Source organism: Durio zibethinus, chromosome 15, assembly GCF_047325235.1.
Source record: "Durio zibethinus cultivar Kanyao isolate XHJ-2024 chromosome 15, ASM4732523v1, whole genome shotgun sequence".
Classification (NCBI taxonomy): domain Eukaryota; kingdom Viridiplantae; phylum Streptophyta; class Magnoliopsida; order Malvales; family Malvaceae; genus Durio; species Durio zibethinus.
The window spans coordinates 4,303,233-4,369,690 of NC_143176.1; the positions used below are offsets into that span (position 1 = coordinate 4,303,233).

Here is a 66,458-nt window from a genome sequence, read left to right on the forward strand (position 1 = left end):
AAGTCCTAAGGCATAGAACTATTCCCTTTATAAAAGTCCAATAGAGCAATCATACACCAAGAGAAGCAACTTGAGAAATGGAAGATGATATGAAGAAACGACATCCTCAGTTATTCGAAAATGAAGGTAAATCAAGTTTCAAGGATGAAACTTTTTATAAGTTGGGTAGATTGTAATACACGAAAAAAAGAGAGATTATTTTAAGTATTTTTATAAGTGGATGGACTCTTTAATAAAGAATGAGAAGTGCAGAGGACTTATTGATAAATAACCTAATTTTTTTTATTAATAGAGTTAACTTTTCAATTTTCAGTCGACGATTAGTCGTAATAAAACAGAAACTTATTTCTCATATGTTTCTTATACAGAAAAGATCAATTGAAGGATTTCAAGTGAAGGGAAGAACAAATCTACAAGGAGAAATTATTTGTTAGAGGTGAGTAAATAATCTTTTTCAATTTTTGGAGTATTGATGGTTAAATCTTAATGTGTAAATTATAATCGAGAAACCCTAAAATTTTAGGGTTTCCATTATCCTCTTTGGGCAGATGATTTAGACTTTAATTAGAGTCAAGTTAAGTGTTGAGAAAGTTGGTAATGTGAATTTATTGCTAAAACAAAAATTTGATAGGAATAGAAAGGAAAATCTTTGTTTCGTATAAATCTTGATATGAATCATGTGTTTGTAGTGATGAATTAAGGTTATATTATGTATTAAAGGGTTAAATACTACTATGATTACTATATATGGTTGGAAAGCATGTTGAATCTACTTTCTAATGAAACAAACGGGAGTCGAATTCGAGTTCTCTATGAAGAGTTATCCAATTTTTACCTAAGGAGGTGCAGGCTGCCTAGTAGCAGCAGTAAGGGGGAATTACGAAATTTCCCTAAATTTTTATACAAGGATTTACAGTTTAAGCCATAAATTTTTGAAAAGCTTATCGATTCTACTTTCCAATGAAATAAGCGAAATTAAATTTGGAGTTACCTATGAATAAATACGTAATTTTTATAAAAAGGTATACAGGCTGTTTGGCAGCAGCATATAAGGTGGATTTCAAAAATTGTTATAATTAATCCACAAAGAATAACGAGATGATCCATATATGGTTAGAAAGCTTGTCAAGTCTAGTTTCTAACGCATTAATAAGATTTTAATTCCGAATTGGATATCTTGAGTTATGGTCATTTTAGTGAAAGTAACGCAGACTGCCAGAATTAATTACTCGAGTTATTACTTGTTTAACTTAATTGTTTTGGTATAAGTGGCCTCAAATGGGTTGATTAATTATTATTATGTTGGAGTTATCTTGAATAGGCCACTAAATTTTGAGGGAGAAAAATTAGGTGGTGGAATCAGAAGAAGGTAAGTAGAATCTCACACATTTTGCTTGTTTTCGAATCTATGTATATATATATGTTTCTAAATGAAAGAATGTTCTATTTCATTATTTTCAATGTATGAAAATAGGATCAAGCATATGATTATTTTGTGTTTCTCTATATAAATGATGGATCATGCTTATGAATGAAATGAAAAAAATGATTTATGTTTAAAGAATGATTTTATGATAGCCACGTTTTTAAATCCATGAGAAGTGGGATCATCGACACCAGAACTTAGTTCTACGATCTTAGCTAACGGGTAATAGTAGTTAGCAAAGATATGATCTTACGACTCTGGCTAACGGGTAATAGTAGTTAGCATAAGCCCTGACTAACGGGTTATAATAGTTAGCAATGATCATGAGAATGAAATTGTCGATACGGCCAATGTCACGGGTTATAGCAGTGATCGTAGCTAACGATTTGAATGATGATGATGATTTACGATGCTTTTTTTTTTATGATTAATCCATGATTTGGTTTGACTACGATATTTGAATGATAACATATTTTACAATGATTTATGAATTTACGAAATGTTTGACAGAACGATGATATTGAGATGTTTTGATATTATGATTTGATGAATGTTTTGAATGATTTATATGACATGTATGAAATGATGTTTGATCCGATAATGTGTGTGAGCCTTTACTTACTGAGCTGTGGTTTGCTCATTCTTTATTTTCTTTTCTTTTACAGATGTTATGAATGATAAGTATGATTAGCTTGAGAAAAGCTAGAAGAATCGAGCATTGAAGAACTACTTAGAAATATAAGATTTTATGAAATATTGTTTATTTTAGTTGTAATACTTGACTTTGAACCTTTGGAGACTTGTTATCTAGCTATGTTACTTAATGAGAACCTATTATATTTGAGAGTTGTTCAATGATTATGGATTAGGCTTTGTATTGCTTTGAGGTTTTACTTTAAGGTAATATGGTCGTATTATGCCTCGATTCAGAGCGTGACAAAATTGGTATCAGAGCCAGCCCTAAACCGTTCGATCCATGCCAAGCACCTCGAGAAAGGTAGGCAGGGTAATCAGCCTCCGTGACGAGGGCGTCACGAGATTGGGTGCGAGAGAATGTCACGGACCTAAGGGGGAGTCCTGAATCCCACATCGAACATAATAAGAAGGTCACTGGGGTATAAAAAGGTGAATGCCCGGGTCTTAGAGTAGCACGGGTTCAGAGCTTGAGTCTCGATCCGTAACAAGTGGTATCAGAGCCAGCCCTAAATCATTCGATCCACGCCAAGCACCTCGACGGAGGTAGGCAGGGTGGCCAGCCTCAATGACTAGGGTGTCACGAGGTTGGGTGCGGGAGAATGTCATGGACCTAAGGAAGAGTCTTGAATCTCACATCGAACATAATAGGAGGGTCACTGGGGTATAAAGGGTTCACACCACCTCTACCTTGTGAGGCACCTTTTGTAGGATAAAATCGTGAGGCCAGGAGGGGCCAGAACGGACAATACCTCACAAAGGTATGAACTGTGGCGGTCAGGCTGATCTGGGATGCCGAAAGGGTGAATGCTCGGGTCCCGGAGCCACGCGAGTTTGAAGCTTAAGTCTCGACCCGTGACAAGGGCTGATCCGAGATACCGGAAGGATGAATGCCCGGGTCTCAGAGCCACGCGGGTTCGGAGCTTAAGTCTCAATCCGTGACAAGTGGTATCAGAGCCAGCCCTAAACTGTTCGATCTATACCAAGCACCTCGAGGGAGGTAGGCAGGGTGGTCAGCCTCTGTGACGAGAGCGTCACGAGGTTGGGTGCGAAAAAATGTCACAGACCTAAGGGGGAGTCTTAAATCTCACATCGAACATAATAAAAAGGTCACTGGGATATAAAAGGGTGAATGCCCGGGTCCCGGAGTCATACGGGTTTAGAGCTTGAGTTTTGACTCGTGACAGGTGGTATCAAAGCCAATCCTAAACCGTTCGATCCATGCCAAGCACCTCGAGGGAGATAGGCAGGGTGGCCAGCCTCTGTGATGAGGGCGTCACGAGATTGGGTGCAGGAGAATGTCACGGACCTAAAGAAGAGTCCTGAATCCCATATTGAACATAATAAGAAGGTCATTGGGGTATAAAAGGGTTCACACCACCTCTGCCTTATGAGGCACCTTTTGTAAGATAAAATCGTGAGGCCAGGGGGGATCAGAGCGGACAATACCTCATAAGGGTGAATGCCCGGGTCCCGGAGCCGCGCGGGTTCGGAGCTTAAGTCTCGACCCGTGACAAGTGCTTCTCTACAAAATTGGTATCAGAGCAAAGGTTTAAGATCCAAAAAAGAAAAGAATTAAGTTATAGATAGTGTAGAACTTAAGTATTCTTAGCATTTACACTGATAAAATTCGATTATTTTATTTTGATCGCTTATGAATTTTTTCTTTGTTGGTATTAACTTAGGTAAGAATGAGTGGTAGAAATGAGACATTGGCAGACCTTGTGGGTCGAAAAAAAAGAACTGATAGGAGAAGGGATGAATCTGAAACCACCAATGTTCGAGATGAGCAAATTGATATTGAAAATACTCTTAATGCTCCGGTGATGCGAGATGATTTAGTTGGAGTGTGTCAGGTGGTGTCTAATTTGATACAACAACAGCAGCAAACACAAGAGAATCTGTAACAATGCGAGATAACTTATGAACGATTTCGAAAGGTCAACCCACCTCAGTTTGAAAGCGGCTCTGATTCTTTGGTTGCAGAAGCTTGGGTTAAAGAGTTAGAAAAACTCTTTAAGGTAATGCGTATCTCTAAAGATTTGAAATTGAGCTTGGCTGTCATTCAACTAAGAGAAAATACTGAGTACTGGTGGGATACCATAAATCTCACATTTAAAGATTCAGATGAGCCTCTGACTTGGAAAAAGTTTAAAGAGATTTTCTTTGATCAATATTTTCTAAAATCAATGAAAGTAGAGAAGGAGAATGAGTTTCTGCAATTACAGTAAAAGCATGATATGTCTGTGCTGGAGTATGCCAACAAGTTTAATGAGCTGGGACGTTTCTATACTCGCATCATTGACTCAGACAAGAATAAGGCAATACAATTCGAGTATGGGTTGAAGCCAAGTATTCGATCTCATTTGTCTTCTCACATAATTGATAGTTATAAAGATATGTTACAGCGAGCACTGAAGATTGAGTCAGATATGAAAAGATATGAGCAAGAGAGGGGTGATAAGAAACGTTCGAGATTTGAGGGAGTCAGAGTAATCGTCAAAAGAATGTCAGAGGAAACATAAGTAAGAAGTGAGAGATGAAATCTGGTATTAAGCTCGAGAAATGTGATTTTTATGAGCGATTTCATTCTGGACCATGTTTTAGGAAAGCAAAAATTTGCTTTGAATGTGGAAAATATGGGCATATTGCTCGAAATTACCTAAACAAGAAGAATGATGCTGTTAAAGCTAAACCGATGGAACAACCACAAAAGAAAAATGCTCAAGTTTTCACTTTAACCCGCCAAGATGCTAATGCAAATGATAATGTGGTGACAGGTACTGTTCCTATTAATCGTGTCCATGCTAATGTTCTATTTGATTCTGGTGCCTCTCATAGTTTTGTTTCTGTCAAATTTTTTGCATCTTTAAATATTGAACCTGAGAAATTGAATGAGCCTTTATATGTTGCTACTCTTGTGGAAAAAATTATGTGTGCTGATACTGTTTATAAGAATTGTGTTGTACACATAAGGGGTTGTGAACTACTAGTAGATTTGGTATAGTTAAAGATGCTAGAATTTGATGTGATCTTATGGATGAATTGGTTATCTATACATCATGCAGTTATTGATTGTTACAGGAAGAGAGTAGTGTTTCAATGTCTAAAACAATCAGAACTTATATATGAAGGTCATCATTTAAGCCTTTCATGTCAGATTGTGTCGATTTCAAGTGCCATGCAATCTCTAAAGAAAGGTTGTCTAGGCTACCTTGCCTATGTGAAAGATATTCAAATGAATGTAGGCTCATGATTAGAAGATATTTCGATTGTTAGAGATTTTTCTAATGTTTTTCCTGAGGACTTGCTTGGCTTACCTCCTAATCGAGAAATTAAATTTGAAATCAATCTTATCCCTGGAACTGGACCAATATCTAAGTCTCCTTATCGCATGGCTTCATCTGAGTTACGTGAATTAAAGGTGCAACTCCAAGAATTGTTAGAGAAAAAGTTTATTCGTCCTAGTGTGTCATCTTGGGGAGCTCCTGTATTGTTTGTTAAAAAGAAAGATGAGAGTCTGCACTTATGCATTGATTATAGAGAGTTAAATAAAGTGACTATGAAGAACAAATATCCTTTTCCTCGAATTGATGACATGTTTGATTAGTTACAAGGAGCAAAAATCTTTTCAAAGATTGATTTACGGTCTGGATATCATCAGTTAAAGATTAAGGCAGGTGATGTATCCAAGACTGCTTTTCGAACTAGGTATGTCCATTATGAATTTTTGGTTATGCCTTTTGGATTAACAAATGCACCTGCTGCATTCATGGACTTGATGAATAGAATTTTTAAACAGTATCTGGATCAATTTGTTGTTATTTTTATTGATGACATTCTGGTTTATTCTAAGAGTGATGGGGAACATGAGAAATATTTGAGGATTGTATTACAGATCTTACGGGATAAACAACTCTTCGTAAAGTTTAGCAAATGTTATTCATAGTCACTTTAACATATTCACTACTAAATTTCTTGATCATGATCCCATCTTCAGAAATAACATGATCAAGAAATTTAGTTGATCCGAAAAAGATTGAGGCAGTAGTGAATTGGCCTCGCCTGACAAATGTGACAGAAGTAAGAAGTTTTATAGGCTTGACAGGTTATTATAGAAGATTTGTTGAAGGGTTTTCTCAAATTGTTGTGCCATTGACTCGTTTAACTCAAAAGTGAGCAAAATTTGAATGGACTAAAGAATGTGAACAGAGTTTTCAAGAGCTAAAGCAACGATTGGTGTCAGCACCTATCCTTACTTTACCTTCTGATATTGGTAGTTTTACCATTTATAGTGATGCTTCCAAAAAGGGGTTGGGTTGTGTGTTAATGCAGAATGAAAGGGTAATTACTTATGCTTCTAGGCAATTAAAAATCTACGAGTAGAATTATCTGACTCATGACTTAGAATTAGCTGCCATTGTGTTTGCTTTGAAAATATGGAGACATTATTTGTATGGGAAGCCTTGTGCAATTTATACGGATCATAAGAGTTTAAAGTATCTGTTTACACAGAAAAAGTTAAACATGAGATAGAGAAGATGGTTGAAATTAATCAAAGATTATGATTTGACCATCAATTATCATTCGGGCAAAGCTAATGTAGTTGCTGATGCTCTTAGTAGAAAGTCCATTGAAAGTATGGCTGCTTTGCTTACTTTGTAACCAAAATTGTTAGAGGAACTTGATACGCAGTAAATCGAGGTGATTATACAGGGAAAAGGTGTTGTTATGGCTAGTTTGGTGGTTCAACCAACTTTGATCGAAAAGATAAAATTTACACAAAAAGAAGATAGTGAGTTAGACAGAATTAAGACAGAAGTGCAGAATGGTTTGCGGTCAGAGTTTAATCTTCACGAGGATGGCACATTACGTTTTAGAAATAGATTGTGTGTACCAAATGATCTTGATCTAAAACGAAAGATCTTGAAGGAAGCACATGGGTCTCGATTCACTATACATCCTGAAAGCACTAAGATGCATAAAGATTTGAAAAAAAGTTTTTGGTGGAATAATATGAAACGTGACATAGCTCAGTTTGTGTCTCAATGTTTAGTGTGTCAGTGAGTTAAGGCTGAACACCAAAGACCATCAGGGTTGTTACAACCTTTGGAGATACTGGAATGGAAGTGGGAGCACATCTCTATGGATTTCGTGATGGGGTTGCCTAGGTCATCTAAAAAGAATAATGCAGTGTGGGTAATTGTTGATAGACTCACTAAATTAGCTCATTTTCTACCTATCAAGTCGATTCCTCCACTTGATAAACTAGCATAATTGTACACGGGTGAAATTATCCGATTGCATGAAGTTTCAGTGAGTATTGTGTCAGATAGAGATTCTAGATTTATTTCTAAGTTTTGGGTAAGCTTACAACGAGCTATGGGGATAAATTTGAAATTGAGTACAACATTTCACCCTCAGACTGATGGGCAAACAGAGAGAACAAATTAGATTTTAGAAGATATGCTTCGAGGATGTGTGATTGATCTAAAAGGTAGTTAAGATGATTACTTACCTTTAGCGGAGTTTGCTTATAATAATAGTTACCAATCTAGTATTGGGATGGCTCCTTTTGAGGCCTTGTATGGTAGAAAGTGTAGATCCCTTTTATGTTGGGATGATGTTGGGGAAAGAAAACTCCTAGGGCTAGAAATGGTGCAACTGACTGTAGAAAAGATCAAGGTGATCAAAGAGAGACTTAAAGCAGCACAAGATCATCAAAAGAGTTTGGTAGATAAAAAGAAAAAGGAGTTAGAATTTCAACAAGGAAATTTTATTTTTTTAAAGGTGTCACCCACAAAAGGTGTTATGCGGTTTGGGAAACGAGTAAAACTAAACCCACGTTATATAGGTCCATTTGAAATTCTTGATAAGGTGAGAGAAGTTGCATATAGGATAGCCTTACCACCTCAGCTATCTGGTGTACACAATATTTTTCATGTGTCTATGTTGAGAAAGTATGTCTCTAACCCAAGCCACGTGATAGAGTATGAACCTTTAGAAGTTCAAGAAGATTTAACATACTTGGAATAACCTATTCAAATAATTGATCGAAAAGAGCAAGTCCTAAGGCATAGAACTATTCCCTTTATAAAAGTCCAATAGAGCAATCATACACCAAGAGAAGCAACTTGGGAAATGGAAGATGATATGAAGAAACGACATCCTCAGTTATTCGAAAATGAAGGTAAATCAAGTTTCGAGGACGAAACTTTTTATAAGTTGGAGAGATTGTAATACTAAAAAAAAAAATAGATTATTTTAAGTATTTTTATAAGTGAGGGGACTCTTTAATAAAGAATGAGAAATGCAGAGGACTTATTGATAAATAACCTAATTTTTTTTATTAATAGAGTTAACTTTTCAATTTTCAGTCGACGATTAGTCGTAATAAAAACAGAAACTTATTTCTCATATGTTTCTTATACAGAAAAGATCAATTGAAGGATTCCAAGTGAAGGGAAGAACAAATCTACAAGGAAAAATTATCTGTTAGAGGTGAGTAAATAATCTTTTTCAATTTTTGGAGTATTGATGGTTAAATCTTAAGGTATAAATTATAATCGAGAAACCCTAAAATTTTAGGGTTTCCATTATCCCTCTTTGGGTAGATGATTTAGACTTTAATTAGAGTCAAGTTAAGTGTTGAGAAAGTTGGTAATGTGAATTTATTGCTGAAACAGAAATTTGATAGGAATAGAAAGGAAAATCTTTGTTTCGTATAAATCTTGATATGAATTATGTGTTTGTAGTGATGAATTAAGGTTATATTCTGTATTAAAGGGTTAAATACTACTATGATTACTATATATGGTTGGAAAGCATGTTGAATCTACTTTCTAATGAAATAAACGGGAGTCGAATTCGAGTTCTTTATGAAGAGTTATCCAATTTTTACCTAAGGAGGTGCAGGCTGCCTAGTAGCAGCAGTAAGGGGGAATTACGAAATTTCCCTAAATTTTTATACAAGGATTTACAGTTTAAGCCATAAAATTTTGGAAAGCTTATCGAGTCTACTTTCCAATGAAATAAGCGAAATTGAATTTGGAGTTACCTATGAATAAATACGTAAATTTTATGAAAAGGTATACAGGCTGTCTGGCAGCAGCATATGACGTGGATTTCAAAAATTGTTATAATTAATCCACAAATAATCATGAGATGAGCCATATATGGTTAGAAAGCTTGTCAAGTCTAGTTTCTAACGCATTAATAAGATTTTAATTCCGAATTGGATATCTTGAGTTATGGTCATTTTAGTGAAAGTAGTGCAGACTGCCAGAATTAATTACTCGAGTTATTACTTGTTTAACTTAATTGTTTTGGTATAAGTGGCCTCAAATGGGTTGAGTAATTATTGTTATGTTGGAATTATCTTGAATAGTCCACTAAATTTTGAGGGAGAAAAATTAGGTGGTGGAATCAGAAGAAGGTAAGTAGAATCTCACACACTTTGTTTATTTTCGAATCTATGTATATATATATATATATGTTTCTAAATGAAAGAATGTTTTATTTCTTTATTTTTTATATATGAAAATAGGATCAAGCATATGATTATTTTGTTTTTCTCTATATAATGATGGATCATGCTTATGAATGAAATGAGAAAATGATTTATGTTTAAAGAATGATTTTACGATGGCTACGTTTTTACATCATCGGGAAATGGGATCATCGACACCAGACCTTAGTTCTACGACCCTGGCTAACGGGTAATAGTAGTTAGCAAAGACATGATCATACGACCTTGGCTAACGGGTAATAGTAGTTAGCATAAGCCCTGGCTAACGGGTTATAATAGTTAGCAATGATCACGACCAATGTCAAGGGTTATAGCAGTGATCATAGCTAACGATTTGAATGATGATGATGATTTACGATGATTTTTTTTATGATTAATCCATGATTTGGTTTGACTACGATATTTGAATGATAACATATTTTACAATGATTTATGAATTTACGAAATGTTTGACAGAACAATGATATTGAGATGTTTTGATATTATGATTTGATGAATATTTTGAATGATCTATATGACATGTATGAAACGATGTTTGATCCGGTAAGGTGTGTGAGCCTTTACTTACTGAGCTGTGGTTTGCTCATTCCCTTTTTTTTTTTTTTTTACAGATGTTATGAATGATAAGTATGATTAGCTTGAGAAAAGCTAGAAGAATCGAGCATTGGAGAACTACTTAAAAATATAAGATTTTATGAAATATTGTTTATTTTAGTTGTAATACTCGACTTTGAACCTTTGGAGACTTGTTATCTAGCTATGTTACTTAATGAGAACCTGTTATATTTGAGAGTTGTTCAATGATTATGGATTAGACTTCGTATTGCTTTGGGGTTTTACTTCAAGGTAATATGGTCGTGTTATGCCTCGATTCGGGGCGTGATAGAGACCCGCACCCAACGTGCGAGGTATTATCCGCTTTGACTCGAAGGTCTCACGGTTTTATCCTACAAAAGACACCTCACAAATTTGGGATTAAGTCTCTATATATATATCATTCTTTATCCACATATCCTCTTGATGTAGGATTGGGGGCGTTACAATTTTTCTACCTTTAATGCTTGACGTCCCTGTCAAGCCGAGTCCATCCACAGAACCAAGATCACACCAGACCATCGTGTAGCACTTAGTGACTCTCACAACTGCGGACTAGTGACCGCTCTGATACCAATTTTGTCACGCCCCGAATCGAGGCATAACACGACCATATTACCTTGAAGTAAAACCTCAAAGCAATACGAAGCCTAATCCATAATCATTAAACAACTCTCAAATATAACAGGTTCTCATTAAGTAACATAGCTAGATAACAAGTCTCCAAAGGTTCAAAGTCGAGTATTACAACTAAAATAAACAATATTTCATAAAATCCTATATTTCTAAGTAGTTCTCCAATGCTCAATTCTTCTAGCTTTTCTCAAGCTAATCATACTTATCATTCATAACATCTGTAAAAGAAAAGAAAATAGGGAATGAGCAAACCACAGCTCAGTAAGTAAAGGCTCACACACCTTATCGGATCAAAAATCGTTTCATACATGTCATATAGATCATTCAAAACATTCGTCAAATCAAAATGTCAAAACATCTCAATATCATCGTTCTGTCAAACATTTCGTAAATTCATAAATCATTGTAAAATATGTTATCATTCAAATATCGTAGTCAAACCAAATCATGGATTAATCATAAAAAAAAGCATCATAAATCATCATCATCATTCAAATCGTTAGCTACGATCACTACTATAACCCGTGACATTGGCCGTATCGACAATTTCATTCTCATGATCATTGCTAACTATTATAACCCGTTAGCTAGTGCTTATGCTAACTACTATTATCCATTAGCCAGGGTCGTATGATCATGTCTTTGCTAACTACTATTACCCGTTAGCCAAGGTCGTAGAACTAAGTTTTGGTGTCGATGATCCCATTTCCCAGGGATGTAAAAACGTAGCCATCATAAAATCATTCTTTAAACATAAATCATTTTCTCATTTCATTCATAAGCATGATCCATCATTATATAGAGAAAACAAAATAATCATATGCTTGATCCTATTTTCATATATCAAAAATAAAGAAATAAAACATTCTTTCATTTAGAAACATATATATATACATAGATTTGAAAACAAGCAAAGCGTGTGAGATTCTACTTACCTTCTTCTGATTCCACCACCTAATTTTTCTCCCTCAAAATTTAGTGGCCTATTCAAGATAATTCCAATATAACAATAATTAATCAACCCATTTGAGGCCACTTATACCAAAACAATTAAGTTAAACAAGTAATAACTCGAGTAATTAATTCTGGCAGTCTGCATTATTTTCACTAAAATGACCATAACTCAAGATATCCAATTCGGAATTAAAATCTTATTAATGCGTTAGAAACTAGACTTGACAAGCTTTCTAACCATATATGGCTCATCTCGTGATTCATTGTGGATTAATTAGAACAAATTTTGAAATCCACGTCATATGCTGCTGCCAGACAGCCTGTATACCTTTTCATAAAAATTACGCATTTATTCATAGGTAACTCCAAATTCAATTTCGCTTATTTCATTGGAAAGTAGACTCGATAAGCTTTCCAAACATTTATGGCTTAAACTGTAAATCCTTGTATAAAAATTTAGGGAAATTTCGTAATTCCCCCTTACTGCTGCTACTAGGCAGCCTGCACCTCCTTAGGTAAAAATTGGATAACTCTTCATAGAGAACTCGAATTCGACTCTCGTTTGTTTCATTAGAAAGTAGATTCAACATGCTTTCCAACCATATATAGTAATCATAGTAGTATTTAACCCTTTAATACAGAATATAACCTTAATTCATCACTACAAACACATGATTCATATCAAGATTTATACGAAACAAAGATTTTCCTTTCTATTCTTATCAAATTTCTGTTTCAGAATTAAATTCACATTACCAACTTTCTCAACACTTAACTTGACTCTAATTAAAGTCTAAATCATTTGCCCAAAGAAGATAATGGAAACCCTAAAATTTTAGGGTTTATCGATTATAATTTATACCTTAAGATTTAACCATCAATACTCCAAAATTTGAAAAAGATTATTTACTCACCTCTAACAGATAATTTCTCCTTGTAGATTTGTTCTTCCCTTCACTTGGAATCCTTCAATTGATCTTTTCTGTATAAGAAACATATGAGAAATAAGTTTCTGTTTTTATTACGACTAATCATCGACTGAAAACTAAAAAGTTAATTCTATTAATAAAAGAAAATTGAATTATTTATCAATAAGTCCTCTGCACTTCTCATTTTTTATTAAAGAGTCCTTCCACTTATAAAAATACTTAAAATAGTCTCTCTTTTTTTTTTTTTTTTCAGGTATTACATATTGTATCTCTTCTCAAATATTGATTTAAATGTCGAAAAATGTTCCGATCTTTGTTGTTAATTCAACTTTTGTATTTTGATTTCATGTTCTTATTTTTACCGAGACATCTTGAAACCAACACAACCAAGTCTTTAAATATTGTAGGATTATACATCAAGGTTGGGATAAGTGGGGGCCAAGGTAAATGATTAAAACAAAATTCAATACACTAAAGAAAGAAAAAAAAAAAAAAAAGAGAAATTAAAAGACTAGGTTGATAAAGGAATGTTGGAACAAAGAGGGTCAAGTCCACCGGGTGGGATGGTGCGACAAAGCATATGTCCACTAGTCAATTTGTCTATTCTCTCATCATCTTTGTATCGAAAAGATGACCTTAATATTTTAAAAATTTTCAAGGTAGAAATTGAAAGTACAATTTTCAAACTGCATGAAGAGTTCTAACAAAGTCAATGAAAAGGAAGATGTTCCTTTTAAGAATGTTAATTTTATTTATATGTAATGAGAAATTTTATGTTTTTATTTAAATAAAAATAAAATAGATATTAAATTTTGAAATATAAAATTTTATTTGTGAAATTAAAAATTTTAATTGTTAATATATCAAATAATTTTTTTAAATATATATATATTGTAATATCTTTAATTTCTCATATTAAAAGAATATGTAAATATAGTATGATATATATATATATGAAGATCTAAACTCAAATATGTGAGATACTTTTTGTAAGATAAAATCGTAAGATCTTCGGATCAAAATAAATAACACCTCATAGGTTAGGTGTAAGTCTATACAAATGGTATTAGAACCAAGTTACCAATTAGTAGGAACTAAATGCTAAGTGCTACATGGTGAGATCATGAGAGTCACTAAGTACTACATAATGATCCAACATGCTGAAGTCATGGAAGTCACTAAGTATTACATAATGATCTTGTGGCTGGATTTGATTTGACAGAGATGTTAAGTTTTAAAAGTTGAGAGATTGTAATACTTTAATTTTACATTGAAAAAACATGTGGATATGGTGTGAATATATATGTAGAGATTTAAATTTAAATCTGTGAGCAGATTATAACGTCCTCAATTTCATACTGAAAGAATATGTAAATATAATATAATATATATGTAGAGATCTAAATCTAAATTTGATGTCTTTCATGAAATATATATATATATATATATATATGCACTTCCTACAAGTCATTTTGTTTGTTCACCTTTTTTTTTTTTTTGAATATTTGAAAACTGTCTTTTTTTTTTAACGCTTAAATATATTATTTTTTATATTCTAAAATGATTTTTCATTATATTTTTACCTTTTGTTATTAAAAATGATGAAACTTCAAATTTATAAAAAAATAAATTTAATATTATATAAAATAAAGTCAAAATATATTTTTTTAATTTTGTAAAAATCAATTAATCTAACTAAAATTAAAACATTTTTTTTTATTTCGTGAAAATCAATGACTAACATTATGGGACGGATAAGTATTATTGAACTAACAAAAAAAATAATAATAATATGAATCTACCAAAAGGAAAGCATTCTATAGTCTTCCATGTGATCCTCAAGATTTCATAGATTTGATTTTTAGTCTATATTTGTAATATCTCTAACATTTTTTTTTTTTTGTTTTCTGGCATTAAATTTGCTTTCTTTCTTAATTTTTTTGTCATGTCCAAGAGGTTCTCTGATACTCTTTTTATATCAGAAGAATTAGTTCTCTTATGGACATCTCTTGCCTAACAGCAAAATTATAGAGTTTTGATTCTACGTTCTCAGTTTCATGAAAATTATCATGAAATATTGACGTGATTTAATATCACACTTGGGCATGTTCTTCATGTGGTAAAAGATTTGGTGGATATAGTTTTCAGTGAAGTTTTTATTAGATTATGAAGTTTGCACTGATATAATTACTTGTAATTCATGAAATGGTATTTTTGTGCTTAAAGATAAAGGAATAAAATATGATAATAGCAAATTTAAGGTAATTAAACACTTCATCTGACATTGATAAAACGATAAAAGAGAGACAATTACTTCTCATTATATATGTACTCAATTACGAAAGATGCTATACGAGGGAGATTAGGGTTATGGATGAACAAAACAGTTATCCATTCAAGTATATATATATATATATATATGTGTGTGTGTGTGTGTGTGTGTGTGTGTGTATTAATCTGTAGTGAGTTCTCTATAGCTAGATGTCCACTCGATGACAAAGAGATGTAAAACCTAAAACCCTCCCTTAGAATTCAGCTCCAAGCAGGATTAGATCTGTCCAAAATTAGTGTTAGGGCAAGACATGCTTTGCTGAAAGCTTGTTGGGATGCTGATTAAGAGATTGGAGTGACCTGCAAAAGAGAAAACGGTCAAGAGGGTGTCGGAGGTAGAAGTTCGGGATGTATTACTTACCTAATATTGATTGAATGTGAAACCAATCGAGTTGATTGTTATTTTGACGGCGGTTTGCAAGTGTTGACTAACTTGGCGGACAAGGGAGCAATTGGGGTATAATAATGTTAATCCTATATATCCCTACAACAATCATTCACTTTTTTCCTGACTATGCCACCTAATCTAAAATCTTCTAGGCCATCATTTGGATCATATTTATAACATATTTTTGTTTCCTCTAATATGATTTCTTTGATTGAAAAAAACTTAATATGTATGAAACTCTTTCCATCAGTCATCAAGTTCAAATTTTCATCTTTGAAACAAGAAAATTTAGGTCAATATTAGGTTCAATCCACCCAATTTCATCTACTTCGTCATCCGGCTAAAGGATTGGAAAGAGCAAAGATCCAAATTACATTTAAGAACCGTCGCGCCGGACGAGTAATAGTACAGATAAATGAGCAAGCTTTACCATTAATGGAAACCTATTTAGGGTACAACACAAGTATAAGCATATAGCCAATGCACGAAGAATTATTGTTTTGCAAACTTGTAGAATATAGGAAATTGGAATTCCAGAGAGGGAAGAGAAAAAAAATGAAAGGACAAATTGTGACTTTTGTAGTAAACTGAAATCAGGCAGCTGCCTTGAGTTTCTTTGTGATGCCAGCAATGTACTTTCCTTGGTGGAAAGCTTGTGCCAACTCAAGTTCAGATGGCATTCTTGATCCATCTCCAGCATAGGTTCCTGCACCATAGGGACTTCCACCTTTCACTTGCTCCATCTCAAACATGCCGGCACCAAAGGTGTATCCAATGGGAACAAATATCATCCCGTGGTGAACAAGCTGAGTAATTGCAGTCAACCTGTGATTAATTCCAAAAGATTCAGATACAAGTTACGTTTTCATCGTAGTATTTACGTTTTGGGTGTCATAAGTGTATTATAAGATTGTGATTTAGGAACTTACGCTGTAGTCTCTTGTCCGCCACCTTGAGATCCAGTGCTATAAAAGATCCCAGCAGGTTTTCCAGCAAGTCCCTGAGTTCTCCATAGGCCTCCAGTTGCATCAAGAAATGCTTTGAATTGAGCAGACATCATTCCAAATCTCGTTGGAAAGCCAAAAATAAACCCATCAGCCTCAGCAAGATCGTTAGGTGTAATGATTGGTACATCACTTTTTGGTGGTGCACTCATCTTTCCCAGAATCTCTTCTGATAGAGTCTCAGGGACCTGTACCACATATTTACCACAGGTAGTTCATTTAACCTATCAGTTCTACAAATGCTATCCAATAAATAATCTTGGAAAACCCTTCCCTTCCAATGGCCCAAGAACAACTAGTTAAACTGCTTATCTATATAAATTTGCAACAGCTGGACTTCGCAGCACTTGCTTAATCAAATGAATGGAAAGGATGGTTATGCATACCGTCTTGCCGAGAATGGCAACACAAAAAATAAACATATTTGCAATGATTTCATTGATAAAGAAAAGTGGAACAAAAAAACCAGAAGAAGTTGAATACACAGTGCCAAACCAATGGATAATAAGATATCAGATAGCTGACTAAGATTTCTTATAAGGAAAAAGGTCAAGGGTTCTTAAACGGAGATATCAAAATGTCTTAAAATTTTAAAAATCACTAAGTAATTAAAAAATAGCTCAATGGAGGATAATGGAAGCATTAAAAGAAGAGGCTGCACAAAAATATATACATTGCAACCAACTATGAAACAGCTTAGACCAAGCATAGGTAATGACTTGTGAGCAGACATCTAGTCAATTTACCAACCTTGAAACTTCTGGACAAAAAGACCATTAGGTTGCAGTTTAAAATCTGTTTAACCTTTTCTTATCCATAAATAAAAATTGCCTGTTGCTTTTAGTTAGTTCAACCACAGGTCCACAGCAGCATGTTGCACATTCTTACCTGCCATAGTTTGGCTTCAACACCTTCAACAGATGCAGCCCCTTTCTTTATCTCCTCTGCAAGTTTTTCCACATGTCCATACATGGAATAGTATCTGTATCAGCAGTGAGAAAATTTGATCAGAAGAATTCATCATATTAGCAAAAGAATTACTCATAACTGAAGCTGACAGAAAAGAAAATAATACAAAAAATAAATTTTCAAACTCAAGAACTAATCATAACTAATCTAATGTATGTTTTTAGGTAATCAAAAGGAAGGTAACAGTTGTTGCAGATTATCTTGATGCGAACATGAAAACTTTGTTCTAGTGAAGGCATTTGGCCATCATCATACAACATTATGGTCAAAGTTTAAACTGAATCTAAGACCAGCATTGGTCCACTTAGTTCAAGTCAGAGACAATCTGCCAATCACAAAAGGTTGACAAATGGTGAAATCATAATAAAACAGTTACAATCAATCACCAATCAGCAAGCATTTAAGACTAAGTTCAAATCGCACAGCAAGCCAATGTAACAATTAAACAAGAAATCCATCAGATTTCAACATTTAGTGTGCCCATAAAACCACAACTTTGAGGACAAATGGGGATACACTAGGCCATCAATCACAGGCAGATCTATTACTCAAAGAATAGGGGAGCTTGAAGATCAAAGCCTTGATAAATTTGTGGCAGAGCCAAAAAAAAAGGAAAAGGCACCTCTATGAGGGGTCAAATAAGCAAAAAAAAAAAAAATGATTGGGTAATTAAAAGTCCTTAACCCATTACTACCATTCAGATATGTTTAATTTCCTAAGAACTTGCTCTGGTCCAAAAGGAAATAAATTGCTGGCTCAACTTGAGCCCCTGTTTAACCTTAATGTTTATTTAACTCTTGCAGTTCTCACACATATGGAGCAGTCAAGTCACATACAAACAAGTAAAGGTGAAGACAGCAGCGACTGCACTCTGTGATATTGACTCAAGCATACTTGTAGGGAATAATTGTGTGATACATGCTTGGTACATCTAAAACCTGTACATATGCCGGTGAATAATAATAAAAAAAAAAAACCTTAAACTCAACAACTGACCTCCAAATTATCATTCAACAAATAAAAGTTTCTTACAAAGATTATAAGTCTTAGATATCAAGTCATCTCAGACAGTCAGACACAATCCCTTGTTAATGCACACACAATGTCATCTTTGATACAGGTATTAGCACACATTTAAAATAAAAAAAGCTAGTATAAGAATTTTTAAAGCTAAACTTCCAACCAGAACAAAAACAAAGCCTTTCTTAACAACCCCAATCTATAAGCAACATGTAAAACTTTCAACAAATAACAAACAATTAAATCTCGGTTTAATAAGATATGCAAAAAGACTGAATCTTGTTAACAATTCATGGTTTTCTGACTAAACTGCTGTTTTTGACAGTTCATTTCCATTTTTTCTACTATCTAATCAATTCATACTTTTTTTTCCCATTTTTCACAAACAGAGTCAAATTGAACACTACAAGTTAATCTAAGAATTGAGCTTTTGATCACGCCCCATAAAATACCTAAATTGATGACATAAACAGCTAAAATTAGACGAAAAAGAATCCGAAACAATTGGCATCCGATATGTCTTAACTAACTGCTACAAAAATCAACGGCACCAAAAAAAAAAAAAAGCAAATTGACCTGCACTTTTCTGGTATCCAACTGGAATTTAATTTTTAAATTAAACAATTAAAAATCGCATTTTTCACCTCCTGAATTTGCAATTATACGATAGAAAACTAAATTTTACTCCAATTATTGTATATTTAATTGAAATTCCAAAGTTTCTATGAAATTATAAAGTAAAAAAATACAGAAAAAAAAAAAAACTCAATTCTGCAGAGCCAAATCAAAGCAAATAAATTAATTTTTCAAAAATTAAGTCGAAGAAAAGCTAAAAAAATGAAAAATAATCACAATTCAAATTAAACCAAAGTAAAAACAGTCAAAGATCAGAATCAACAGCTTTTCACACAAAAAAATTCTAAAAAAAAATTAAAAAGAGAGTGAAAGAGAACAATAATACGTACACAATGTACACTTTGGTCGCCATTTCCTCTGAAAATCACTCACAAAATATTCTCTTTTATTAAATATATTTTTGCTTTAAAAAAAAATTGTTGACGAATGAGGGAAAATGGGTTGCCGAAACGCTATATTTATAGTTGCAAGCTTGGATTAATTTAAAGCCTTTTTTTTTTTAAATTTCTTACTTTTTTTTTAATTTTCTAAACGGTGCCGTTTCATGAAGCTTTTAAAATGGGGTTGGTGGTTTATTTAATGGGATTAAAAAAAAATTAGTAATAATAAATTAATGATGAGAGGTTGTTGTCATGCGGTCGTTACACGTTAAATACTGCAGCGTACAACTTATCTAGAAGATTGATTGCTGCAAAACTGGTTAATTTGAGTAGTTATATTTGTTTATTTCATATTAAAATTAATAAAAAATAAAAATTATTAATATAATATATTTTTATTTTTTTATCAAATTAATAAATAATTTTAAAACATTTTATTGCATCTATTTTGTATTTTTTTAATTATATTATTATATTATATTTAAATTTTTTTTGATCTAATCTTAATTTGATTCCTATTTTGAGATTTCTTGATTTAAATGTAAATCATGATGATAAGATGATGTAATAATTATTTAAAAGTTGATAAGAAATGATGAATCCCAACGACCATGCCTTCCTATGTCTTCGTCATAAGAACAAAGAAAGATCGGATAACTTTTCATTTAATTTCTTTTATTAAATTTGTTGGTCCATTTAATTTCTTTTATTTTGTAAGGTTTAATTTTATAATTTTTAGATAAACTAGTTTTTTTTTTAATTCCTAATCTACCCTTAAATTCTCTATTAAATTACATACATGATTGAAAAAAATATTAGACATTTAAATTCATTTTAATTCGTAATCTTCAAATATCAATTTTAATAACATATCAATTAATTTAAAAGATAATCGATTGATAAATGAGTTTTAATATATATATATATATATATATGATGATGAGAATTTGTTTTGTAAAATTATAAAAATGATAAATTTAAATATAAAATTATTTGAAAGATTGCTTTATGTATAGTTTTTTAAAATTTTTTTGTAACAAAAATTTATAAATAGGAATTTACTTATATTAATATAAATTTTTTATTTTTTATTTTTAGATTAAAATTAAAATTAAAATTAATTTGAATTAAAAATAATATTGAAAATAAAAAAGTTTAATTTTGTAAAAAAAAAAAAAAATCTTGATAATACAATTAGAGATAATGTATATTTATACCCTAATTAAAGTGTCATGTGATAATATCTATATGTCTTAAGATTTTTTTTATAAAAAAAAGTATAATAATTATAAAAAATAAATAAACAAAATGATAGGGAATTTAGCATAGTAACAATATATTTAATCATTGACTTTTTATTTTTATTTTTTAAAGCAAATAATATCTCACTGAAACTACTTGAAAAAAGTTTTGATAGCCACCTTTAATGAATTTGAAAAGCTTTTGAGCAATTTGCTTTGTCATGTTAATGGAATTTCAAAGCTTAATTGCAGGGTTGAAAAAAATTATCAGAAGTTTTTTTATTATTAAAATTATATTTTTCACAAATGATTAGCTTTTTGAGAAGCCAAGTCACCCTTTTTAGTCAGCAAAATCCAACTCCTTCTCATACATTTGATGCTACAAAAATATTTCCATAGTCCAATGGTCCAAACCCATCATAACAACAATAATTATTTTATCCAACAAATTAATATTTGATACATTATTATAATAGAATTTTAATTATATAAGTTATATTAAGAATGCGATATATATATTTTTTAATTAATTTTTATATTTTAAAATATTTTTAAGAGATATATATATTTTTTATCATTTAAGGGACAGAACCCTACATTAAAAGGAAAGAAAAATATTGAGATTCGAATCTCAACTTTAATGTTTCTTTAAGATTGTCTTGATCACTAAATCAAACAATAAAATTATATTAATTTCATTTATGAATTATATATATATATTTTTATTTTATTAATTTCGTTTGTGAATTGTATTAAATATTAATTTATTGTCGAATTATATATATTTTTTATGTTAATATTAAAAAGTGAGATGAAGATGTTGATTTTTCCATACTTTTACTTTTTGAAGGAGAAATTTGATTTTGCCCGTAACTTTTTAAGATGGTCCTTTGTCACATTTTTAAAAAATATTTTATTGGGTTTTTTTGGGGTCATGCTAAAAAAAAAAAAAAGACAAACTTTGCCATATACTGAAAAGAAAGCATGGGGGTTTCCCTTGAACTAACAGGAACCTTCATATGTGAAATCATATCATCCTTCAAAAATTTTCCCACAAGGGATAAGGCCTACCCAAGAATGGAAAATTCGCTTTTGCTTCACGGATCCCTCACCTTGTTACCCCCTTTCCATAATGTTTCAATCTTTTATTTGATGATATAGACAGAGTATTTCCGAGCCTAATTTTAAGGATGCACTCTTTCATATCTACTTGAGGCATTTAAAATTTTAGTTTCAGAATGTTCTTGACAAAGATTTTAATCTGGTTGACAATGAAATTGATCTCTTTCCCTTACCAACTGGAGTAACCATCGTGGCTACGAAGTTATAAAAATTTGACCAGCTGTCTTCCTTGCTTAACTCTAAATTGATGTTACCTGTATGATTAAAACAAAGACAGATGACAGGCAAAAGTGGTCCTTTTTTGGCAAAAAAATTGCATATCCCTGGAGCCCCCTGGAGCCCTCAGGATGTTCTACAGCTCACCAGCACTTTCCTTCCTGTTACCTAGCAACCTTTTTGGACTATCTATATGTTTTTCTGGTATGTTTATATCAGGAATTATATCTAAAGAATTGGGGGCCCTGAACAAGTCCTGGAATCCAATTTCAGCTTGAGAAATGAAACCTGATGCCCACCATTTTGTTTTTCTTTTATTTTTTTTTTCTTTTCTGCTGCATTAATTATTGGTGAAAAATTGAATGTTCAGCCTGGAAATGGTCAGCATCAACATCAAGTTATAGCATTTTGCATTCACATTCAGTTCTATTTTCTTGAAAAAAATAGTTTATGCTTATCCTTTCCCGGATGATGATCCAAAATGTATTTTTTCACGCCATCTCTGAAGTGATAAAAGTCCATATGTTCACATTTAAGGAGGCACAGAATATGGTATTCCTCTGTCATTTTTGCATGATATAAATGTTGAACTAAACTTCTTGATCTGTCACTAGTTAAGAATCTTAGCTACTCTTTCAACAAAATGGATCAATATGCAGCAAAAGTTTGATGGTTCATTTATGACATTAATCAACATTCATGGTATTAGGCAACAGACCCTGCCACAGGAGCAGCATCACAGTTTATGGTTAATGACATCAATGATTTCAGTTCAAGTCCAGTCATAGAGGGTTGGTCATGCATTCTTTTAGTTGCATTTACACGAATAAGAACTGTACATACATTAAAATAGTGAAGAAGTAATATTCCTTTCCGAGTTGATGCAATTTACAAATGATGAGATTGCACAGAATTCCTATTTCAACTAGGCTTGAAATTGCTTGAAAGCAACATCATGAGGTCTATCTATTTTGTTCGATAAACACTGTCAAAATGTTACTGGTTTCTATCAATGAATTGTATTTCAATGTTAACCATAAGGGGAAACAGCGCTGGCATTATTATTACAGTGAATAATAGAGAAATAGATAAAGTATTCATCACATTGCACTTCCAAGAATTCAGTACATTGCATATCTCATTGAACGAGGCAAATTAATAATGATATCCAAGGCACTAGCCAACATGAGTGCAATCCAAGAAAGTTTCTGTCTGCTATGGCAACCCTTTTGGCAAGTAGCAACTTAAATCAATTTTGCGGCATGAACTGTCATTTTAGCAATCAAAATGAGCTGATAAATTTCCAGGACTTCAGGCGTTGGAGCTTCCAAGTTAGCAATTAAATGAGTGAGATATTTCTTTTGCTGGGAGGCCTGGAACCGATACAATTTAATTGCTAGCTTGAAAGCTCAAGAATTATCTATCGAGCCTCCAATAGTGAGATACCAATATTATTAGTTGAGGATGATTCAAGCTTGCTTGAAGAACAATATGTTTGAAATGACTACTTGTCTATCAAGAAACCAGGTTCTTTGGGTTGTATCAATGCAGTCTCTCTGCCCAACATCAGAGCCACTGATGACATGTTCCGTTTATCCTTAGGGTGCTCTTGCAGTCTTGCAGACATAGGAGACCTATGTGGATTCACCTTGCCATTTCTGACAGAAAGCATGACTCATGTAAAAATTAATCAATCAGTTGTAAAGGCCTTCCTTCTTTCCACGGTTCCCAAGCCCAGGACAGTTTATAAATTTTGATCATATTCCTGTTCAAAGTATATTAGTACAATTGATTTCTGATACTCATATTTCCAATCCGGTTAAGATTAACATCAGAGATCAAACATGAAAAGCTTGATGGTTAAAAGGATTCAGAACTTCTCTAGTCTACAGTAGAAAGTCTACCTAAGCTCTTTGTTTCACAAAAAATCATGGAAATTTACAATTTGGTTTTATCACAAAAATCAGGGAAAGTTACACAGCCTGGTGTGTATAGCTCAAGAAACCTCTATCGACCTGTCAATATTGACATACTAATATCATTGGTTGAAGAAGATTCAAGCTTGCTTGATGAAGAATCTGTTTCAGGCAATTTCCTTTCGATCAGGAAATTGGGTTGTTTTGGTTGAATCAATTCAGTGTCACTACCCAACATCAGAACCACAGATGACATGCTTGGCCTATCCTCAGGATGTTGTTGCACACATAAGAGACCAATATGGATACCCCGTATCACTTCTGATATATTGCATGATTCTTTTAACAAAGGATCAATCAGTTCTAAGGGCTTTCCTTCTTTCCACAGCTCCCAAGCCTAAGACAAGTTATTAAAGTTTGATCAGTTTTTGCTGGCCAAGGTACATTAAAAAGCAAGTTTTTATACTTACATGTCCAATAAGGTTAAGGCCATGACCAGGATTGTAAAACCCTCTATTTTTCTTCCCACTGATTATCTCCAGCACCAGTATTCCGAAGCTAAAGACATCTGATTTTACTGAGAATTGCCCATCAATAGCATATTCTGGTGCCATATAACCACTTCAAAAAAAAATCATCAAAAGAAAAGACATCAATGAAATTTTAGAGGTGAATTCATTGAAGTAAAAACATAAAAGCACATGGCTACTTACTAAGTTCCAACCACTCTATTTGTGTTCCCCTCAAATTGGTCCCCTCCAAAAGTTCTAGCCATGCCAAAGTCTGAAATTTTGGGGTTCATCTCAATGTCAAGAAGAACATTACTAGCTTTGAGATCTCTGTGTATAATCCTCAATCTAGAATCTTGGTGTAGGTAGACAAGCCCTCGAGCAACTCCACAGATAATATTAAAACGCTTAGGCCAATCTAGTAACTTGCTTCTTGTTTTTTCTAGCATGTTTCAAACTCACATTAGTTAATCTACTAACTAAACCTTTTGAAACATTGTATTTGGAGTAAAAGTTAAAATTAAGGAACTCTTTCTGATATACACTAGTGCTAAGAATTTATAGGATTTTTGAGAGATCGGTACCGAAAATGAAGAAGTCCAAACTTTTGTTTGGCATATATTCATACACCAGCATCTTTTCTTCTCCTTGAATGCAACATCCGAGAAGCTTTACAAGATTTCGATGTTGAAGCTTGGCTATTAGTGCTACTTCATTTTTGAACTCGGTTAAACCTTGTCCAGAGCTTTTTGAAAGCCTCTTAACAGCAATTTCTTGTCCATCTGCCAGGGTACCCTGAAAACAATGTAATTAAAGAGTTCAAACTTTGTTCTAAATTTTTTTTTTTTTGGTATAATGATCATTTTCACCAGAATGTTTCAAATTTACCCTGTACACAGGCCCAAAACCACCTTGTCCTAGCTTGTTTTCAGTTGAGAAGTCATTGGTTGCATTCGCTATTAATGCTAGGTCGAATAATTGGACTTCTGAGTCTTCTCCTTGCCCTTCAATGCTTCTGTCAGTTATCACATGGTTTTCTCTAAACCCTGAAACATTTTACAACATGCTAACATTAGCCATAGAAGGCTATATCATGTTGGTCAAACATATTTCTGAACAATCACTAAATCGCCAAATCAATCCAAAGGATAGTGAAAACGTGATTTGTGAAAGAAAATAGAAAAAAAGAATGTTACCTTTTAGGCTTGCACGGCTTCTGCAAATGTAACAGCTGACAAAAAGCAAACCAGCAACTATGAAAATGGCAATTGGAACTATGACTGCTATCTTCATCTTATTATGACCTTTTGGCTCTTCAGGGATTTTTCAATAAATCAAAGGCAAAAAGGAAGTTGAATTAGAACTAAGAACAAATGAAATTTAGCTATAGCACGGAATCGTTTGATCTTTGAAGGGAACACTCAAATGCTCAACAAAACCAATGGTAAATTCTTACCTACTTCAGAGGCAGACATTCGGATGTATAGATCCTGACCACCATCTTGAACTAGTTTAATATCAATTAGATGACCAAACCAAAGGGCACAACCGCTGCCTTCCCCTCTAATATCTGTGGGTGTGTATGCCATACAAGAACAGTTCTGTAAGCATCTAGCTCTGCATTCCTTGAAACTCATACTCCTGTTTACCCATGAATTTGCGGTATCTGGCACTTTCAGTCCAAAATATTTGATGAACCCATCACCTTTCTGACAGTTTAGTGGTTTACTGCGCTCACAACCTGGATTCAAGTCCATTGTGTACAAATTCTGTGATGATTTAGGTTTGAACCTTTTTAAACACTGACAAGGAGGCACTTCAGTACTGACACAAATCCCATATGGACCGCAGCGATCATAGCTGTCACAGATATCCCTTGGTATGTACGTAATCATCATCCAACTTCTAGCTTTTTCGATCCATATATAGTGCTGACCCTGATAGGTGTTTTGGTTCAACATATATCTTGAGATCAGTGATTTATTTTTGACATTATATACTTGGTATACCTCCTGCTCATTCCACACAAAATCATTCTCAAAAATGGAATTAGGCCTTAAGATGGGTGATCCACTGAATCTAAGGCCATTCCAGGGCCCTGTCCTAACGTATTCATTTGAGCCCTTCCTTGCAACAATATCAGGATATTGATAGAGCTCAACACCAACTGTGAAGTCTCCAGGTGATGGATCATCTGAGTTCTTCCAGGCTGAAAGACGCCGATCAAGACCAGTCCTCAAGTCCCATCCAAGCTTCATCCCTGGTAGTAATGTATCACATGGATAATCGAAACTTTGCCACAAAAATGTTTCTGAATTACTTTCATTTTCACTTCTCATGACAAGATTTCCAGAATCTAAGAGCTGAACTACTGGATTCTGTGCTCCTTTCTTTATGTCGGTGTACCAAACAACACCATTTCTTCGACTGAGCAGTACAAGATTACCTTTTCTGTTTATTATCAGCAAACCAGTTGTGTCATGGATAGGATTGTTTCTGTTTGCAACCCAAATAACACTTTGAACTGGTATTTTCTTGTACCAAATTCCCAAATAACGATTACTAGAGCTTCCAGGACTAAAGAAACCAAGCTCAAAGATTCCCTCTCTTGAAACTAAGGTTCTGCCATCACTAACAGACTGGTAGGAGGTGAAGATATCAATTGCATCAGCAAAACCTGAAAACAATACTATTAGTAAAACGGTGTTGGTGAACATGAAAGACAGAATGTCCATTGGTTTCAAATATTATGAAACTCATGGAAGAACATTTGTGTTTGGCAGATTTTAGAAAGCTAATACTACATTTAAACTGATGACAGCTGACTAGTATGCAAGTCTTCCCTGAAAAGACCTTTATCTGTATTTGCTCTACTTGGCACTTATCAGTTATTTCCAGCAGTTTATGGATACCATAAAAGCTATATCCTATAGTAAATGCTGTCCCTCAACTGTCATGTGGGTAGGAGAGCTCTTAAATGCGAGGACCAAAAACTATAGTACAGTTTAAAATTTTTTAGGTTGAAAATCTGAGGATCCTTTTTCTTTTCCCAATCAATTGTACTATGATTAACCCTATAAATCACAATCTATTTATGAAACATATATTTAATATTACCACCAAATATTAGATATAATTATTAATTTTTATCAAAAGCAACGATATATGACCATCAAATTTTTACAAAAATAATAAAAATATCATACTTGTATTGACACATGCATGTACATATTTTTCTTCTTTTATTAAATTTTTTTAGGGTGTCAGCTTTTTTTTTTATTGATTTAATTAAATAATATTGCTACCACATGTAAGTTATATTTAAAATTCATTTGAATAATCATTCACTAATGGTATATGACTTTTATCCACCATGCTCGTATTACAATAAACATCAAAGGACCCAAGCAATCATTAATTGTTTTCAACAGTCATAATCTTACTGAAAGTTTGGAGCTCAATAATAGATGTAATTAAGCATACAACTCTCTATTGAGCCTCTAACAGTGATACACTTATTTCATTTGTTGAAGATGATCTATCTTTGCTACATGAAGGTATCTGCTTCAGGGGGACTCTGGTGAGAAGAAAAATCTGGTTTCCTCCAAAAGTTCTTGCCATGCCAAAATCAGAAAATTTCAGGTTCATCTCACTATCAAGCAGAACTTACTAGCTTTTAGATCTCCTTGAAAGCCTTTACACAGTAATTTTGTCATCCATCTGATAATGTACCTTGAAAGGGAAAGTAACAATAGCAAAATTATGAGTTTCTTTTATGCCAAGGCCCAGGTGTCCCAATTATTCCAAGTCTTAACAGTTAAAAAGCCATACTAAAAAATAGAATGTACATACAAGGAAAGAAGTTGATAATTGAAATGTTCAGTTGCAGTTTGAAGGAAGAAGAGGACTTACCACCGATGATTGCCATCATCAGGATCTTAATCTTCAGCCTCTTCTAAAGAGTCTAAAACAATGGGTGAAAGGACATCCTTAGCATTAGGATCATCAAATTCCACTGATTTCCACCATTCTCTTGGATGAACGTAGCCATACTCGAGAGGAGGACGAGAAGGTTGCCCAGTTTCAAGCAAGGGTATTGAGAAAGGGATCTTCTTTAGCTTTGAACAATTTATTATTGAAAGATATTGGAGAGACTCTGCAGGAATCATAACTCCGCTACCACAAATGCTTTTCAATTCCGGTAAATTGATCAAGTGCAACGTCTGTAATTTGGGTAAAATAAATACTGTTGTTTTAGGACCCCTTTCTTCTACTTTCTGATTTTCTTCCTCTTCTTCCGCTATTATTTTCTCCAGTTTTTCACAACGAGAAATTTCAATATACTCCAAGTTTTGGAAGCCCTGCAACAGCTGAACTGGAAACAATTTCTTTATACTTGAACAACCAATCAAATGCATTTTTTTAAGAGAAGAGAAGATGGCAGGTAGTGTTGGAGTGTTAGATGTAGATACAACCGCTACTCCTCTCACAAGTTCAAGCAAGTTCAGCAAATCTCTAAGACTTAGAACCTCAATGTTCTGCAATGAGTTGCAAGATGATAATGCCAAATCAACCACGCACTCTATCCCTTCACACCAACTAATAGTACATGTCTTCAATGCATTGGCTTCATGGAACAAAGAAACATTGCTCAAGTTTTTGAGATTCTGACAGTGTTGAACAGTCAGAGTCCTAACATCATTTGGGAGCAGCACAAGATCTTCGTTCCCTATCTCGCAATTAATAAAACATACCTCTTTATCAACTTCAACATCTTCAACATCACGGAACCAAGTATGGTTATCAAAATAGCCAAACTTAGGTGATCCAACTCCAAGCCAGTATTTGGTTGGCCCTTGACCCGATAAAGATTTGGCATATCCCTCAAGGTCCTGCACCTCACAAAAAAGTCCTAAAAGAATCTCCAGCTTCCTCGGTTTGGCTACTTCCTCTCCTTTTATATTCAACCAAGTTTTTGAGTATTGGAGATTAGGAAAGCTCGATAGTATTCCAATTGGTAGCTCCTTTAGATGCCGTGAATATAGATCAAGATATGTAAGGTTTGTTAACATTTCTATACCATGAGGAACCTCCTTAATAGCTGTATTAAAAAGATCCAACTTTCTCAAGGCTTTAAGCTTCGCTAACGAACACACATATCTTAAATTGAAACAATGTCGAAGTCTCAGGGAAACAAGATTTTCCAAGTTAGAAATGGAATTGGGTAGATCCAAAATTATAGTATGAGAAAGATCTAGAACCTTTAGCCCGTTCATGTGCTCAAACAAAGATTCTGAAATCTCTCCAAGGATATGATTTTTTTGCAAAAACAAGGTTGACAAATTATGGCATTTTGGTGATATCTGAGAAACTTTTGATATTAAATTATCCATCAAGGAAACCTTTTCAAGATTCTCTTTCCATTTATGCTCAGTTGGTATCTCCTCCAATTGCACACCAGCTTTTACCATAAATTGATCACAACCTATTTTAATAGACAACGCCATGTCTCTTACAACATCATGCATCTTCACTCCTTCCTTAAGCTTGACACCATCAATCATGACCCCCTCTAACAAGCAGTTATTTACAAGCTTATTTAAAATAGAATGACCTCTGTCATGCATGGCCTGTCTAGTCTCTAATTCATCAATGAGTTCCTCATCTATCCATTTTTCAATCAACTCCTCCTTTTCAATGTGATAATCCTCAGGATACAAAGAGCAATATAAGAAACAATTCTGAATTTTTGAATCTTTCAAACGGTCATAACTGAATTTCAGGTGCTCAAATATTTTGGTATCTAATCCCTTGACACTTTTAACCCTTTCATTTAATTCATTTAGTGCATTCTTCCACTCACAAGTATCATTCACCCCTTTCATGCTACTGCCTATAGTCACAATGGCAAGTGGTAAACCTCCACATTGTTCAACAATAAGGGTCACAATTTCTTTTAAAGCTGGATCTTGTAGAATACCATCCCCCACCTGATGCAAAAATAACTTCAAGGATGCCATCAGCGAAAGAGGCTGTACTTTCAACACCTTACAACCCATGGAATTGCAAACCTCAATTAATCTGCTTGTGATTATCAATTTGCTCCCATTATGTAATGTTGGTTCAGGGATCCCCACATCCAATAGAGAAAACTGTTCCCAAACATCATCTAAGATCAGCACATATCTCTTTGTTTCCAAGATTTCCATTAGTACAGTTGGCCATTCCAGTTTATTTTTAGGAAGACAGTAATCTAAAGCACATGCAATATCTCCTTGTAATTTTTCAGCATTGAATTCTCTGGATACAGTGACCCAAATCACTGCATCAAACAGTTTTTGCTTCAACAATTGATTATTAATATGTTTCATGATGGCAGTTTTTCCTATGCCTCCCATCCCACCTACCCCAATCATTCCAACCTCATCACCCATCAAATACTCCCAAATTTGTTCTTTTACATCCATTTCACCTTCTAAATTTGTTGTTGGTAATGTCACCCCGATGGGTGGAGGCCCTTCAACTGCCACACCTTCAGGGAAACTACCTTTTTGGTAAATTCTATCAACTTCTTCAATCTTTTGGCAAACAAGTTTTCCTAAGCGAGCACGTGAGAAGTATGACACAACTCGAAACTTTGTTTCAATCTTTTCCATTTCAGTGTTTACCCTTAGTACATCTTCAAACCAGTTCTCTACTTCTTTCTTCACCACTTTTCTACAACGAATCTCTGCTTCCTTTCTCAACTCTAGGTCTTGCTTTCGAGTATTTACTTCAGCCACTCTTCTTCTAAGATCATTCACATTTTCTTCAAGTTTTCGGTGATGATCTATGTATCTAGAGGTTGGATAGCCCAAGCACTTTATCGCTTCGAGAATTGGCTCTACAAACTCCATAATTATAAGCTACTCCCTGTTGTTTAAAACCAATGTATGATTATATCTCCATATAATATAAGATGCAAAAATCTATATTTTACATATGCTATTATATATGGAATATGTTACATAAATAATGTTAGTTTTTTTTTAAGGCAAGAAGTATTTTTATTAATAAGGAAGAAATACAAAGGATGCATCAATTAAAATCAGGGATGATCATCATCAACACATAACCTAACCCAAACCAATATTTCAACCCAAATTCAATAAAACCAAGATATTACAAAATATTACAAATGATGCAACCGACTGCTGAGAGTCAGCCAAACTGTAAGAAGTTTAAAGATCGGAGCTTTAAGCTTCACATAAGCCAATTGTCAAACATGAAGTGAGCATGAAAAGAGAAGAACCCAATATTCAACTAAAGGAAACAGAATCAGCCCCCATACCAGTAATCAACACAGCATCAAATTATATGTAATACGGGAATAACATAGCAAGAAAAACCCCAACATGAAGAAAGATTGAGCATTCATCTGTTCTTCTAAAGGAAGAAAACAAAAGCGAAAATAAAGTTTTGTTACAATAAGAATAATGTTTACATTTTAATTTCTAACCTTATCCATATCAGTCTAGCAATGGTGGACTCATTAAAATCCTGACAATCTTAAATATAAAGAAAAAATAAAAAGGAAAAAAACAGAAACCCATTTTTAATAATAATAAACATCAAAGATCCAAGCAAATATCCCAACAAAAGACATTTAACAAACAATTTCAAGAACAAATTGAAAGAGTAGAAGTACCTGGTTGAAGCACGAAGGTTAACTGAACGAACAGCAAATCAATCACCTTGGATCCTTTAAGGAAGAAAGAAATCAAGTGTGGCAGTAAGCTGGTACTTCTGATTCTATCCTTAGAGGGTCTTAATTTCTGGCAAAATTTGTCAAGGAAACAACAATAACAAGCAGATCTTCTTGCAAATTATCATGAATGATTGAAGAGTGGGAAAGTAAAACCAACTTTGTTTATTAATATTTCTCGCTTTCTTTGTCCCAGTCAATGAGGTTTTTATATATTTTAATTGAATTGCATTGGCTATTGGCTATTGGCTAACCACTCCTATCAATCAAACAAGATGAGTCAGAGACATAGACGTTTTTGCTAAAAAAGTACAAAACTGTCAACCAGAATCGTGCCTGCCTGATGCAGCTCAACTAGAGGAATAAATTGCTTTAGTAATCGGGTTAAATTTAAATAAAATTTGAATTCAGTTTCGTTATCACGAGTAAAACTCAAATATAAATAATTTAATTTATTAATAGAATAAAATTTGAATGTTTTTATATTTAATTCAGGTTTATTCGTGAAAATTTTTATATTTTAATATATTTTAATTACTTTAATTAATAAAATATTTTAAATTTAAATTTTAGTATAAATAATTAAATTTTTATTAAATATAAAAATTAAATTTATTTTTATATATTAATTAAATTTAATCAAATAAATTAAAATAATTTAATTTTTATTTGAAATTAAATTAAAAATAAAAATATAAAATTCGATCAAATTTTAAATATTAAATTTATGTTAAATTTAAATTCAAATTTATTATTACATCGATTCAAAATTCGATTATACCTCCGACTCCAACAATAATTCTTTGTTTCACAAAATTCAGGGAAATTTATATTTGCTTTTGTATCATACAAAAAAAGAAAACCAAAGAAAACCAGTAAAATAATTTCCGTTTACACTACAAGACAGTGAACCTATGACTCTAACCATGAAGGCAAGACCCATTCAGGGTGCTAAGTAATTTAGTAAAAGTACATTTCTAGACTTGGATAAAATGTCATCCAATTCTTCTTCCCAATAATTATAATTAAATGAGCATGATTACTTAAAATCGAATCTTTCAGCAGACTTTCTAACAGATAATTTTAGCCCATTAAATATAATTTGTAGGCTAATTTAAAGCTTAATTGGTTACATAATCATTCTTAAAAAATTAATATTGATTAAGATTAAGTTTTAAATTTCATCTATCCTTAGGTTGTAAACATTTATTAAACATATATATATATATATAATTTATAGGTCACCTATGAGTTTATCTTTTGAATTTTTTTGTTTAAATCAAAATATGAGAGAATTTTAAGATTTAAATGAAATTTTAAAAGACAATTTAAGTGTATCAAATTTTCTATTAAAATTTCATATAAATAGATCGTTTTCTAAAATTTCTCTAAATTTTTAAATTTTTATTGCATATAGATTATCATTAAATATAAAACTAAAAAAATTATCTTATTTAACTCTAATATATATTTATTTTTTTATATTATTAAAAGTTAATATCACGAATGACTCTTAAATTATAATAAAATATTTAATATAATATTTTAACTTTAAAAATTTATAATATAATACATGAATAATCAATATATTCAATAATTTTTTGATGGATTATTTATTCGTTGTATATCATCGATTGAAGTTAAACGCGTTAAGGATAGATATCAAAATAGTTAACAAATACATTATTTAGATAGAAATTTTTAAAATTCAAATATTATATTGAATTTTAAAATTCATTAATAATATAATCCTTTTATGAATAATATTTATATATTTTTACAAATCTTATGATACCTATATTGTATATTTTATTTATATAATATATTTTATCTTTAATTTCATTATTCTTCTTTTATAATTATTTTTTTATTTTATCAAGTTTCAATGCATTAATTTTTTTTTTTTTAATTTCATTATTCTACTTCTATAATGTCGTTTAGGATGTGGAGCAACACAATCTGTTACACCCCAAGAGTTCAAAGCTCAATTTAAATCTAAAACAAAAAACTTTTCTTCTGATTGAAGCCACTTCATTGTCCCAAGTCTCCTTTCTTACAGACAAATTGTGGAAACAAGTCTATTGAAAGATTGGAAGAGTTAAAAGAGATTAGTTCATGTTTATCATCTGTACAATCACCTGGATATTCACAAACAGTTTAAGGTTTTCTACAAAAAATAAAATAAAAAATCAAGTGTACTGCAAGCATGGTGGATGATATTTCTTCTTCCCATTTTCACAAGCAACTGTAAGAAGAAAAATGTTTGTAGAAATATAAGGTACAAAATATGTTCAGGGAATTCATATGGTAATGATAACGTGCCATTATAGTTAAGAACTACTGCATCAAGCCTCCAACAGTGTGACAGTAATTTCCTTTGATCCATACCAACTAACATTAGAATAGTTTGGTGGTTGTAATGCACTCTCACCACCTAATATTAGAACTACATATCGTAACACTTCAGTCATAGATATCTGTTATGTTATATAAATAAAGATTTAAATTCATATTAGTGAAGCATTTTTTATGAGACAAATTTGTAAAATTTTCGAGTTATGTGAAAAATAGATTGTAAATTTGTGAGTGATCCAGACTGGATTATGAAGAAATCCAGGCTTAACAGGTCATGAGTTTGTAAAATTGGCATTTTCTCCTCTCCTTGAATGCAAAAGCAGAAAAGCTTTAACAAGATTATGATGCTGAAGCTTGACAATCAATTTCATTTCGTTTCTTTCAATCATACAATCCTTGTCTTGAACTCCTTGAAAGCGTCTTCAAGGCAATTTGTTGTCCATCTAATAATATACCCTGGAAAGTGAAGCATTTGCAAAATTAGGGGGTGCCATTAAGGTCAACATTTTTGTGTCTATTATTCTTTCCACGGATATCTCCATGAAATACTATACCAAAGCTAAAACCACTACTGATAGCTTTTGATTTTGTCTGGATAGCTCTTTACTTCCCTCATTTCTTCTCCGATAGTTAATAAAATTATTCAAGCACACACATTTGTCCTCTTGCCTAAAGCATGATATTCAATGTTGTTGGCAATTAGTATTGTCACGCCCTCAAACTCGAAGATTTAGAATGTAACAATTTCGCACACTTATGAGATGAATTCTACAAGCATGCAAGATAATAAATATCATACTAATCGAACTTTAAAATATCATACTAATTCAAAATCAAATTCCAAAAGGTATTTGAAATTTATAGTTTACAAACCTAAGTTTCTAAAATTCATGTGTTACACTTGATTGAAAAATACAATAATATTCTAATTTTATTATATTAAGGTACTCAAATTACAAGCTATATGATGACAAAGGATAGATAAGGTCTTGAAACATAATCTCTTGTTAAAACTAAGTCCCGAAGATACAAATATCAAAATTTGAAAAGTAAGAAAAATTAAAAAGAATAAATATGATGATTGAGCAAGTAATCGACATATTCTCAGTTGGATTAAGCATGCCATAAAACATTTATGCCAAAACATTAATTAAATGATTCAAAAATATTTTGGGTAATCTTGTATTCACAAACATATTTTCAAAATCAGATTCTCAAATTACAAAATGAAATTAAATATCACAAAATTATAAATTTTATTACTCTCCCATAACATACTATGACAACACTTAACCCTTATGGTGTAAGTCAGAATCAAAATTTCCTCTATAGTGTAATGGGACAGAAATATATCAGAAGCAACTAGATCATTGCACTAACAATTATAATTAACCTATTAGTGCAATGGGATAGAACAAAAATCACAATAATTTTTTTAGTGCAATGGGACAGAAGTATCTCGTAATAACCCCATTAGTGAAAACAGGATAGAAGTATATCTCCGATGGTAAGGTGAACAAAAACCATTATTCTCACTGATGGCACAGTTTGAAACCAGTATTGATATCACAAAGTATATGTCGACATGACCAACAATTAACTCCTATTGGCAAGGTCAAAACATAGTCATATTAGGAGACAAAAAATAAAATATATTTTCAGATTACACAACATATACAAATTCAATATTTATAAATTTTCTTACAATATAATCCATATAAAATAAATTTCATAATCATTCCAAAGCAAAATTTTATATTCTAACAAACGATGGATATATAAATATATTGTTATAAAATCATATTTGAAAATCAAAACAATATCAAACCATACTCCAAACTCATAACGAAAAAATCATATATACATTTTGCATGCTCAACTCAATTTACAAAACAAATGAACAAAATAATATATATTAAATATTTCAATTCTACATATATTGAGACTGATTTTTATGGGCATAAAAACTGAAAAAATATCAAGTCACTTACCTGATGTATTAAAGCGAAACTTAATCATCAAATCACTCAATTCTTTTAGTATCTTAATAATTCTAAAAAATTCAAAAATTAAAATTTAACCCCAAAGCATAAATTTAATAAGGGAAACTTTTCATAAGTCATTTTAAGCAAATGGGTTGTATGATAGCTTTTTCAACAATTCGAAACTATTTAAAAATATTTTATTTTAGAATATAAAATAAATTTTCTTTTAATATAGCAAAATACTTAAATTTGAGTATAAATATAAAATTAATGATTAAAAATAAAAATCAATAACAATACAAATTTTTACAAATATTTAATTTTTAACATTTAATAGTAATAATTTTTTTTATAAATCTAAAATAATTTAATAGTCTTTTAACAATACTATTATTATGGAATTAAAATAAGTAAAAATTTATTAAAATGAGTAAAAATTTATTAAAAATAATATAACTAAAATTCAAATAATTTATAACTAAATATATGAAATATTGGCTATTACTAATTTTTAAAATAATTAAAAAAAAAACCTTTTTAAGTTTTGAAAATTTTGCATAAAATCATCTTGCTTACTTTAACCCATAGAATCTCGACATCCCATAGTTTGTATTGACAAAGGAACTTTAACCCATAGAATCTCGACATCCCATAGTTTGTATTGACAAAGGAAAGCAATAATTTAACGGAGGAATGTAATATATACAATTCAAAATTTTATTTCAACAAAAATAATTTTCAGAAGCTTAATTTTTAAAGTCAAAATTTTACAAATTATCACAAATAATCAATATTTTTTAGGTTTTAGATTTATGAAGTATACTTTGAGGTTTCGATTCTTTTAGTTTATAAATCATTTGAATAAAACTAATTATATTATTAAAAAATTCATATTTTACACTATAAAAAACATATAAAGTTAAACCAAATTAGCTATCAAAATATAAAATTTTGAGAACTCAAATTTGAAGTCTGTAATTATTAGAAATTCAAAAATAAAAAACTTCAAATATTAAATATTTTTAAATTACGTAATCAAATGAAATACCAAATATATCATTAAAAAAAATCTTGAAAAGACATTTTCATTCGTACTTATAATTTAGCTAGATTGTTACCGTAAGGTTGTCGGAATATTTTTAAAGATAAAAAGATAAAAAAATATAAATTAAAATTTGTAAAAAATTATATAAATTATGAAAATTTAAAAAATTTTAAATAAAACCTTACCTTAATAAATGGTTTTTAGAATTGATTTGCCCTTCATCTTCCTCTTTTCTTCTTCCGGAGGTTGGTTTTTCAAGTTTTCCCCTTTTTTTTTTTGGTTAGAGAAAACTATCAACAAAATTATTTGATAAATTTTTTTCCTTCTCCTATAGTAAATTTGTTTTACTAATGATATTCTTGAACTGAATAACTGATTAGACTATAGTTACTTGAGCTTGGGTATTAGTTGTATAATCTGAAACTCGTCTCCGAATTAGAAAGGATAAAAAATTTTCAAGGATCAGTTTTCAGAAGGATTTTTTTTTTAGGTTTCTTTTTGTGTTTACTTGTGTGGAAAAAATGAAAAGAAAATTGTGGGTGGAGAAAAGAAGAATTTTTCTCACCTGAAAATACTCGGTAGTTTTATTGTGGCAGGTAACAGACCGGCCTACAAAGTGGGTCGGACTTCAGAAACTTCAAACATCCTATAAGTCTCTATCCATCCATCCATCTACCATGTGGACCAAACATTTTAGAAAACGTGGATTTCCACACGATTAGGTCAGTGGTACTACATCAACTGAACGGATCTGTTGTTATTCATGAGAGAGGGGAAATTAACTCATCTATGGCTCCAAGCACGAGTTTAGGAGGTACAGCCTACAGCTGAGATACATACTGACAATTTTGCATGAGATTTTTATCTTCTTAAGTCATGGGTCTGCCTTTTTCTTTTTTATCTTAGAACGTTTGGAGGAGCGAAGTTTGAGTTTATATTAATTAATTTATACAATCATTTTTAATAAATGATATTTAATTTGAGATTCAAATTCCAACAATGATTTTTTTGTAAAAAAAAAATTTGGGATATGACCAATAATCTTCTAATTCAACGACTGAGATTTCTTGTGGGGGAATTCCAGATAGATTGAAACACCATCAAAACTCAAGTACCTTCAAAACTACAGGATGCAAATATGCCTCACTTCACCAGGTTAAACTTGTGCAAGCTAGTGAAGTTAAACAGGACATGGACTTCAGTCTTATGCTCACAAGTAATTGCAGGTTAGCAGCATCAAGCTAGGAGTCCAAGAATAACCAGAGTTTGCAATTTAGTAATGGTATGATCCGCTGAACTTCATGTATTTCAGAATCTCATAAGGGTATGTTGGTGAAATAGAAAGAGTGGCCACTTTCTCCTCAGTTTTTCAGCCTTCTGTTGTCATTTAATTTCCTGAAGCTTCCCTTTTTGGCGTTATCGAAGCCACTTGGCAGCATAAGAAAATGTGAGCTATTGCTTTCCCTTATGGACTAAAAAGTTTTCGAAACGGCTGCATCAGCCATTAGATAAAGCAATCAACAAGAAATGCAAGGCAAAGAAAATTTATTTTGACAGGTCATTCCAATTCATTCATATAGTTCGCGTTTCATTGGTCGTTAAACATATAAAGTTCTGTGGATCATTTTCAATCATGAGGGGTTCAATTCCCACCTTACCAGAAAGCTTTAATACCAAGCAAAAAATGCACTGAGGTATCTGAATTATACAGATAACTTTTGAGTTGTGATGAAATTCATAGGTTCACATGGGAAAATGGTCTAGGAATTCTCATATTTTTCCCTCTATGGAAGGCCTCATCATACTTCTTTGCTTCTTTGCCCTGCCTCATCTAATTATATCCACCATAGTGGATGCCATAAATACGACTCACTCCCTTAGAGATGGTGAAACCATAGTTTCGGCAGGTGAAATCTTTGAACTAGGATTCTTTAGCCCGGGTGGTACCGGCAAGCGATACTTGGGAATATGGTACAAAAAATCTATCCAGACTGTTGTATGGGTAGCCAACAGAGAAGTTCCCCTCAATGATTCATCAGGTGTTGCAAAAGTTACCAACCAGGGAATTTTTTTCATTCTCAGTGGTAAAGGCATAATTATTTGGTCTTCCCACTCTCCAAGACCTGCGCATAATGCAGTTGTACAGCTGCTGGATTCAGGTAACCTTGTTGTGAAAGATGAGAGAAGCAAAAGCTTCTTATGGCAGAGCTTTGATCATCCATGTGATACACTGCTACCAGGTATGAAGATGGGAAAGGACTTCGTTACAGGCCTATATCGTCATCTGTCCTCATGGAAAAGATTTGATGATCCTGCTCGAGGAAATTTTACATTTGGACTTGATATTAATGGATTTCCAGAGTGGGTCTTGAAAGAAGGTTCCATGGTGAGATTTAACTCTGGACCTTGGAACAGTTTGCAGTTTAGTGGGATGCCTGAAATGAGGTCAAGCCCCACTTTCATGAATGACTTTGATTTTAATGCAAAAGAGGTATATTTTAGATATAATCATGGCCTTCAATATAGCTCAATTCCTACAAGGGTAGTGATCACTCAGAATGGAGATTTAAAGCATTTCAAATGGATTGATCAAACCCAAGGTTGGATGCATTATCGTTCAGCACAAGAGGATACTTGTGACAACTACGGATTATGTGGTGCATATGGTTTATGTAATGGTAATAACACCCCAGTTTGTAGTTGCTTGAGTGGATTTGTGCCAAAAAACAAAACAGAATGGGATAAGGAACCAGGGTCAGGTGGGTGCATTAGAAAGACTCCACTGAACTGTTCTGGAGATGGATTTATGGAGGTCTCTGGAGTAAAGTTGCCAGACTCAAGACAATCCCTAGTTAACAACACCATGAACCTTGAGGAGTGCAAGAACCAGTGTTCAAAGGACTGCTCCTGCACAGCTTACGCTAATTTGGATATAAGAGATGGAGGAAGGGGGTGCCTGCTATGGTTTGGTGAACTAATTGATATTAAATACTCCACTGGAAGAGGACAATCAATTTATATAAGGATGGCCAGCTCAGAACTAGGTATGAAACTCTCCTCGAACCTTGAAACTCGAAGTCTAATACTCTGGTCTAAAGCTTCTGTAGAAAATTTATATTCTACAGAAATATGGTAGCTTAATTGCTTGCACAATTCTGCTTAACTTCGCCATAAACAGAGAGAGAGGACAAAAATGCAATAGCAGCTACTGTGAAACTGCTTAAGATTGTTGTATGCAACAGTAATTTCTCATGTTAAATAGGAATTAATGATTCAACCAATTCTAATGGTTATTCCTGATAACTAATGTATGTAAGACTTACAGATAATTATCTTTTAATTTTAAAATTTTACTCAATCTTGCATAGGATCCAGTTAGATCTGGGTTTTGAGTTGGTTTTCATGCTGAAACAAAAGAACTGACTTGAGATGTACCCACAACTTTTCTTCTTTGGTTTGTTTTAGATCAAACTCATAGCTTGGGCGCAAACAAATCCACTGTGAAGAAAAAGATGTGGATTGTAGTCAGCTCTGTGTTCTTTACTTTGTTGGTCATTGTAGGCATAGCCCTGGTCCTTTTTGTTTGGAGGAAGAAACACCAGAAAAAGGGTAATTTTTACAGCCAAAAATCACATTTTTTTTGGATTGGTTGCTCATGGCATTTATTCACAACACTTTGGGATTTTGCAGGCTCAATGGGAGGCCTTCCAGAAAGTAGTTATAAATATGAGAATCAGGAGGAAGATCTTGAGTTGCCATTATTTGATTTCGCAATAATTGCTCGTGCAACCAATAACTTTTCTCCTAAGAATAAAATTGGAGAAGGTGGCTTTGGATCTGTCTTCAAGGTAACAACATATTATAATATCTTCATTGCAAATGTTGATAGTTTGCTGACTCCAGTGGTTACACTTCTTTGCAATGACATCAGTAAGCAAAACTGCAGTTTTCTAAAGGGAATGAATCTTTGGTGATTTATTTTCCAGGGTGTCTTGGAGGATGGACAAGAAATAGCCGTGAAGATGTTGTCAAAAAGTTCTACACAAGGAGACAATGAGTTCAAAAATGAAGTTGAACAAATTGCAAAAGTTCAGCACCGCAATTTAGTGAAGCTTCTAGGGTGCTGCATTCAAACAGATGAAAAGGCATTGGTCTATGAATTTATGCCTAACAAAAGTCTGGACTTCTTTTTATTTGGTAGTTCTTTCTCCAACCTTTGAAGTTTAGTCTAGCCAGAACACTCAATGGAAATGGAGTAACAACCATAAGTCAATAATTCATTTGTGTGTTGATTTTATTAATGTTCCTTTTTATTTTAAGAAGAAAATTGTGTTCAGATATCTATAAGCAATCTAATGATCTAATTTGTGTCAAAAATTGATCAGATCAAGTTCAAAGCATGTCATTGGATTGGCCTATGCGCTACCATATCATCGATGGGATTGCTCGAGGGCTTCTTTATCTTCATCAAGATTCCCGACAAAGAATTATACATAGAGATCTAAAGGCCGGTAATATTTTACTAGACAATGAAATGAATGCAAAAATTTCAGACTTTGGTTTGGCTAGAAGTTTTGGGGAGAAACAAACTGCGGCAAACACAAGCAGGGTGGTGGGAACATAGTAAGTTATAACACAAATATTGATTTAGTACATTGCTTAACTTCAGACCTTTTATGCTTGATTTAACTCGACTGTTTACCTGCAGTGGATACATGTCTCCAGAGTATGCCATTGATGGGGTCTACTCGATTAAATCTGATGTCTTTAGCTTTGGTGTTTTGGTACTAGAGATAGTGAGTGGGAAAAGAAACAGAGGATTCTATCATCCAGATCACCAGCTTAACCTTGTTGGCCATGTAAGTGTCACATTACAAATCTTCCCATCTCTAAATTTTGATTCTACATTTGTTCTGTTAGTGAACTGACTTTAGTTGCATAGGCATGGAGGTTATTTACTGAAGGCAAATCAATGGAACTGGTTGCTGCACCGATTAGCGACGCCCGGAACTCACATGAAATTATAAGATCTATTCATGTAGGTCTATTATGTGTGCAACAAAGTCCTGAAGACAGGCCAAACATGTCAAATGTTGTGCTGATGCTGAGTTCCGAAGATCCTTTGCCTCAGCCTAAACAACCAGGTTTTTTCCATGAAAGGGATCGGGTTGAATTTAGTTCTTCATCAAGCAGTCAAAAACAATTTTTGTCTAATAATTTTACTATAACAGTATTAGATGCAAGATAAATGACATATGCATGTTACTGTTCTACAATGATCAAGGCAGAGCCTCCTTGACATTCATATCTCTTCTTCCAATAGGTCCACGAGTTCAAAATTTCCTCCCCCAACTCAACTATCAAAGTTGGTTTTGATTGAATGTTCTCTTTCTTTTCATGTATGTAGGCATTTATTATATACTTTTGGAAAGTCATGTTCAAATATAGGTTTGCAATTTCACATTCATCAAGAATATAATATCATCCAGTTATTTGCAAAAACTGGTCCACAATGCATTCAGGTTTTCAAACATGTATTCTTTGAAAAGAAAGGGATTCCAACAATTCCTGCAAACAACAAATGAATTCAGAGTCATCCCAATTTGAACAACATATAGGAATGATGAATCAAATTTATCAAGCGTGAACCATCCATTCTACATGGTAGAACTCAGGCCAAAGGAAGAGATAAGTTTTCTAGAAGAATGCTTTAGTTTTGGTGTTTTGAGGATATACATGAAAAGAACGAGAAAAAGATGTGTGGAAAATTTGTCACAAGAAAGTCTTACCCCATTGGAAAGGAACTTGATTTGTATGGATGAGTTTTAGTCTTGGATATTTATTTCCCCGCAATTAATTCCATGCATTTAGGCGAAATGAGGGATGGTGGGTCCATACATGGTCCCTATCTAATCTATTATCAAGGTTTAAGTCTAAGTAATCAAGTTCTCTGTTTCTGTCCCTCTCAATTCCAGATACAAACCAGACAATATTCAATCATGATGACCAGCTCCCTTTTACTCTAATTTTTTTTTTTCAAACCCATGAACATCATTTATTTTCTGGTTTAATCCTTCTGAAATATCGAAAACTTTTGGCTCCTTTGATCTCTCTATAAAATCTTACAAGCTGTGGTAGTAAAAATGGAATGTGACAATTAACAACTTCAGTCGGGAACTGACTTGAATTTTACTATCAGAAAACTAAATTTGGGAAAGCCTGGCCTGAAAAATCCCAAATTTTTTCTCCGTCATGAGTGGGGAAGTAGGAATGGAGTTGTTGGAAGATAACACGTGGTGTTGACTCCTTGTCCCCAACCCGGCAATAGAGTCAAATGAATGGAACAACAATGGCAGGACTTGACTTCTGAGTCTGGCTTGCTAAAAATGTTGCCGGGTTAATCAATGTGATGCGATTGACTACCAAAGATGACTTTTATAAGTGGGAATCTTGACTTGGAATAAACTCCATCTCGAGCTTGTGTTTTAAGATATTAGTTTGTAAAAATTAATTTGCGTGAAATATGAAAACACGTAGAAAATATTTATAAAGAAATTTTTATCATGTTAGGTGAAATATGTCTTAGTATAAAATTATTGTTTAATGAAATTTGAGTTACGATAAAAATTATTACAGTTGACTTAACTATTAGAGATGCAATTTGAATAGAAATTTATTAGAGATATAATTGATTAAATATTATTTGATAAATAAAAAAATTTATAAATTTTTTTTTTTAAGAGAAAGAGATTTTTAATACACAAATTTATATGTTTATAAATAGTGAGAGTTTTTATAGGTTAAATAAGAGAAAAAATATAAAAAAATTATAAAATTTTATGAGATAAATATCTTATTAAATTAAAAGAGATTAAAAAAATTTTTATGGATGTATTTGTTTGAGTAAATTAGAAGAGAATGAGATAATTCATATAAATATAATTTATGTTTACGTAAATATAATGCATGAATATACATAAATATATATTTATTTGAATCGAGAGTATATTATAGAATTAGAGAAGAATGAAAGAGATTATGGGTATTGTTTATGTTTGAGTATTGATAATTTATATATTTGTAATAATTTTTTATAATAATGGATCTATTTTCTTATAAATAGAAGAAGATGATTGAAGTAAATCATGTTAAATTATTATCTTTGTGATTAATTGATTATATTTTTCTTAACTTGATTGTTTAGTTAAATCTAGACTTTTACTTTAACAGGTCTTATCAAATAACTCTTATCGTTAAAGTTAAATTATTATTATTATTATGTGTTAAAGCTTATGAATGACAATGGATCGAGTCCAAACGGATTTTTGTTTAGTTTAAACTCGATCCAATTATATACATATAATATTTGAACCCTACCCGATCTAATTTAAAAAAAAAAAATTGTATTTGAACTCAACTTGATCTAACATTAGATAAAATTACATCTGATCTAACTAGATTCAAAATTAATAAAATATGTTTTTTAAATATAAAATTTATTTTAATATAAATATAAAATTTAATATATATAAATATATAAATATAAAATTAATTAATTAAAAAATAATTTTTTTATATATATTAGATTAAATTTGTCTAAAACTAAATCTGATTTTTTATATTATCTAATCTGACTTAATTCGATATTTAATTTATAAAAAATAAATTTAAAAAATCGAATCAAATTAAAATTAATTAGATAGAATTAAATTGTATTTTCTAATTAATTTCTTGTTTGCTGCACAGGCATGCGGACCGTTTTCTGACGGAAAATCCTTCGAATTGGTGCATCAGTACTTAGGGACACCTGCAATTCTTCTGAAATGTTACGATCAAATTCATGTAGGCCTGTTACGTGTGCAGCAAAGTACAGATGACAGACCAAGCATGACTAAGATCGACCAGATGATCTGCAGATTGTTTTGATCGTCAAATTACATTTATGATTAGTCTTACGTATTCGTTTCCATTTTTATATACCCTTTTATAGATCTCCACAAAATCTTTCAAGCCGTCACAGTGAGAATGGAATATGACAGTTACCATCTTCAGTCGGAAACTAACTTGAAGTTTACTGTCAGAAAACTCAATTTGGGAAAGTTTGGCCTGAAGAATCCCAAATATAAGACTTTTTGGTATTTCTTTTATTCCGTGTTGAGTAAGGAAGTAGAATGGGGTTGTTGGAAGATAACACGTGGTGTTGACCACATGTCCATGACCAGGCGATAGAATCAAATTAATGGAACCACAATGATAGGTCTTGACTTATGAGTCTGGCTTGCTAAAAATTTGCTGCGTTAATCAATATGTGATGTGATTGACTACCAAGACAACTTTCATAAATTGGAATCTTGACTGGGAAGCAACTTAGGTTTCATTCGTAAGATGAGGTTAATTAAAAGTAATATAAAAAATTTATTATAATTATAATTAAAAAATATTATTATAATTACAATGAAAAAAAATTTTAATAAAAAATTTATGTTTAATAAATTTTATTGGAATTGATAAAAATTAATATTTAAATTTAATTAATTAATAAATTTTATTAAAATTAATATAAATTGATATTTAAATATTAATATTTAAATTTAATTAACGATACAATAAAATTTTTGATGAATCCAATCCCAGCATTAGTCAGTTAATCAATGCTGCAGCAGTACGGAGTTATTGACAATATCGAGTGGCAAGAAACAAACTTGTTCACTCTTTTTTCAACCTTTGGGTTTCATGAAATATTGAATCAGCTCGGTCGTGTCATTGCTACAAATCATGGAACATTTTTAATTTAAAGAAATTTTTAGTCATTGCTTTCCAAAGTGTATTATATGCTACATTTATTTTTTGTTGCCGGGGTGTGTGGTTTACAACTCTCTGATAACGATTAGAAATTTCTGCTGAAGATGGTGAAACATTCAAATATCCTTGACGAAAGAAAATGAAATCGCGATAGCCTTTAAAAACAATTACTTCGTTCTTAGTGTTTCTTCCTATCAATGGAAGGCTTTGCTATAATTCTCCTTTGTTCCTTTATGTTGTCTAATCTCACTTTATCCATTACAGTGGAAACCTTGAATTCAACTCAGTCAATTAGAGATGGTGAAACGATAGTTTCAGAAGGAGGAAGATTTGAGCTAGGTTTCTTTACCCCAGGTTCCAGCAGCAAGAGATACTTGGGAATATGGTACAGGAACATTTCTGTCCAGACTGTTGTATGGGTGGCCAACAGAGAAGAACCCCTCAAAGATTTGTCAGGTGTTCTGAAACTTACCAACCAGGGGATTCTAGTCCTTCTAAATCATGAAGGGAGCACTGTTTGGTCCTCCAACTCATCCAGGCCTGCCCGCAGTCCAGTTGCACAGCTCTTGAATTCAGGAAACCTCATTGTCAAAGAGGAGAATGAAAACAACCCTGAAAGCTTCTTCTGGCAGAGCTTTGATTATCCAAGTGACACATTGCTACAAGGAATGAAGCTTGGAAGGAACTTAATTACAGGCCTGGATCGTTACCTGTCATCCTGGAGGAGTCCTGATGATCCTTCTCATGGTAATTTTACTTATCGGTATGAGGTTGGTGGCTTTCCAGAGTGTATACTGAGAGAGGGTTCAGTTGTGCAATTTCGTCCTGGTCCCTGGAATGGTTTGCGGTTTAGTGGAACACCTGAACTAAAACCAAATTCTTTATTTACATTTGGAGTTGTGTTCAATGAGAAGGAGGTATATTTCAGCTACAAACTTCGTAATAGCTCAACTCTTTCAATGTTGGTGTTAACTCACGATGGATTTTGGCAGCGCCACAAATGGATTGAGAGAACAGAACGTTGGGAAGTTTATGTTACAGTACAAATGGATAACTGTGACAATTATGCACTCTGTGGTTCATATGGTACCTGCACTGCAAGTAACTTCCCAGAATGCAGTTGCTTGAAGGGATTTGTGCCAAAATTTCCAGAAAAATGGGACAGTAAACTTTGGACAGATGGGTGTGTTCGAAAGACTCCATTAAACTGCTCTAGTGATGGATTTATAAAGTACTCTGGAGTAAAGTTGCCTGATTCACGACAATCCTCGTTTAACTACAGCATGAATCTTGAGCAGTGCAAGAACCTCTGCAAAAAGAACTGCTCATGTACAGCTTATGCGAATTTGGATATAAGAAAAGGAGGAAGTGGATGCTTACTTTGGTTTGTTGACCTCGTTGACATTAGAGAGTTCACTGAAAATGGACAAGAAATTTATATAAGAATGGCTGCATCAGAACTAGGTATGAAGTCAGCTATCCTTAAAATGCCATTTTCTAATTAACTCTAATACATAGATTTTCTTTTTCTTTCCAATGAAATAATAAAACATAAATACTAATAACATTGTAGATATAACCACTGATATTATTGGCAAAATGGCATAGACATTGGTGGAACCTCTGCTAAACCTTTATGCATAATCTGAACCAACTGATTTGAGTTGTTTAGTTTGATCCAGCCAGTTAATTTATAACCACAATGCTTCAATTTATACTAATTTGCCTTTTTCATATCGATTTTTAACACCTAGATTTCTGCCATGATTTGTTTGATGACTAGACCAAACTGAGAGCATTACATCCAACAAGAAGGAAAGAATGAGGATTGCAGTCATCTGTATCTTCTCTATAGCAGTGTTGATCCTTGGCTTAGCCCTGGTCTTGTATCTTTGGAGGAAGACGTGCAATAAAAAACCTGGTATATCATATTTCTCTCATATAAGACTCTTTTCTTTCACTTTCTGTTGCAGAGTTATGGAAAGTTTCCCTGTTCAAAGTTGTGTTCTTGTTATTACCCTTGAAGGGACAATGCTGCCAAATCTAGATATGTTATAGCACAGGAGTTTACTGAAAATTTTCTGTTGAAACAATCAAGGGGCAAGTGACTTAATGATTCCATTATCTTATTTAAAGTTTATTATGAGGAAAGCAAGTTTGATTGTTTAAGGTCATGGAAACTTTGAGCTTTTCTTTTTCATTTTCCTGGGCAGACCAAGATATCTGATGGAGTAATAATTTCATCAATCCTGGTAAGAAGTCCTCCATTCAGAAATGGATAACAAAAGAGAACTTGACAACAAGGTGCTAAAGAAGAGAAGAAGCTGTACCTGAGAGAGACTAGCTGAATTAAAACAAAGAATGGATTGCATAGACTATAGTAGTATTCCTTAGATTGTTTGCATATGCATCCAAAGAATTTTCAACATTGCAGGAAATGTAGTCAAGGACACTGATAATAGCGTTAGTCAATTGCAATGAGAAATCTGGTTTTGGTTGAGGAAAAATTGGAAAAGTGCCATTTATTGTGTTTAATACCTCCATAATACTACTGCAATAGGCCTGGAAATTATTTGATATAAAAGACCTTCCGGGACTATTGATTTGCGAGTTTTTACTGATATATAAATTTCATTTTGAGTTTGATGACCACACTGCTTGTGTTGTTTTACATTTACTAGGACCATTATTTTGCAGGATTGCTGACACCAATTTCTGAAAGAAGTTCTAACATTAAAATTCAGAAGGAAGATCTAGAGTTACCAGAATTTGACTTAGCCACAATTGCTTGTGCCACCAATAACTTTTGGACAGCAAATAAACTGGGAGACGGTGGCTTTGGATCTGTCTATAAGGTAATAATCTGGTAAACTGCACCATGTTCCATGTTCATTTTTGCAACTCTATGGTATCACCTTTTTGCATTGACATACAGAAAACTTTCAAGAAAATTAGCGGATTGACAAGAATGAACATGTGGTTATACACTTTCAGGGTATCTTGAAGGATGGACAAGAAATTGCTGTAAAGAGGCTATCAAAAAGTTCTAGCCAAGGACTTTATGAATTTAAAAATGAAGTAATGCATGTTGCAAAACTTCAGCACCGGAATTTAGTAAAGCTTTTAGGATTCTGCATTCAAGGAGATGAAAAGATGCTGATCTATGAATTTATGCCTAACAAAAGCCTGGACTTCTTTATTTTTGGTATGTCTTTCTCCAACCAGGGAAATTTAGTTCAATTAGTATACTTGAGTGCTACTACCATGTAATCATGACTACCTTCACTTTCTCTTTTCCTCCCAAAGGTTTTCTATCCTGACATCTAAGAGAAGAAAATGACTCAATTTGTGCAAACAAACTAAACAGATCAATCTCAAAGCATGTCACTCGATTGGCCTATGCGTTACCACATTATCAATGGAATTGCTCGCGGGCTTCTTTATCTCCATCAAGATTCAAGACAAAGAATAATACATAGAGATCTTAAAGCTGGTAATGTTTTATTGGACAATGAAATGAGTCCAAAAATTTCAGATTTTGGGCTGGCTAGAAGTTTTGGAGAAAAGGAAACTACAGCAAATACGAAGAAAGTGGTGGGAACATAGTAAGTAGTAACCTGCAAAATGATATAATAGATATATTGATGATAATCTTAATGTGATTTTATCATGTATATATGATATAAACTTTTTTTATTATCTGCAGTGGTTACATGGCTCCTGAGTATGCAATTGATGGGCTCTACTCCATTAAATCAGATGTGTTTAGCTTTGGTGTGTTGGTGCTAGAGATAGTGAGTGGGAAGAGAAACAGAGGATTCTGTCATCCAGATCATCAGCTTAATCTTCTTGGACATGTAAGTGTAGTTCTGATCTTATTAGCAGTCAATGTGGAGCTTAAATCTAGTACAACTAAAGTGGTGTTTGTACTTTGTTGTACAGGCATGGAGACTATTTACAGCAGGGGATTCCTTGGAGTTGATTTCATCACCAATTAGGCAAACATGCAATACTTCAGAAGTGTTAAGATCGATTCACGTAGGGCTATTATGCGTGCAGAAAAGTTCAGAAGATAGACCAAACATGTCAAATGTGGTTCTGATGTTGGGAAGCCAAGGCCCCTTGCCTCAGCCTAAACAACCAGGTTTTTTCAGTGAAAGGGATCTGGTAGAATCTAGTTCTTCAACAACCAGGCACAAACTGCTTTCACCTAATGATTACACGGTTACATTGTTAGGGGCAAGATAAATAAATGTCCTTTCATGTTAATTTCATAGTGCAAGTGAACTCTTGGAAGGGATTATGTTGTTGAAATATATTTACTGTCTTTGCGGTGTCTAAGTTTCTTCTATTCAGTTTCATGTTCAAAGTTTTTCTTATATTTCGTTTTGACTCTTCGTTTAACTGATTAACATTTCTTATTATAGTTCCAAAAGAATACTGTCAAAATTCATGTTATCGGACACTATCAACTAGATATCAACACTTGTATAGTTATATTCATATATCCACTTCTCCTTCTACTATTAAAGCATCACGGTCATAAAAGGTTGATTGGCACAAAAAGGCTTTTGTTCCAGCATTTCTGTCATTACTTTGATGGCTATTCCAGTGTTAGGGTATCCTTGGACTGAAGAGGCAGGGTAGTTTGATCTCACGAGATTCTTAGAGAGTCTCTTTTATCAGTTATGGACTTGGATTATGAGTTTTTCTGAACAAAAAGTCATTAAAGGTTGCAGAGGTGATTATCAAAGCAGAAAACATGTAAACTTCATTCTTAATGAAGGGAACAACAAGGGAAGTACGAAAAAATTCAAACAAAAAACTCCGTCTATTTGGTTTGTTTTAGACATATAGCAGATCTGGTTTGACCAAATTAAAATGTCAAAAATCAAATCATTGGACATTACCATTAGAATATCAATCAAATTCAGGTGCATCCAGCCTCTACATTATGGCCCTATGGCTATGCCGCTTGTGCAATGACAGGCAGGACTGAGAAACTTACTTGGCAAGAAATTAATGATGAAACTAAATAGTAAGAAGTCTTGCTATCCTGTTCAACATTTCAAAATAGAATAGCAAAAGGTAGCTTGTTAAGTTGGGTCATGAGATATCTTCTGGTTTAAGATACGTTGACTAAACATGGAAAAATCTAAATATGGATTAGAATACTTTCCAATAAACCAATTAAACACATAAACAAGGTGACCATCGCAGAAGTACTGCACTTTCTTAATCAATAAGAAGAATTTCCGCCTATGGTTTCTGAGGCGTTTTCCTTCCTCTCCATTTTCATATTTAATCAAGGGGTTTGATATTTTACTGCCTGGTAAAGTATGCTTTTCGCATAGAAAAATATGATGCCTCTAATCTCACGTTAGAAAAACGTGTAAATATGATAATATATATATATATATATATATATATCTAAATTCAAACTTGTAAAATATTTTTTGTGAGATAATATTTTGAGATTTTTGAGTTAAAGTGGATAATAACAAATAATATTAGAGTAGTCATCAGTTGGTGAGAGTTAAGTGTTTCACAGTACATGATGGGATCATGGGATGCTCCAATCTTATATTGAAAGAATGTGTGAATATGATATGATATATATATATGGAAGTCTAAACCCAAATGCATGATATATACGTACAGATTTAAACTCAAACGCAAAAACTAAATGCTATATAGGAACTAAGTGTTATACAGTGAGATCATGAGAGTCACTAAATGTTATACAGTGAAAAGTTATCTTTAAAATCCCAATTCTAGAGTGATCTTGTTCTATTATTGGACTCGATTTGAAAGGAATGTCAAATTTTATTAAAAGTTGAGATATTATAATATCTTAATTATATATTGATTTTAATTTTATATTGAAAGAATGTGTGGATATGATATAATATATATGTAAAAATCTAAATTCAAACTTGTAGGCACTGAAATACTAAAACAAAATCATGAGACTTTCGAATAAAAACGAATAATATTTTATAAGTTGAGTACGAATCTTTACAAAAAATACACATGATATAATCTCTAAAGTTTCCAAAATTTACCTGTTTATAACTTCCTTCGCTATAATCATATAGAGCTAATGTTCCATCTATTAGAAACAAAGCTACTTTTTTTTTTTGGAAAATACAACATTTATAAATGATATAGAACGTTTTTATTATCTGCAAGGGTTACATAGCAACCGAAGTAAGCAATGAATAGGGTCTATCATAGGGATTTAAATTATAATTATGATTACGTTTTTAATCGTATCGTATTTATCATAATTACGAATATAATGAATAAGATAACGATAATCACATTTATTACAGACATGAATTTTTTTTAAAAATTTTTGCATAACTCATCACGAATGAAGTAAATACATAGATAATCATAAATACTCATATTTTATATTATTTAAAAAATTTTAAGACATTTTAATTGAATTTTTTATATAATAAAATCAATTATCTAACATTTTTTTAGTAGTATAGCTTAATTGTCAATATACTCATTTAAAAGTTATTCAATAAGATATCCATAAATTTTACAAACATAACTAATATAACTAAATAGAATTAAAAAATTGTATCATATGTGAAATTAATAGAAAAAATATAATAAATAAAAATTTTATTTTATCAATTAACAAATTAAATCAATAGTTAGCAATTTAACTTTAATTAAACAAAAAAATGCAATTAAAAATAAAATTTTAATGTAAAATTAATTATTTTTAAATAATACTTATACATATAAAACACTTATAAAAATAAATTTATTAACTATTATCTATCATTCTCTCTCAATTTCAATTTAAATAAAAAATTTCTCAAATTCTTATTTTTTACCAAACTTTTTCTCTCAAAATTTTATCTAAACAATAAAATAAAAAAAACATTAATTTTATTAGTTTTAAACACAATTATGTGACCCAATATCCTTTATTTCTTCTCCACCTTTTTCATTCCTTGTGTCTCTTTCTTCCTTATCCATTTTCTTTGCATCTCTTTCGTTTCCCTCGTTTCACGATACACAGCAAACCACTTCATGTTATATTCATATCTTTTGCTTCAATTCGATTTTCAAATCTCGTTTCATCTGTACCAAGATTGAAAAGAGAAAGAACCCATACCACTGTGACAGTTGGAAAGGGTTACGAAATTTCTAAAAGAGCAACAAAATATGAAAAAAAAATACTTTTTAAGTGAATATCTTATTATTTCCTTAGATTAATTCTTTCTTTTATTTATAAATTGAAACATAAAATTTTTGTTGAGTGATTGTTGTGATTTAGGATTGGTTTTTTTTTTCCCGGACTTGATAGCGGTTATAGCGGTTCGTTTTTGTCACTATTTTTCGTTGTGTTGCCATTTGCGATCGTGAAAAATCGATTTGTGTGTGAATCGATTCTCACATCTTAATAACGGTGGATAACGGTTTCGGCGGGTGTCGCTACTGCAAAATAGAGGCCGCTATTTCGCAACCCAATCGCTTTTTAATTCTCTGACTCGCTACTCTACCCTATCAAATCTAATGTCTTTAGCTTTGGTGTATTGGTGCTAGAGATAGTAAGTGGGAACAGAAACGGAGGATTCTGTCATCCAGATCACCAGCTTAATCTTCTTGGACATGTAAGTGCAATTATGAGCTTATTAACTCTCAAATGTTAGTTGAAGTCTACTATCATTAAACTGGTGTTTGTTCCACAGGCATGGAGACTATTTGCTGAAGGGAAATCCTTGTGTATGATTGAATCACCAATTAGGGAAACCAGCAACCCTTGTGAAGTGTTATGATTGATTCATGTAGGTCTGTTATGCGTGCAACAAAGTGAACAAGATAGACCAAACATGTCTAAAGTGGTTCTGATGTGGGTACTGAAGGCACTTTCCTTGGCCTAAACAACCAGAGTTTTTCACTGAAAAGGATCTGGTTGGAACCGGTTCTTAGGATTCAGGACACTGCAAACCACTTTCATCTAATGATTTCACCATTACAGAATTAGATGCAAGATAATTAACATTGCTTAACAATGTTGTCATTCCTTCGATCAACCAATATTTTCACTCATTTAATTTGATTAAAACATTAAACTATGTGAACGATTTAAGAGACATTCAGTAATCTTTTTTCCTAAGACTGTTGCATAAGAGTCAAACAAAATTAATAACATGCAATTTTCAAACTTGCTATATTCAGTAGAAAATTCAAGTTTGAAAAAAGTCAATGGATAAGAAAATTAATGGTGGATCATTCACATTCACAAATCAAATTTCTTCTTCTTCCTTTTTTTTTTTTTGTGTCATTAAAATATTAAAGCTTTAATGACAGTCAGAAATGGATTGCAGACCTGCAATATTTTTCTAAGTTCTATACAAAGAGATTTGAACTTACATTTCCTTCTCTCTTAGTCACCTTATTATATATATTTTCTATGTATATTTTCTATTGCGCCAATATGACAAGAATATTATGCTGATTCTTACGAATCATAATGTTGAAATTCAAACCTCAAGACGTCAGACCTGTAATTATATGGACCAATTTTAATGATATTTGTTTCTTCATTGTCTTCTGGGCTTTCAGAGTTGCATCCAAACAATGGAAGGCTTTATCATACTTCTTTTTGCCTCATTTTTGCTGCCTAATCCAAGTATGTCCACTGCAGTGGACACCATAGATACAACAGTCTCTATCAGAGATAATGAGACCATGGTTTCAGCAGGTGGAATGTTTGAACTAGGATTCTTTAGCCCGGTTGGTAGCAGGAACAGATACTTGGGAATATGGTACAAGAAAATATCTGTCAAGACTGTTGTATGGGTAGCCAATAGAGATGTTCCGCTCAACAGTTCATCAGGTGTTCTAAAAGTTACCAACCAGGGGATTCTAGTCCTTCTAAACCATGAAGGTAGAACCGTTTGGTCTTCAAACTCATCCGGACCTGTTCATAATCCGGTTGCACAGCTCTTGGATTCAGGAAACCTTATTTTGAAAGAAGAGAATGAAAATAATCCTGAAAACTTCTTGTGGCAGAGCTTTGATTATCCTGGTAATACATTCCTACCAGGAATGAAGCTTGGAATGAACTTAATAACAGGGCTTAATCGATACCTGTCATCCTGGAAGAGCCCTGATGATCCCTCCCATGGCAATTTTACATTGGGGCATGAGCTTGGTGGATTTCCAGAATTAATTTTGAGAGAAGGTTCCATTGTTAGATATCGTCCTGGTCCTTGGAATGGTGAACGGTTTAGTGGCACAACTGGACTAAAACCAAACTCTATATTTACATTTGGATTTGTATTGAATAAGAGAGAGGTATATTACAGCCACAACCTTCGTAATAACTCAATTCCTTCAACAATGGTGTTAACTCAGAATGGACTGTGGCAGCGCCTCGTTTGGATCAATAGAACACAAGGCTGGGAAGTTTATACAACAGTACAAATGGATAACTGTGACAATTATGCACTCTGTGGTTCATATGGTACCTGCACTGCAAGTAACTCACCAGAATGCAGTTGCTTGAAAGGATTTGAGCCAAAATTTCGGGAAAAATGGGACACTAAACTTTGGTCACATGGGTGTGTTAGAAAGACTCCATTAAACTGCTCTAGTGATGGGTTTATAAAGTACTCTGGAGTAAAGTTGCCAGATTCACGACAATCCTGGTTTAACTACAGCATGAATCTTGAGGAGTGCAAGAACCTCTGCAAAAAGAACTGCTCATGTACAGCTTATGCGAATTTGGATATAAGAAAAGGTGGAAGTGGATGCTTGCTTTGGTTTGTTAACCTCGTTGACATTAGAGAGTTCACTGAAAATGGACAAGAAATTTATATAAGAATGGCTGCATCAGAACTAGGTATGTAGTTTTCACTTATCCCTAAAGCTTCAATATGTCAGGGTCTAATAAAGTGAATTTTGTTTCTTTTTCCTTTCAAAAAGGATAAAAAAAAAATGATTTTGGACTGTATAGATCTAGGCATCTAATGATTGGCTTTTTTGTGAAAAAAATGAATAGATATTTTGGTAGCCTCTGTCAGAGCTTTATGTTCTAAAAGAATTGATTAACCAATAGGCCTGAGTTGTAGTTGCAACCTAGTAACCAATTGTGGGCACTATAGTTAAATACTTAATTTTCCATTTTTTTTTATGGTTTTTAACTCTTGATTACTTTTATGATTTGCTCTATTTCTAGACCGAACTAAGAGTATTAAATCCAATGAGAAGGAAAGAGTGAGAATTGCAGTCATATCTACATTGTCTGCAACAGTTTTGATCTTTGGCCTAGCCCTGGTCCTGCGTTATTGGAGGAAGACATACAATATGATGCCTGGTACACCACATCTGTTACTAAGACTCCTTTCTTTCTTTTTTTAAACTTCATTCTTCATTAGTCTGTTATTGGAATCTTTTTCGTTGAAAGTGGAATATAGGAATTAACCTGAAATTTTCACTTGACACAACCAAGTTGGAAAATAACTTTATGACTAAACGATTTCAACTACATGATTATGAGAAAATAGATTCTATTGTTTAAGCTCAGAGAAACTAGATGTTTTCTTCCTTGGAAGGCCAATATTATCTCATGTTTGGAATCCTAATTTAAACATTGCAATCCTCCATTTGGAAAATGATAGCAAAACAGAACTTGATGACAGGGAACTAAACAGGAGAACAAGTCTTACATGAGATCGACTACTTGAATTGAGCAAGAATCCATTCCATAGACTATAGTACATAGTATAATTTGCGCATATCACTTGTGTTCTCAAGTGCGAGATTTACATTGGTTTCAGGAAATGTCAATAATGATATTGACTGCAGTGTTTGCGAACTGAAATGACTAACATGATTAAACTTTGCAGCGAACAATTTGGTTGAGGAAACGAGTGGAAAGGGATGCATGATACTATGTATTAGTTTATACTTGAATAGTTTGCCTATTTATAACAAGCCTGGAGCTAACTTAAAACAAGACCTTTCTGGGATAATGATTTGTAAATTTTACTGACAAACATGACTTTTGCAACCGCACTGCTTGTGCTGTGTTGTTTACATTTACTCCAGCTGCTTCTATGCAGGATGGCTGAGATTTGTCCATGAAAGCAGTTCTGATGTAAAAAATCATAAGGCAGATCTAGTATTACCATCGTTTGACTTGGCCAAAATTGCTTGTGCAACTGATAACTTTTCAACAGAAAATAAACTAGGAGGAGGTGGTTTTGGATCTGTCTATAAGGTAACAATCTGCTATACTGCAATGCGATCTGTCGATTTGGCAACTCAATGATATTTTGTTTGTTGGTAGAGTTGAAACTCTCTGATATCACCTCTCCGTGTTGACATACAAAGGCTTCAAACTTGGATATAAAACAAAAAAAATTCTCTCTTTTGCCTCCATTTTCTTTTTGAGTATGGTGGTTGGGAATCGGGATGGAAGAAGCTTTAATTATGCAAAAAGAGAGCAGACTCACTTATACGATTACAAATTATTATTGGCCAAATATCAGGTATACAAGATTGAATATTTGGTTTAAACATTTCAGGGTGTCTTGAAGAATGGACAAGAATTTGCTGTCAAGAGGCTATCAAAAACTTCTAGACAAGGACTTGATGAGTTCAAAAATGAAGTCATACACACTGCAAAACTTAAGCACCGGAATTTAGTGAAGCTTCTAGGTTGCTGCATTGAAGCCGACGAAATGCTATTGATCTATGAATTTATGCCTAATAAAAGCCTGGACTTCTTTATTTTTGGTATGTCTTCCTCCAAGCTTGAAAATTTGGTTCAGTTGGTATACATTAGTGCTTCCATCATATAATCCTGACTAAGATTTTATATTCAGTGATCTATTAGCAATAAATGGCTTTAATCTGTTTTGAAAACTAATCAGATCAATCTCAAAGCATGTTCCTTGATTGGCCGACGCGTTTTCACATTATCAACGGGATTGCTCGTGGTCTCCTTTATCTCCATCAAGAGTAAAGAGAAAGAATAATACATAGAGATATGAAAGCTAGTAATATACTGTTAGACAATGAAATGAATCCAAAAATTTCGGACTTTGGCCTGGCTAGAAGTTTTGGAGAAAAGGAAACGACGGTAAATACCAAGAAAGTGGTGGGAACATAGTAAGTGATGTCTTCAAAATGATATAGTTCTTATATTTCAAGATGATCTTGTTGCAATTGTGTCCTATATATTGTCTATGACATTCATGATTTTGTGCAGTGGTTACATTGCTCCGGAGTATGCATTTAAAGGTGTCTACTCAACTAAATCTGATGTATTTAGCTTTGGTGTATTGGTGCTAGAGATAGTGAGTGGGAAGAGAAACCGGGGATTCTGTCATCCGGATCACCAGCTTAATCTTCTTGGGCATGTATGTACTAATTATTAATCTTATTAACTCTCAATACCAAATCTGCTATTATTAAATTGCTGTTTGTTGTGTAGACTTGGAGGCTCTTTGCTGAAGGGAAATCCCTGGAGGTGATTGAATCACCAATTAGGGACACCAGCAATCCTTTTGAAGTGCTACGATCTATTCATGTAGGCCTGTTATGCGTACAACAAAGTCCAGATGATAGACCAAACATGTCTAATGTTCTTCTGATGTTGGGAAGTCAAGGTCCCTTGACTCAGCCTAAACAACCAGGTTTTTTCGTCCAAAGGGATCTGGTTGAAGCTGGTTCTTCGACAAGGCAGTTCAAACTGCTTTCACGTAATGATTTCACCATTACAGACGTAGAGGCAAGATAACTGACAGTGTCATGTCAATTGGTACATGTGCTTAGAAATGGTCATTGTCATTGTTGCACATTTGTTGTCTTAGAGGTATAATGAATTTTCTCTGTTCAGATTAATTATTGCTGGTATTTCTTTTTGAGAATTGCTTTCTTCATTAAAAGCTAACTATCCTTTGAAGATAAAAGACTGCAAGAATATTGATTTTAAATCTAGCCCTGGTCTGTATATCAGGAAAGAGATATCCAGGATTGGCCGCCGCAAGCCAAAAAAATCTTCAATGAACTACTCCAAAGTGTTTTTTTTTAGTTATTCTACTTATTTGTAGAGACTTTAAATTATTGTTGTCCTAATATTGTTGCATGAGAATCAAACAAAATACAACATTTTCAAATTTATAATACCCCGTAGATAATGCAAACATGAAATGCCATAAAAGTCAAGACATGCAATAGGAAGTTTTTTCTTTTCCTTTTTTGCGTGTGTGTGTGTGTGTGTGTGTGTAGGTCATTGAAGAGAAAATGATATATCAATCTTACCTACTGATTAAATTTTTTTATGTTCTCTTCCTTTGTGAATCACAGTCATTTAAATCCTTGAAGAACACTTTAATTAATAACAGTTAGAAATGGTTGGCAATTTTCGTAGGTCCTATTATTTATTGTGGTAGAAGAAAATTGTACAAAGAAGAACAAAAGAAATGCATTTTAGTCACTTAGAGATGATAATGACACCCTAATTTTGAGGTCCCGGAGAAGTGGCAGAATTTTGACAATCAATTATCTTTTAGTCATGCCAAGAGACCAATTTTTGGTGGTTCAGCACATCGAGGTCTGCCTGTGGAGTTGTAGTCCAGTTAGAACACATGTTGCACAAAGACAACAGTAATGGGCCACAAAATTTTGAACTTCGCTACTTTGCTAGATTTGTAGAGTGTTTGAAGAAAACTCTTTTCTTTATCTCTCAAACCATATTTCAAGTCTAACTATTAAATATTGACCAGGCAAATAGAAAATGACATTACAAGAAATTTTAAGGTGTAGGGCGTTGAAAAGAAAATGATTAGTTTAGTTCTAATTTCATTGATCTTTAACAGAAAATTTGCTAATTCTTCTTTCATATGGATCCTGAAGGCTGAAAATTTGTTCCCGGAAGAAAACTTTACCAGTTCTACTAAAAAGGAACCTAAGGCTAAGGGCTGTACATCTTACAGCTTTTCATGGAAATGTGCCATTCTGATGGGAACCATCATTCATGGAAGGGGGTCTTCAAGTCTTCAGTTTCTCATCTTGTCAATGGAAGGCTTTGTCTTGCTTTTACTTTGTTCCTTTTTATAGCCTATAATTTAACAGTATCCACTATAATTGACAGCATAAATACAACTCAGTCAATTAAAGACGGTGAGGTCTTAGAATCAGCCGGTGGGATCTTTGAACTAGGATTTTTTAGCCTTGGTTCTTGCAGCAGACGATACTTGGGAATATGGTTCAAGAAGTCTGTCATGACTGGTGCATGGGTAGCAAATAGAGAAGTGCCCCTCAATGATAGATCAGATGTAATACCCGTAAAAAAAAAAGATTATTTCAAATATTTTTATAAGTGGAGGGACTCTTTAATAAAGAATGAAAAATGTATAAGACCTATTGATAAATAACTCAATTTTTTTAATAGGTCTTAGCTTATTCTACTATTTTCTATTGACTACTAATCGAAAGAAGAATAAAAGCTTAGTTTTTCTCTTTTTCTTATACAAAAAAATCAAATCGAAGGATTTCAAGTCAAAGGTAACAACAAAATTTATAAAAAGAATTGTTGTCAGAGATAAGTAAGTAACTTCCTTTAATTTTAGAGAATAATGTCGATTGTTAATTATTGAGATGTAATTTGTAATCGAAAAATTCTAAAATTTTAAGAAATACATTATCCCTCTTTAAGATTAGTTTGGACAAATCATTTAGACTTTAATTAGGGTCTAATAAAGTGTTAAAAAAAATTTAGTAATGTGATTTTATTGTTGTAAAAATAAGAAATAGAAATTTGATGGGGTTATAAAGGAAAATTTCTATTTCGTATGAACCTTGATATTTGCAGTGATGGATTAAGATAATATTTTGTATTAAGAGATAAAACACTACTATGATTATTATATATAATTGGAAAGCTTGTTGAATTTACTTTCCAATGAAATAAACAAGAGTCAATTCTGAGTTTTCTATTAAGAGTAGGTTAATATTTACTTAAGGATGTGCAGGCTGCCTAGTAGCAGTAGCAGCAGTGAGGAATTACAAAATTCCTCTTAATTTTTATATAAAGAATTATGTATTGAGTTGTATTTGTTGTGAAAGCTTATTGAGTCTACTTTCTAACAAAATAAGCGGAAGTGAATTTGGAGTTTGCTATGAATAAATATGTAATTTTTTTTAAAAGGTATATATGCTATATGGTAGTAGCATATGACATGGATTGCAAAAATTATTATGATTAATCTACTAGGAATCATAAGATGGACCATATTGGTTAAAATGCTTATCGAGTCTAGTTTCTAACATATTAAAAAGATTTTAATTCTGAGTTGGATATCTTGAAATATGACTGTTTTAGTAAAATGAACTTAGGTTATTAGTATTAATTAGTTGAGTTAATCTTTGTTTAACTTAATTGTTCTTGGTATAATTGGTCTCAAAATGGGTTGATTAATTATTCTTATGTTGAAATTATCTTGAATAGGCCGTTAATTATTTTGGGAGAAAAAAACTAAGTGATGAAATCGGAAGGAAATAAATAAAATTTCACGCATTTTACTTGTTTTCAAATCTTTATATATATATATGTTTCTAAATGAATGAATGAATATTTGTAATACCTCAGCCCAAATAATAATTGGGCTAGACAATACTAAAGCCCATCAATTTATTAAGATATTATTTAGTAAAATAAAAAAAGGCTGAAGTATTAGATGAAAGAAAACTTAACTATCGTGAAATAGAAAGGAAATAGAGTTCTTCTTCCTCATCTTCCTTAGGATTAGAGAATATGAAAAGTCAAGTTGGAGATTCATAATCAGAGGCTACAATCAAGTTAATCCCTTAAAGGTGAGTACATGTCCTCTTTTTATTTAAAAAGAAATATCAAGTTGATTACTATTATTTGGAGTTGAAGTTTTAAGAGTAAAACCAAGAAAAATCATGAAATCTTTCATTAATCTTCATGATCTATTTGGGTAAATTACTGAGCTTTATTTATTTCATGTTCTTAAGATTTATTGATAATTATTGAATGAAGTTTAAAGGTTGAAAGTAAGGATTTGAGTTTTTAAAGATTGAAGGAAAAATTCTATTTTTGGATTAGATGTTGTGATCTGTAATAATGAATTAAAATAGAAATTTGTATTAATGGTTAGATTATTGCTGTGATTATTATATATCATTGGAAATCATGTTGAATCTAGTTTCTAATGAAAGAAACAAAAGTCAAATCCGAGTTTTTTATGAAGAGTTGTCTAATTTTAACTTAAGGATATGCAGGTTGTAAGACAACAACATCAGGGTTGAATTACGAAATTCTTCTTAATTTGTATACAAGGATTTACAAATTAAGCCATATATGTTTGGAAAGCTTATTGAGTCTACTTTCCAATGAAATAAGTAGAATTGAATTTGGAGTTTCTTGTGAATAAATATATAATTTTTATTAGAAGGTATACAGGCTGTTTGGCAGCAGTATATAACGTGGATTTCAAAAATTGTTATAACTAATCTACAAGGAATTACGAGGTGTGCCATACATGGTTAGAAAGCTTATCAAGTCTAGTTTCTAATGCATTAAAGAGATCATAATTTCGATTTGGATATATTGAGATATGACTATTTTAATGAAAAGGGATTAGACTGCCAGTATTAATTAGTTAAGTTAACCCTTTGTGTAACTTAGTTGATTTTTGTATAAATGGTCTAAAAAAGGATTGATTAAATTCTGATATGTTGAAATGATCTTGGATAGGCCATTAATTATTTTGGGGAAAAAACTAAGTGGTGGAATCGAATGGAGGTAAGTAGAATCTCACACACTTTGCTTGTTTTCGAAACTATGTATATATATATATATATGTTTCTAATTGAATGAATATTTTATTTCATTATTTTCAATGTATGAAAATAGGATCAAGCATATGATTATTTTGTGTTTCTTTATATAAACGATGGATCATGCTTATGAATGAAATGAGAAAATGGTTTATGTTTAAAGAATAATTTTATGATAGCTACGTTTTTACATCCCTGAGAAGTGGGATCATCGGCACCAGAACTAGTTCTACGACCCTGGTTAACGGGTAATAGTAGTTAGCAAAGATATATCATACGACCCTAGCTAACGAGTAATAGTAGTTAGCATAAGGCGCTGGCTAGCGGGTTATAATAGTTAGCAATGATCATGATGATGAAATTGTCGATACGGCCAATGTCACAGGTTATAGTAGTGACCATAGCTAATGATAAACCAATGATAATGATGATTTATGATGATGATGATTTACGATGATTTTAATGATTGATCCATAATTTGATTTGATTATGATATTTGAATGATAGTATATTTTGCAATGATTTATGAAGTGACATATTTTGACATTGATTTATGAATTTATGAAATATTTGACAAAACGATGATCTTGAAATATTTTGATATTATGATTTGATGAATGTTTTGAATGATCTATATGATGTGTAAGAAAACGATGCTTGATCTGGTAAGGTGTGTGAGCTTATATTTATTGAGCTGTAGTTTGCTCATTCTCCTTTTACTTTTTCTTTACAAATGACTAAGTGATAAGTTTGGTTAGTCTTGTGTGAAGCTAGAAGATGAAATGAAAAAGATTACTTAATCGTCGGAGAATATGTTGGCCAATGAGATCTTAAGAGATAATATTGTATTTTATATGGTTTGTATTTAGATATATAAAGATGTATTATCAGTTAGATTAAAGATATGGATTTTACTTGGTTGATTGTTTCATTGAAGAATTTTAGAATGTTTAAGAAAAAAAGTTTCGTATTACTTTGGGATTTTCTTCAAGGTAATACGGCTGTGTTACGTCTTGATCTCGGGGCGTGATAATATTTTATTTCATTATTTTCAATGCATGAAAATAACATTAAGCATATGATTATTTTACGTTTCTCTATATAAATGATGAATCATGCTTATGAATGAAATGAGAAAATGATTTATGTTTAAAGAATGATTTTATGATAGTTACGTTTTACATCATTGAGAAGTAGGATCATCGACGCCATAACTAGCTTTATGGCTCTGGCTAATGGGTAATAGTGGTTAGCATAGATATGATCATACGGCCTTACTAACGGGTTATAGTAGTTAGCATAAAGCCTTGGCTAACGAGTTATAATAATTAGCAATGATTATGAGGATGAAAATTTCAATATAGCCAATGTCACGAGTTATAGCAGTGACTGTAGCTAACGATAAATAAATAAATAATGATGATTTATGATGATTTTTAGCAATTGATCCATGATTTGGTGACATAATTTAATATTGATTTATGATTTATGAAATAATTGACAGAATGTTGATCTTTGAATTATTTTTGACATTATGATTTGATAAATGTTTTTGGAATGATTTATATAATACGTATGAAAATATTGTTTGATCCGATAAAGTGTGTGAGTCTATACTTGCTGAGTTGTGGTTTACTTCTTCCCCATTTTTTTTTATAGATAATATGAATGATAAGTATAATTAATCTTGTGAGGAGTTAGAAGAATATGAGCATTGGATAACTACTTAGAGAATATGATTTTATGAAGTATTATTTTTTTTTAGTTGAAATACTCGACATTAAACTTTTAGAGACTTGTTATTTAGTTATTTTGTAGATATTAAAATTTTTTAAAAACCTTATTTTATTTGAGGATTTTTTAATGGTTATGGATTAGGTTTCGTATTGCTTTGGAATTTTATTTCAAATTAATATGACCGTGTTATATTTCAATCTCAGGGTGTGTCATCAGGTATTGTAAAAGTTATCAACCAAGGAATTATTGCCCTTCTAGATAGTAATGAGGGCACTGTTTGGTCTTCTGTTCTATCAAGACCTTTTCATAGCTCGATTTTACCGCTCTTGGATTCTGGAAACCTTGTTGTGAATGATAAAAGTGACAAAAATCCTTAACACCTTATCTAGCAGAGCTTTGATTTAAACTTTTGAACTTAAGTGGTATCTAACATATATGTATGGGTTTTTTGGTGTGCTATTGTGGGTTTTAAGTTTGACTTATTTCCCCAACAACTGGTATCAAAGTCGAAAGTTTGACTTGGACGTAATGAGTGTGTGGAATCAAAACACCTAAGAAGGTAATGTATTGAGTCAATTTGTGATGGAGTGCAAGGTTAAGGCCCTAATTGAGGCTAAGCTTGAGAGGCACTGAGACATCAGAGGCAGTAAGATTGTGTGTTATGATTGAGTTAAGCTTAAAAGGCACAGAGACAATCTAGGCAGCAAAGTTATGTGCTATGATTGTTATGCCCTGAGATCGAGACACAATTAGGCCATATTACTTTGAAGTAAAATCCCAAAGCAATATGAAGCCTATTCCATAACCATTGAAAATCCTCAAATAAAATAAGGTTTTTAAAAAATTTTAACATCTGTAAAATAACTAAATAGCAAGTCTCTAAATCATCAATATCAAGTATTATAACTAAAAAGAAAAAATAACTTCATAAAATCTTATTTGTTAAGTAGTTTTTCAATACTCAGATTCTTTTAGCTTATCATAAGACTAATTATACTTATCATTCATATCATCTGTAAAAGAAAAGAAAATAGAGAATGAGCAAACTATAGCTCAGCAAGTATAGGCTCACACACCTTAGTGAATCAAGCATTGTTTTCATGCATATCATATATATCATTCAAAACATTTGTCAAATCATAATGTCAAAACATTTCAAAGATTATCGTTTTATTAAACATTTCACAAATTCATAAATCAATATTAAAATATGTCAATTCATAAATCATTGCAAAATATGCTACCATTTAAATACATAATCAAACAAAATCATGGATCAATCTTTAAAATCATCACAAATCATTAGTTCATCATTAGCTACGGTCATTGCTACAACCCATGGTATTAGCCGTATTGACAATTTCATCCTTATGATCATTGCTAATTGTTATAATCCGTTAGTTAGTGCCTAATGCTAACTACTATAACTCGCTAGTAGGGCCGTATGATC

The 66,458-nt window shown here is 32.4% G+C and overlaps 5 protein-coding genes and 2 pseudogenes across 12 annotated transcripts; 4 read left to right on the forward strand and 3 right to left on the reverse strand.

Annotated features, from left to right (window-relative positions):
• Positions 1–2,284, forward strand: part of LOC149514550 (uncharacterized) — a 2,693-nt pseudogene extending 409 nt beyond the window's left edge.
• Positions 2,285–15,885: 13,601 nt separating this feature from the next.
• LOC111301643 (putative NAD(P)H dehydrogenase (quinone) FQR1-like 1) lies at positions 15,886–19,577 on the reverse strand. Its single transcript, XM_022897455.2, has 4 exons — positions 19,438–19,577; positions 17,372–17,465; positions 16,409–16,671; positions 15,886–16,304 (listed from the first exon to the last, which is right to left on the reverse strand). The coding sequence occupies exons 1-4, from the start codon at positions 19,458–19,460 to the stop codon at positions 16,073–16,075; spliced, it is 612 nt and encodes a 203-aa protein (XP_022753190.1). The 5' UTR covers positions 19,461–19,577; the 3' UTR covers positions 15,886–16,072.
• A 4,418-nt stretch (positions 19,578–23,995) lies between these two features.
• LOC111301645 (G-type lectin S-receptor-like serine/threonine-protein kinase At4g27290) lies at positions 23,996–28,545 on the reverse strand. 3 transcript variants are annotated; one of them, XM_022897462.2, is made up of 9 exons: positions 28,405–28,545; positions 28,163–28,212; positions 25,949–27,169; positions 25,689–25,805; positions 25,381–25,538; positions 25,077–25,287; positions 24,697–24,934; positions 24,454–24,604; positions 23,996–24,380 (listed from the first exon to the last, which is right to left on the reverse strand). In XM_022897462.2, the coding sequence occupies exons 2-9, from the start codon at positions 28,206–28,208 to the stop codon at positions 24,075–24,077; spliced, it is 2,448 nt and encodes an 815-aa protein (XP_022753197.2). In that variant the 5' UTR covers positions 28,209–28,212; positions 28,405–28,545; the 3' UTR covers positions 23,996–24,074. The 3 variants fall into 3 exon arrangements, with proteins under 3 accessions (XP_022753197.2, XP_022753196.2, XP_022753195.2); XM_022897461.2 differs by having other exon boundaries at positions 28,163–28,224; positions 28,405–28,471; XM_022897460.2 differs by lacking the exons at positions 28,163–28,212; positions 28,405–28,545 and having other exon boundaries at positions 25,949–27,676.
• LOC149514551 (putative disease resistance protein At1g61300) lies at positions 25,077–31,388 on the reverse strand. Of its 3 annotated transcripts, XR_016328075.1 has the most exons (6): positions 28,405–31,388; positions 27,936–28,224; positions 25,949–27,169; positions 25,689–25,805; positions 25,381–25,538; positions 25,077–25,287 (listed from the first exon to the last, which is right to left on the reverse strand). XR_016328075.1 is itself a non-coding variant. In XM_022897457.2 (2 exons), the coding sequence occupies exon 1, from the start codon at positions 31,386–31,388 to the stop codon at positions 28,431–28,433; it is 2,958 nt and encodes a 985-aa protein (XP_022753192.2). In that variant the 3' UTR covers positions 27,808–28,212; positions 28,405–28,430. The 3 variants fall into 3 exon arrangements, 2 of the variants coding, with proteins under 2 accessions (XP_022753192.2, XP_022753191.2); XM_022897457.2 differs by lacking the exons at positions 25,077–25,287; positions 25,381–25,538; positions 25,689–25,805; positions 25,949–27,169 and having other exon boundaries at positions 27,808–28,212; XM_022897456.2 differs by lacking the exons at positions 25,077–25,287; positions 25,381–25,538; positions 25,689–25,805; positions 25,949–27,169 and having other exon boundaries at positions 27,808–28,224.
• A 7,027-nt stretch (positions 31,389–38,415) lies between these two features.
• On the forward strand, positions 38,416–43,042 carry LOC111301649 (G-type lectin S-receptor-like serine/threonine-protein kinase At4g27290). 2 transcript variants are annotated; one of them, XM_022897466.2, is made up of 7 exons: positions 38,416–40,665; positions 41,087–41,230; positions 41,312–41,469; positions 41,608–41,818; positions 42,007–42,244; positions 42,330–42,480; positions 42,564–43,042. In XM_022897466.2, exons 1-7 carry the CDS (start codon positions 39,369–39,371, stop codon positions 42,867–42,869), a joined length of 2,505 nt encoding a protein of 834 aa, XP_022753201.2. In that variant the 5' UTR covers positions 38,416–39,368; the 3' UTR covers positions 42,870–43,042. The 2 variants fall into 2 exon arrangements, with proteins under 2 accessions (XP_022753201.2, XP_089600559.1); XM_089744433.1 differs by having other exon boundaries at positions 38,696–40,665; positions 42,556–42,798.
• Positions 43,043–46,319: 3,277 nt separating this feature from the next.
• On the forward strand, positions 46,320–50,764 carry LOC111301646 (G-type lectin S-receptor-like serine/threonine-protein kinase At4g27290). Of its 2 annotated transcripts, XM_089744434.1 has the most exons (8): positions 46,320–47,340; positions 47,416–47,887; positions 48,207–48,344; positions 49,121–49,278; positions 49,418–49,628; positions 49,791–50,028; positions 50,130–50,280; positions 50,366–50,764. In XM_089744434.1, the coding sequence occupies exons 1-8, from the start codon at positions 46,621–46,623 to the stop codon at positions 50,669–50,671; spliced, it is 2,394 nt and encodes a 797-aa protein (XP_089600560.1). In that variant the 5' UTR covers positions 46,320–46,620; the 3' UTR covers positions 50,672–50,764. The 2 variants fall into 2 exon arrangements, with proteins under 2 accessions (XP_089600560.1, XP_022753199.2); XM_022897464.2 differs by having other exon boundaries at positions 46,320–47,887.
• A 2,581-nt stretch (positions 50,765–53,345) lies between these two features.
• LOC111301648 (G-type lectin S-receptor-like serine/threonine-protein kinase At4g27290) lies at positions 53,346–59,446 on the forward strand (annotated as a pseudogene). The gene is made up of 8 exons (XR_016328076.1): positions 53,346–54,063; positions 54,142–56,300; positions 56,637–56,774; positions 57,523–57,680; positions 57,988–58,198; positions 58,336–58,573; positions 58,674–58,824; positions 58,899–59,446. The product of XR_016328076.1 is annotated as a G-type lectin S-receptor-like serine/threonine-protein kinase At4g27290 (transcript).
• Positions 59,447–66,458: the final 7,012 nt, after the last annotated feature.

What these genes read in the sequence shown, in the direction of transcription:
- LOC111301645 (XM_022897460.2), bottom strand. Translation starts at nt 27,227, where the DNA reads ATGGACATTCTGTCTTTCATGTTCACCAACACCGTTTTACTAATAGTA. An exon ending in AAGCCGTGCAAGCCTAAAAG is followed by an intron (nt 25,539 to 25,688) that starts GTAACATTCTTT and finishes AAAATGTTTCAG; the next exon opens with GGTTTAGAGAAAACCATGTG. An exon ending in GCCTTAACCTTATTGGACAT is followed by an intron (nt 24,381 to 24,453) that starts GTAAGTATAAAA and finishes AACTTGTCTTAG; the next exon opens with GCTTGGGAGCTGTGGAAAGA.
- LOC111301643 (XM_022897455.2), bottom strand. Translation starts at nt 19,460, where the DNA reads ATGGCGACCAAAGTGTACATTGT. An exon ending in GCGACCAAAGTGTACATTGT is followed by an intron (nt 17,466 to 19,437) that starts GTACGTATTATT and finishes CTGCTGATACAG; the next exon opens with ATACTATTCCATGTATGGAC. An exon ending in TTGAAGCCAAACTATGGCAG is followed by an intron (nt 16,672 to 17,371) that starts GTAAGAATGTGC and finishes TATGTGGTACAG; the next exon opens with GTCCCTGAGACTCTATCAGA.
- LOC149514551 (XM_022897457.2), bottom strand. Translation starts at nt 31,388, where the DNA reads ATGGAGTTTGTAGAGCCAATTCTCGAAGCGATAAAGTGCTTGGGCTAT.
- LOC111301649 (XM_022897466.2), top strand. Translation starts at nt 39,369, where the DNA reads ATGGGAAAATGGTCTAGGAATTCTCATATTTTTCCCTCTATGGAAGGC. An exon ending in GAAGAAACACCAGAAAAAGG is followed by an intron (nt 41,231 to 41,311) that starts GTAATTTTTACA and finishes GGGATTTTGCAG; the next exon opens with GCTCAATGGGAGGCCTTCCA. An exon ending in AGCAGGGTGGTGGGAACATA is followed by an intron (nt 42,245 to 42,329) that starts GTAAGTTATAAC and finishes GTTTACCTGCAG; the next exon opens with TGGATACATGTCTCCAGAGT.
- LOC111301646 (XM_022897464.2), top strand. Translation starts at nt 46,621, where the DNA reads ATGGAAGGCTTTGCTATAATTCTCCTTTGTTCCTTTATGTTGTCTAAT. An exon ending in AATGGCTGCATCAGAACTAG is followed by an intron (nt 47,888 to 48,206) that starts GTATGAAGTCAG and finishes TTTGATGACTAG; the next exon opens with ACCAAACTGAGAGCATTACA. An exon ending in GACGTGCAATAAAAAACCTG is followed by an intron (nt 48,345 to 49,120) that starts GTATATCATATT and finishes ATTATTTTGCAG; the next exon opens with GATTGCTGACACCAATTTCT.